This window comes from Lynx rufus, unplaced genomic scaffold, assembly GCF_022079265.1.
Source record: "Lynx rufus isolate CCGP_SWC_20201006 ecotype Redwood Valley unplaced genomic scaffold, mLynRuf1.p SCAF_4, whole genome shotgun sequence".
Taxonomy (NCBI): Eukaryota; Metazoa; Chordata; class Mammalia; order Carnivora; family Felidae; genus Lynx; species Lynx rufus.
In genome coordinates this window covers 144,721,067-144,793,155 of record NW_025814856.1, presented here as the reverse complement: position 1 = coordinate 144,793,155, position 72,089 = coordinate 144,721,067, and the positions used below count along the sequence as shown (strand labels likewise).

The 72,089-nt window shown below is 37.9% G+C and overlaps 1 protein-coding gene across 4 annotated transcripts; it reads left to right on the top strand.

Annotated features, from left to right (window-relative positions):
- The first annotated feature begins 12,099 nt into the window (after positions 1 to 12,099).
- On the top strand, positions 12,100 to 59,190 carry ZNF800 (zinc finger protein 800). Of its 4 annotated transcripts, XR_006964898.1 has the most exons (7): positions 12,101 to 12,244; positions 12,722 to 12,840; positions 17,893 to 17,988; positions 26,910 to 27,053; positions 29,240 to 30,932; positions 51,187 to 51,239; positions 59,173 to 59,190. XR_006964898.1 is itself a non-coding variant. In XM_047094776.1 (6 exons), the coding sequence occupies exons 2-6, from the start codon at positions 12,780 to 12,782 to the stop codon at positions 51,063 to 51,065; spliced, it is 2,025 nt and encodes a 674-aa protein (XP_046950732.1). In that variant the 5' UTR covers positions 12,100 to 12,244; positions 12,722 to 12,779; the 3' UTR covers positions 51,066 to 51,159. The 4 variants fall into 4 exon arrangements, 3 of the variants coding, with proteins under 3 accessions (XP_046950732.1, XP_046950734.1, XP_046950733.1); XM_047094776.1 differs by lacking the exons at positions 51,187 to 51,239; positions 59,173 to 59,190 and adding an exon at positions 51,035 to 51,159 and having other exon boundaries at positions 12,100 to 12,244; XM_047094778.1 differs by lacking the exon at positions 59,173 to 59,190 and having other exon boundaries at positions 51,187 to 51,570.
- Positions 59,191 to 72,089: the final 12,899 nt, after the last annotated feature.

Genomic DNA, 72,089 nt, shown 5'->3' with positions numbered 1-72,089 from the left:
GGGTGCCCCAGGAAGGCCAATTTCAATGCAATTGAATAAAGTGGAATGTATTATCTCAGGAGGTGGTAAATTCCCTGTTACTCAGAAATGTTCAAACTTTAGCTGGGCCTTTGATAGGAATATTGTAAGGGAGATGCAAGTTTTAGATGGAAGGTTAGAGCTTAAAAAGATGACTTTGAAGGTATTTCCAACCCTGACATTGTGCAAAGATGATTGGTAATTGAGCCAAATCTTTATTCCTCTAACCTCATATAGTACAAAATACAGTAAATTTGAACAAACTTTTCTCACATGAGCCATGTAATAGTAAATCAGACTTATATTCTCTTGCTTCTCCTAATTCAAAGTTAGAATATATATTTTACTCACTGGTTTCTTTCAAAAACGGAGACACAAACCAACAACCTACCTATTAAAGCCAATTACTTATCCTTTCTCCTCACCACCTCTTTACACTTTTTCTTGGATCCGCCCCCCCCCCAATTTTTAACACAAGGATGACGTAGGGATGAACAAATAGACTACAAAATATTTTCTGTAGACTCTTTTTTAGTACTCAGAGGACATGAGGTCTTTGTTTTCTTTAAGTGACATCCTAAGACACAGTTAGATGAGATACAAATATCTCAGATGTTTTCCAAATAAAATATAGCACTGAAGTTGAAGAGTCTTTGGACATTCACAAGTGGCTGGCTTGTGCATTATTTGCATCTTTACTCATCTGGCTAGGTGCCATGTTTAAAATGACCTTCCTAAGACCAGAAAGACCATAATTTAAAAAAAGAAGGATTTTGGGGTTCCTTGGTGGCTCAGTCGGTTAAGCATCCAACTTCAGCTCAGGTCATGATCTCACTGTTCACACGTCTGGTGCTGTGCTCACAGCTCAGAGCCTGGAGCCTGCTTCAGATTCTGTGTCTCCCTCTCTCTCTGTCCCTTCCCCACTTGTGCTCCCGCTCTCTCTCTCAAAAGTAAATAAACATTAAAAAATAAAAAATAAAAAAGGAGGGACTTCAATGAGATCTTCTCTCACATAACTGTATAACTGTTCTCAGTTTCACAAGTGATGAAGAAAAGAGAACTAACATTAATGGGGGATTTTTCAATTTTCTATAGCAATTGTTCCTTTTTTAAAAAAATTTCTGAGAAATGCAAAGCAAGTTTATTCCAATAAATGAAACTGTCATTCCTGACTGTGTTGGCACATTGTCTCTTCTAGCAATAAGATGTTTAGAAAGACAGTAATTTGACTCACTTTTTTTTCCCCTTCAAAGGCATTTCTTTGAGAAAAGAGAGTGACAGTAGATTTAGATACTCCCCCACAAAGTACTAAGAAGAAAGTGTCATTCTGTGGCATTGAAAACAGTGATATTAACTCCAGCATGTAGGTGTCATGAGCTGATTTAGTCCTGCCTGGCAACACAGGTCTTACCGAGAATCTTGCCACTCTGGATCCTGTGGTGCTTTCTCCTAAATAGAAGCTACTCTGCTTGAGTGGAGGGAGTAACTTCTCAAGGCTCTTTTCCAAAATTCTTACCAATCTAACTTTTTCTTACTCCATACATGACAATTACAATACTGAAATTGCTTTATGACCAGTCTGTTCTGATGACTCGAAAGTAGAAGAAACATTCAGCAAGCTTCCTGACTATATAAAATACCATCTACTTTCATATGCTCTAATTTTAGAGATTTCTCATATTCAAGGTATACAACTTTCATCTGAAAAAATTAGAAAGTTTGGGGCGCCTGGGTGGCTTAGTTGGTTAACTGTCCAACTGCGGCTCAGGTCGTGATCTCACGGTCCATGAGTTCGAGACCCACTCTGTGCTGACAGCTCAGAGCCTGGAGCCTGCTTCGGATTCTGTGTCTCCCTCTCTCTCTGCTCTTCCCCTGCTCATGCTCTGTCTCTCAAAAATAAATAAACTTGAAAAAAAATAGAAAGTTGGAATGGGAAAATTAATGTTAATTTAAGATATGAGTGATCGTTTTGTAGAAATTATTTTAGAAATTATTTAACATCTTGGATAAATATAAGTTCAGAAACCAACCATTTACTTAAAGTGTTTCACTGAAATAGTATTTTGTTGTAGGTTATGGTCTGATTCATAGTAGTCTATGTATTCAGATGGAATTAAGACCTGAGACATATGTATGGATTTTTAACTTTTGACTCAGTTTCTATAAGCCAAAAGCGTACATTTTTCCTGATACTCTGTCATTAGAGAAGATTTTGGATTTGGTAGTTCCAATCAATACGCTAATGAAGTGAGAGTTACGTAAAGAAGTTAACTTCATTCTGTTCTACAGTCTTGAACTACAGCCTTATTTACTCAGTCTTGCAAATAAACCCCTTTGGCCATAAAGAGGAGCAGTTGGGAGAATGAGTGAAAAACTCACAATGCCTTTTTAATGATGTAATATCAAGTGCAAAACTCTTCAATGACTATCTATTTAAATAGAATCATAAAGCATTTACAATTTAGAATTTAGAATGCATTACCTTGCAAATACATAGCAATAGATAATCTATTAGCCAGCTATCCTTAAGGAATAGGTTTTGGAAACATCACATTTACTTGGGAAAAAAACCAACACATTATTATTATTTTTTAAAGTTTATTTATTTTGAGAGAGAGAGAGAGAGAGTAAGAGAGTGTGAACGAGTGGGGAAGGGACAGAGAGAGAGGAAGAGAGAATCTGTGCTGTCACCACAGAGCCTGATGTGGGGCTCAAACTCAGGAACTGTGAGATGAGGACTGGAGCCGAAATAGAGTCCGACGCTTAACCACCTGAGCCACCCAGGCACCCCCAAACCAACACATTATTATTCATCCTCTATAATGCTCTCTTCTCTAATTCAAGTGAGTTGAAAAACTGTTGCTGCAAATGCTCCCTTGCCTTGTGCCCCTGTTGTGTATGACACCTTATAATTCCAGGGTTTCAATCATCTCTTCTGTGCTTGTCTTATGTGATTATTATGAAATAATATACTTTTTTACATGTTATCATTTAGATTGGGAACCTCAAGGCGCCTGGGTGGCTCAGTCGGCTCAGCGTCTGACTTCAGCTCAGGTCACGATCTCACAGTTCATGGGTTCGAGCCCCGCGTCGGGCTCTGTGATGACAGCTCAGAGCCTGGAGCCTGTTTCGGATTCTGTGTCTCCCTCTCTCTCTGACCCTCCCCCATTCATGCTCTATCTCTCTCTGTCTCAAAAATAAATAAACGTTGGGGCGCCTGGGTGGCGCAGTTGGTTAAGCGTCCGACTTCAGCCAGGTCACGATCTCGCGGTCCGGGAGTTCGAGCCCCGCGTCAGGCTCTGGGCTGACGGCTCAGAGCCTGGAGCCTGTTTCCAATTCTGTGTCTCCCTCTCTCTCTGCCCCTCGCCCATTCATGCTCTGTCTCTCTCTGTCCCAAAAATAAATAAACGTTGAAAAAAAAAATTAAAAAAAAAAAGAGAAAAAAAAATAAATAAACGTTAAAAAAATTAGATTGGGAACCTCAATAATTAGACTAGAAACTGCAAGAGGATAAAAACGTCCTAAATTATTCATGGATGCATTCGTAGGACCTAGTATATAGGCACTAAGTAAATTTTGACTACAGGGAAGAAAACTTGTCTTACTATATATTCTCAGTTTGGCAGGATGTTTGAAATATAACAGATACTCAGTAAATGTTGGTTGAATGGATTTTCCAATAATAAATTAGTACACAGGATAATTATAAACTTTTTTTTTCAACTTCATATAACGTAAGAGTAAACCAGAAAAACAGTTTCCAGTTACACAATTGATTATTAGTTTGTAATTATAAGATTAGAAATAAAGATTCAATTCAATTAACTTTTATTCTTTTACTTTTGTTTTGATAATTTCTAAAACCTACATAGAATTCTCAAGAATACTGGTTAAAAGGAGTCTCTATAATAAAACCATTGCTATATCTTCACAAATTACTTATTCATAACAAAAATAGAACTGTATAGTGGAGAAACTGAATGACCACTTAAACCAGTGATGAAGATTAATATCAAACAGATATCACATGCTTCTGGTTGTGATACGCGGGAGAGACACCACATCCCTTATGTTGTATTCCATTCAAAATATATAAAACCTTAATCTAATCATGAAGAAACATCAGACAATCCCCAACTGACTCTTTCTATAAAACAACTGGCCTATATTCATCAAAATGTGGTTGTCATGAAAGACAAAGACTGAAGAATGGTTCCAGGTTGAAGGGAAGTAAAGGGATAGAACTAAATGCAGTATGTGGTTTTGGATTGGGTTTTATATTGGAGCAAATAAAAAAGATTCACAAAAGGCATTATCAGGATAACTGACATAGTTATAATAATTTAACAATATAATATAAATATCATATATAGTAATAACTATAGATGTAATAAAAGTCTAGTTGTCCCTTGAGCAACTCAGGAGTTAGGGGTGCTGACCCCCACTTACCCCTCACAGTTAAAAATCCACATATAACTTTTGGCTCCCCCAAAACATTACTCGTTGCATGTTGACCAGAAGACTTATCAATAGCATAAACCATCAATTAACACGTGTTTTGAGTGTCATCTGTATTACATACTCTATTCATACAGTAAAATAAGCTAGCGAAAAGAAAATGTTAAGAAAATCATGAGGGAAAAATACATATATAGTATTATATTGTGTTATTGAAAAAAGTCATGTATAAGTGGACCCATGCAGTTCAAACCTGTATTGCTCAAGGGTCAGCTGTATTGTATCAAATCATGAGTGTGTGTGTGTGTGTGTGTGTGTGTGTGTGTGTGTGTTTTCAGTAGGCTGTATGCCCAACATAGAGTTCTGACTCATGACCCCGAGATCAAGAGTTGTATGCTCCACTGACTAAACCAGCCAGGCTCCCCAAATCATGTTTAATCAGATCAAATCAAATCAAATTTAAATAAAATCAAATTTATCATGTTAAATTTCCTAAATTTGATAACTGTACTGTGGTTATGTAAGATAATATCCTTCATTTTAGAAAATACACCCCGAAGTAATAAGGGATGTGAAGGGGCATGATGTAGGCAACCTACTCTTGGATGGTTCAAAAATCAAATATGTGTATAGAGAAAGAGAAAGAAAACAAATATGAGAAAATATTAAAAATTGATGAACTTTGTATTCTTGCAATTTGTGTCTAAATTTGAAATTATTTCAAAATTAAAACTAAAAAAAATCTAAACAGAACAGCCACCACCCCTCAAAAAAACAAAAACAAAGTCATGAATGGTTTTACATGATGAATGGTTAATAGTTTCAAGTATCCAGCTGTGTGCTACATATTCTACAGCATTAGTACACAGTATACAATAGGAGTTCCTTTAATTGTCCTTGTATGATTGTTCTCTACATTGGAAATGAGTGTCCTTTTAGGTCAAGGGCCTTACTAAACCAAACTCCTAAAATTGATTTTCCCCACTAATTTTTTCTTATTATATTTATTGCTAATCCAATCACTCAAGCGCATCCAGTAACTTTTAATGGTTGCTTATCATGTGGCAGTAGTGTGCTAGATGATGGCAAAACAAAGAGGAGTAAGTTATGGTCTGTGTTCTTGATGAATTCTAAATGATGTGAGAATCAGATATTTAATCAGAATGGTGTACCACAGGAGAAGTAATGTGGAGCAATTATTTATCTGTGGAAACTGGTTTCATGGAAGGAATGACATCCGAAGTGGGTCTTGAAGGAGGAGTAAGAGTTTTCTAGATGGAGAGAAAACATATTTCCAGGCATAAGGAGTAGCATGTGCAAAGGCACAAAACCAGTCCAGTAATCGTTTCTAATTTCTGATTTCTAAGTGTAGTTCACAGGCATTGAAACCTAGGTCAGCTACTTTAAAAAATATTTTTATTGTGAAATATTATACACATTCACAAAAATGCATGAAACTATCAGCTTACTGAATTATTATAAAGCAAATATATATGTAATGATCATTGAGGTAAAAATCTATAAAATGGCCAGTAACGCCCAAATTGGTACCCTTTGCCAACCTTCTCCTTCCCCCCCAAAGGTAACTACTATTATTTAAAAATTTTTTTAATGTATATATATTTTTGAGAGAGAGAAACAGAGTGTAAGTGGGTGAGGGGCAGAGAGAGAGGGAGACACAGAATCCGAAGCAGGTTCGAGGCTCTGAGCTGTCAGCGCAGAGCCCAGTGCGGGGCTCGAGCTCAAGAACTGCAAGATCATGACCTGAGCTGAAGTTGGACCCTTAACCAACTGAGCCACTCAGGTGCCCTATACTATTCTATTATTTTAATAGTTGCTTTAACAAATGGATAAGTGCACACAACTGACACCTCTATCATCTCTAAAATTCCCTTGTGTCCTACACTCCTTCCCCACCCAGTTTAACTGCTTTTTGCTTTGTTGATTTCTGAAAAGGGTGAGAAATACAGTGTGTTTAGAGCATAAAGTTATGAAGTTGTGGGTGGGCCAGGTATAATAACGAGTATTTATTATTATTATATCTGTACTGTATTCCCGATCCTGCTGGGTGCTTTATTCATTAACTGATTTCTCACTACACTGAAAATAGCATACACCTGAGGAAACTGAGGCTCAAAAGAGGTTCTCACTAGCCTACAGACACAAAACCCATGAGTGATGGGTAAGGCTAACTAAAATCCAGATTTTTTTGACCCCAAAGTGCATGCAGTTTTCATGCTTCTTGTTAAGATTTGACTCCTTGTAGAAAATTGGCAGTCAACAGGGATTTTAAATTGGAGAGTAGTACTAGATTTGTTTGGACCACAATTCTGTTGATAGTGTGGAATAATTGAGGGAGAGAGAGATGGCCAGTAGGGAGACCATGGCGGTAGTTATTGCAATGGTTCAGAGATGAGGTTTTAGACTAGAGAATTGGTGGTGCATATGGAGATAGGAAACTGTATTTGCTTGACCTTTCTGAGGTATAACCAATTGTTTATGGTGCTGGGTTAGACATTGGGAATAAGCAAGATAAGAAACCTGTATACAAGTAACTTTCATTACTTTGTATTTGTGCATGTGATCTTCTTTATGACTCCAAGGCTTCTGTCTTGAGAGCCTAAATGGACAGGATGTTGATTAAAATTTGGAAGAGGAAGAGCAGTTTGGTGAGAAGTTCGGTTTTGGTCTTGTTAATTTTGAGATGCTGGGGGAAATTTAGATGGTCTGTCTCCTGGGTAGTTAGAGTTTAGAGAGGCTCCAGGGACAGGTCTGACCTGGAGAGAAAATTTTAGTAATAATTAGCATATATGTAACTTGAAGCATAGGACCTGGACTCATACCTATATTTAAATCTTGGCTCAGACACTAATTATCTGTTTCTCTTTATGTAAAATGGGATAATATCTAACCCAGGATCTTTGTTAAGGATTCAGTGAAAAACTAGAAAGCACTTAGCACATTGTCTGAGTTCAAAAAGTGACAAAATTGTCATTAGCTATTATTATTAGATTACAACACAGACTTATAAACAAACTCCATTATAACAAAAAGCAGTTTTTAAAAATGGGATTCACTTAAATGTTATCTGAAATGCATTTGAATGGCAGACTTGTTTGTCAAGGATGGTTTGGTGCCCACGAGGCAGCATGGTGCATGCATTATGCCACCTGGCTAGCGAGACCTAAATGTGCATTAGTGCCAGGAATGAAAGATACAAGTCCATGTCAGAGACTTTCTGGTAGGCGACTTATCTCCAGGGCAGCAACCCAGGTATAAATAACCTACTCCTTCCTCTCCTTAAAATAAACATCTTACGAAAAGCATTATCTTCTTTTTTCATATTATGTTGCTGGCCCAACACTTAGGTGTTAAATTCTATATAGTTGATAATCAATTGTGTAATATTCCTGCCTCCAAATCAATTTTTCCATGACTCTTCTTAAACTTAGTCTCTATTTTGGCTCAAATGTTATTTTTGAGAGAGAGAGAGACAGAGGGGCAGAGAGAGAAGGAATCACAGAATCTGAAGCAGGCTCCAGGCTCTGAGCTGTCAGCACAGAGCCTGACGCGGGGCTCGAACTCACGGACCGTGAGATCATGACCTGAGCTGAAGTCGGACGCTTAACCGACTGAGCCACCCAGGTACCCCTTGTGTTGCTATTCTTTTTTTTTTTTTTTAATTTTTTTTTCAACGTTTATTTATTTTTGGGACAGAGAGAGACAGAGCATGAACGGGGGAGGGGCAGAGAGAGAGGGAGACACAGAATCGGAAGCAGGCTCCAGGCTCTGAGCCATCAGCCCAGAGCCCGACGCGGGGCTCGAACTCACGGACTGCGAGATCGTGACCTGGCTGAAGTCTGACGCTTAACCGACTGCGCCACCCAGGCTCCCCCATTTGTGTTGCTATTCTTAAAGGAATCATACAGCATTAAAAAAATTCAGCTTTAGCTAGTATCATTCTTGAAATGATCTGTGAGTGTATACAAAGATCTTCACAATAATTCTCCCATTCCTATATGCATGTCCTTTTGAAATGGGACTTTGCTGTTCTTCCCATCAAGAGGGGACTCTCTGCTGTCCTTTTGATCTACTTTGACTAATAGAATGTGGTAGAAGTGAGATCATGTAACTTCTGCAAGAGGTCTTATAGCTTCCTGTTTGTACCTGCCTGACATGCTGTCTACATATGAAGAAGCCCAGGCTAATCTCGAGGAAGAAAGGCTAGGGGGTAAGTACAGACAATAATCAATACCAACAACCAGTCAGGAGTGTGCCCAGTTAAGATGCCAGATGACTATATGCATGATCCCAGACCAGGCCAGTCGAAATCACTGATCTATAGAATTGAGAGTACATAAAATGGTTTTAAAGAACTATTTCTAGGGTGGTTTCTTATGCAGTAATAATGTGTACATGTGTGTGTGGATTTATGGTAGAATTTTCCTGCCTTGAAGATGAGACAATAATTTTAAACCATAAAATGGTCTTGGGTTAATCATTGGGATGTACTTCCAGACTTTAGAGATCAAAAAGTTCCGTAAAGCTGTAATAATGTGTCACGTAGGTTGTTGCAGTGAACAAGGAAAGGGGAAGACAGATAATTTTTCTGGGATGATTTGTGCAGAGTCGTTTTAGAGGTAGGATGATAATTCTAGATGTCCAAAGTCTAAGCTCTAGAGCCCTGTGAAATTTCAATTAAATTCTTGTGATTTAGCAACTCCATTTCCACTTCATAAACTTGTACATAGCATGTTAATACATTTCACAACTGACAGGATCTACTGGCTCATCTTTCACATACAGTGTGATCCAAAAATGGCTATGATGTGGAGGGGCGTCTGGGTGGCTCAGTCAGTTAAACGTCCAACTCTTGATTTCAGCTCAGGTCATGATCTCGTGGTTTATGAGTTTGAGCCCCACACCAGGCTCTGCACTGACCTCATGGAGCCTGCCTAGGATTCGCTGCTCCCTCTCTCTCTGCCACTCCCCGCTTGCTCTCTTGGGAATAAACATTAAAAAAAAAATGGCTATGATATAGTGTAGGCAACACAGAATAGGCAATACAGCATAAAGGCTAAGGTCATGAATTTCAGAGCCATACTGCTTGGGTTCAAATGCTGGCTCAGTTGTCTGTCAGCTGTATGTTTTTGCCTCAGTTTCCCTACCTGTAGAATGAAAAGGATAACAAATCTCAGTGAATTGTTGATAGGATTAAATGAGTTATTCTTGAGCTTAATACACTAATTAATAAATGTTGGATACTAGTATTGTTACAGAAGGCTCTGTTACTCTGTTACCTTCAGCAAATCAGTTAATCTCTGTTTTCTCACTTACAAAATAAGGTTTACAAGATAATTTCCATGGTTTCTTTTTATATTTAAAATTCTATAATTCAGTGTTCAATCTTTTACCCAGTGTTCAATATTTTACCCACACAAACATTCCAATCGTGTCCATAATTCTAATTTCTGAAAAATTGTTTAAAATTTATTCTATTAGCAAGCTGTTTTGGGGACCCTCTAGTACCACGGTTACCCTCTAGGTTACTCAGGAAGCTAACCATTCTTTACTCATATGTGGTCAGCAAACATTTAGAACTCACATATCTGAAGCAGTGACTTTTCAGGTTTATGGCAACTTAAAATTGTATATTCATTTTTTAACTTGTGCTAAGTGTGTTTATAAAAGTAGGAAAAGATCCTCTGAAAATGAAAATATTTCACCTTAAATTTTACCAAAGAACTCCAATGTTAAAAATTACTGTTCAGGTGTCACATTTTTTTCGATACGCTTAAGTATACTGGATACAATTAAATATTACACAAAATGATTTTTATTGGCTGCATAACAAACACCGTCACATGGACGTACCATAATTTCTTTTACATGTAAGTTGTGGCATTACATTTTAGTTTGACGTTGTGTGATGCTTCTTGACAATGGCACAGAAAAAAATGATCCAACATAACACTCATGTGACTGGTGTGTAAATGTACAGTACCTGGAATTCCTTTAAAAAGGTGGATCGCTTTCCTTCCTTTTCCTGTCACCCGTATAATCAAGCTGCTACAATCGTTCAAGACCTATGCAGATGCTCCGTTCAGTTTTTTTACAATAACAAGTTTATCGATTAATTACTGGACCGACCACAAACTTTCCTATGCATTTTGAAAACAGATTTCAGCCAGTTTGCTCTTCCAAAATACACACTGAGCCTACCTACTGCTAAACTGCTCTTTCAGGACCCAGCAAACCGACAATTTCGGCGCGAGGAGCTAACAATGCGAATGGGCTTTTTTCTCCCTTAAAATTTCCCGACCGTCGGTGGACACGTATTTGCTTAGAGAACCAGAATTCCGTTCTGGGCGGTGAGGAGGCAGCCTCTCCTGCCCCAAGAGACGGCCACACGGGTTTGCGGAATTTGACAGACGACCTCGATCTTCGGGGATTTTCCGAGCAGGACGCGGGCGCCGAAGAGGAGGGAAAGTGCATACTGCCCATGTGACGCACCTTCGCCTTCAGGTCCCAGAAGCGCAGTGCCGCTGCAGTCCATGCCGTTCCTCCACCACTAGTTTTCCTCCCAAAGACCTGATGAAAACCACCGAGTTCTGGGAGGCACGCTGCGAAAATTGTTGGTTTTTCTTTTTTTAAAAATCGGCTTTTACCATTTTATGAGTGTGCTGACAATCTTTTCGGAGTCACCACTACTTACGGCTCACCCATTTGCCAACCTTTCCCTACAGTTCATTCCCGTGCTTTTCCAACCCTCCCAGGTTTGGTTCCACTCAAAGGAGAAACGCGAGAGCAACAGTTTGGTCGCCCATCAGCCCGTCCGTCTCCCGGGCACAAACGACCCGGGGCTTCGGCTCTCCGTCGGCCCGCAGGAGGACGCGCGTACGAGGGGCCGGCCCGGGACACCGGTCGCGGCCCGAGGGCCACCGGCCAAGGTTCCCTCGCCTGGCCCGGCCGCGGCGCGTAGCCTCCCCACAGGCCCGGACGCCCGGCCGGGCGCATGCGCGCGGCGCTCCCGGGCGTGCCGGCCACACTCCCCCCACCCACTCGGAGAGCTTGTCACTTCCTGCCCTCGCCCCATCTCCGTCCGGGGTCAGTCAGTCGCTCCCTGTCGCTGCGGGAGTCTCTGCTTCCCCCTTCCTACCCGCTCCGCGGCGGTAGCTCAGGCTCTTCGGGGAGGGGGAGACGGAGAGAGAGAGAGAGAGACTGACTTAATAAAGTTTCCTGAAACAACAACTACTACCAAAAAAGGCCCAAGGTGGGGGGGGACCCCCATTCTTCCCCGCCCTCTCCAAAAGCCTGAGGGACCGTTGCAGGTGGAGCGGCGCTGGGGGGAGCCGGGCTCCGGCGGCAGCCGTTGCCCCGGCGAGGGGCGCCCAGGTCCTGCCCGCTGTGGTTCCGGCTCCTTCGGTGGCGGCTGCGGCTTCTGCGGGGCGGTTCCTCCTGTCAACTGCCTGCGCCCGCGCGCCACCCGCCCGCCCAGCTCCACAGCGCGGAGGGACGCCGTGAGCCGCCGCCTCCGTCGCCGTCGCCTCGGGCCGCGGAGGGACGTGGTGAGCTGTGGCGCTTCCGCGTCAGCGCCGGCGGGGACTCTTTGGGAGCGCGTCGGGCCCGAACCCCGGTTCCCTTCGCGTGGTCCGCCGAGGCTGCGCCAGGTGGGGCCCGAAGCCGCCTCCCACGCCAGGCTGTCCCCGCGGCTGCCCGGCCTGCCTTCCTTCCTTCCGCCTGCCCGCCGGCCCGCCCTAGGAGTTAAGTAAGTTGGGCGCACTTGGTTATGGGGACGGGGGCTCCGCCGGAGAGACCCCAACGCACGTGCGTGGCGGGAGAGCGCGGCGAGGGCCGGCCTCCGGCGGGAGTCGCACCTCGGTCGCCCCTGTCGCCGCGCCCGCCGCCCCGCGGGCCCCGGCGCCGGCCGTGCCCGCCGCGCTCCGCGCCTCCGTCTCCGCGCGCGCCCGCCCGGGCCGGCGAGGCCGCTGCCGCCCGCGCAGCCGGCCAGGCCCTCGCCTTGCGCTGCGCGCCCCGGGCTGCGTTTCCGGGTAGGGCGGTGAACCTGTGCGGGAGTTTGGGCTGGAGAAGCCTTCGTGCATGTTTCTTTTTCAGCTCTAGAGGAAGGTGCGGGTCCGTGGAGGGAAAACGGAGCGCGCGGGTGGAGGGAACGTATCTGGAAAATAGAACCAGAGCCCCCCCAGGAAGTTCAGGGTGAGTGACGGGTTTGTGCTTCTTTCAACAGCCAAGCCGCAATGAAGAGCTTCTTACAGTGAAAGGAAAGTAGGTCTCGCCCACTGAAAATGCCTTTAAGGGACAAATACTGTCAGACTGACCACCATCATCACGGATGCTGTGAACCAGGTATACTCCTTTCTTCTCCAGTTACTTTGCCCTCCGTCAGGGTCACTTTGCCTTGTGTTTCCTTCCTGCCCAAGAAGTCATTGCTAAGGAAGCAGGCTATAATTTTCCCCAGCATAAAACTAGTTATGAAACTAAAAGCTTGTACAAACAAGAGGTTTCCCCTGCTTGATCCCTTAAAAAAGTACTGCAAGTGTCACCTTAAATCTTTTCCACAAGATCAATCACTCAGTCCCTTTTCCTGCTTTCAAGGCAGCCTGCAGTTAGTAGTATACCCCCTTGCCCTTTGAATGTTTCAAACTGAAGAGAAAGGAGAAAATAGGTAATAGAATGCTAGCATTTGTCTTCGTGAAAGTGGATTCATTTAAACTTTTGAAAGTTAAAGTTTCTCATGCGTTTTTATCAGGGAATAGCGGTTAGAGCCAAAAAATGAGTTTAGTTTGGGCTAAAAAGTTTGTTAAACTCAACTTGTTGGAAGAATCCGCTTTTTGCTCACTGCAGCCTTTAAAAATTTTTTTGGACAGAACACAGTGTATGGCAGAATAAAAAAAGCTGATTTTTTAGGTAGAATACATAAGTGTTTTTACTTAAGGATCCGTAAGGATAGTGTACTCAGTGGAACTGTTTTTAGTTGGATTTATGGAATGAAAAAGTTCCTTTTTTGAGTCTCATGAAGAATATTAGAAAACTTTGATAAATGGAGCATATAAACTGTTAAGTTTTTCTAGTTATTAGAAGTTTGATGTGTTTTGTCACAAACATATAGAGGTACAACTTACAAGGGAATCATTGAATACATATGTGACCAGACCAGACAGAGGCTATTCTAGTTTAAAGGCAGGTGTTTATCATTATTTTTGACCTAAAAGGTATTAGAACTTTTTACACTTGTGCTTGTTTTTTGTTGGAGTATTTTAACTGCTCCAGTGTACTTGGTCCTATATCACAGTAGACTTCATTTCAAGTAGTGAACTTTTTTGACTAATGGGAAAAAAAATGGTAGTGGTAAAGAGGAAGAACTCCCATTTTCAGAAAACTTTGGTACACATGAGAATAAAATTTGCTGTGACCCATCCCCCGCACTGGCTTGCTGGAAATCAGTAATAACTTACTTCTGCTAATAAAATAGTCCCAGGATGGGACCCAGTTTCTGTTCAACTGTCCCTGACCTATGTAATTTTCGGCACCCCTCCATACTGCATATTTTGTGTGTCATTTATGTTTTACTAAGTATTGGAGTTTGCTAGTTTTGAAGTAGAAGGCTGTGAATGCCTTTTATAATTGTGTTCTACTGACCTTTTACTCTAGTTTTGGTGTTTTTTTTGTTTTTGTTTTTTGTGTTTTTTTTTTTGAAAACATTTCAAGTCATTTAAGTTGAATTAGTTAATGAAATCATTTTGTTAAAGCTTCTTATTTAGGAAAAAGTTTATGTGTTCATTTTGTTTCTTTATTTCTTTGACAAGTTATTATTGAGCACCTGTTAGGTGCTAGGTACTGTCCAAGACAATGGGGATGTAAGTGGCGAACAAAACAGATAAGGTCATTCCCTTATAGAACTTTTGAGTGGGAAGAGATGGATATAAAGTAAATAAGATAATTTGTGGCTGTACCTTATTTAGTGTATTCTGGTAATTAAAGTTTCCTAGAGACTTCAGTGTCTTTTGAAAGATGTTTTTCACAGTTGAACTTTTTAATAGGTGTTGGAACCTCTTTGCTTTTTCTCCCTCATTAACAAATCATCTAAGTTGCATTAATTTTAAAAGTTAAACTTTCTTCTGTGAGAAACTTTTTCAGTGACCAGGTCAAAAGTAGTTAGCGTCTCTTTGCTTTCTTAGCTAGAATTAAACACTTTCCAAAGACTACTTTGGTGGAAAGCTAAAAGTTTGTTAACCTGTAGAGTAGTTAATTGTCATTATTTCAGAGGAAGTTATGTGCTGAGTGGGAGGATATTTCCAGTACCGAGAGGAATATGTTATGATGTGATAGTTTTTGAAAGAAGATGCCTTCAGTTGGAGGGAAGAAGATAATATGGTGTTTGAGAAATTCTTCTAATGGCCAATTACCAGAGGTCTATTCTCTTGAATTATGAATGGGGGTGGGGGTGGGGGAGGGTTCCTGGATGAGAGCACTGTGTTCCTGAGGAGGCCTTGAGAGGATGGTCAATTCGTAGTGAAGGGTGGTGTTATAAGCCTGTCAGTGTACGTGAAGTACTTTTTTAGTTATGTTTTAAGAATGTTCCTGACAGAAATTTTCAAACATTCAGAAGTAGAATGGTATAAGGAACCTGATATAACCGACACACAACTCCCATCAGTTATTAATACATGGACAATATCTTTTCGTCATGTATTCTCCCCTTCTCTGCAGTTCCCTTCTCCACCCTCCAGCTACTTTCCTGTGCTCTATTGTTTGTAAGTAAATGCCAGACGAAAGATCTTTTAAAGCACTCGTTTTAAGCTAGGAGAGACTGTTGCAAAAGTAGGTATTTGATTCTGGGAAATGTGTTCTTGGAAGGATATAAAGACAGATGTTAACTTCTGAGTGTTTGGGTGTTTTGATTGGAGGGTGATGATGGTTTTTTTCCTAATGGTCATGTAAACTGATCTTGGGAGGGATGATGGGATATATGAAAGGAAACTTTTATAAAGTACTAATATATAAATTTTTTTAGGGTTGAGAGTGTATTTTCAAGTGAAGAAGTTTTTTGTTTGTTTTGTTTTTTTACAATGGGAACTACACAGATCTGTATATTAAGTGGATGTATCTGGATAAGTAAGCTAACCCTGGGGTTCTTACACACATGTTGATGTATCTCGTGGTAGCAGTGTTCTGAAGGTGATTAGGTAACAAAATTTTCTCTGGCTTTGAAATCAGATGTTGTCATGTGGAAGTGGAAGATGATGTATTATAGAAAGTTTTCTGGAGCATTTTTAAATGAGGAAAGGGGACTCTCAGGACGAGTTACCATTTTTTCCCCTTATCCCTTCCTTATTCATTACTGTTTTTTTATTGTCCCTTTCTAGATTTCTTGTCACTTATAGAGCCAAGCCTTGATGCTTTTGATTCTTTACAACTATAAAATTTTTACCCTCTTTTTGTAGTTAACTACTATTTTTTTGTAAACTTTTGTCACATGTTGTACAAATAGTGAAAAGAGATCCATCTAATCCCAATAAATGGTATCATCGATTTATTTACAAACTTCTGCTATTGTATCTTTAAGGGGTTGAATTCTCCTTCTCTTAGATTTTGGAGACAATTTTTCAGTTTTTTGTGTCAGAAAGCAGTTGATTTGTACATGATGATGTTGGTCGTGGTGGTGGTGATAGAACATTTGTTGAGCACTTACTGTAACATAGGCTTTGTTTTAACCAGTTAACTAGTTTACTTGCATTAACTCATTTAATCCTCATACAACCCTGTGATTTGGGTACTTTTATTATCCCCATTTTAGAGATGAAAAAGAGATCAGAGAGTTTAATTTGCCTTAGTTGTATCTAATAAATGTCAGAAAAAAAAAATTTGGTGCAGTAAGTCCAAGTCTAGAGTTGGACTACCAATTGGTAGAACACTACCAATATCAGTGTTCTCAGAGTGAATTGTGGGTGATTCATTTAAAATACTCCTAGAGCGTCTCTTAAAATTGGGAAAGTGTACTTAATAAAATCACTTAGTCCTGAGACATAGTCCCTCCCGTTTGGTGACCACTGAGCACCAGACTTGAAGACTTAAAGAGAATCTAAGGCTGTGTTTATATACTGAGCACAGCAAGCTTTAGCCCCCTTACCAGAAAGCCAAATGCTGTCCAAGACCACGTCCTGAAGCAGTAGCAGCACACATCATTGTTTTCCCTTTTAATTTTCCCACAGACTGGACGATCCTGGGTTTAAGATGGTAATAGTTGAGTAGAACATTATATCGTATTGAAAAAAGAGTTAATTAAAGTGGCTGGTTTTTTGTACCACAATCATGTCTTTATTTGGTATCTGATGGGAAAACTCAGTTTTCCTTCGCAGTTACTTTTTATCATAATCTAATTTATTACATAATTACACTGTGAACCTGAGAATTTTGGAAGAGACCTTTGTATATGAAAATGAAAAAATTTATTTCTAAAGTGGAAATATTATTTTTACTCATTATAGAAATGTGTTTTTTCTAGCATGCACTCTTCTAAAAGCCCAGGCAGGCTCTGAAGCACTAGTGAAGTATGAGGCAGAAAGTGAAAATCACCCCTGTAAAACCCGCCGATAGAACCCTTGTTTTGTTGGTATCCCACCAGACTTTTTGTGTTTATATTAACATCTGTACATACACACATGTACGTTAAACTTCTTTCTGTATTTATTGAAATACACATTAATATGAGTGAGATCATATTCCACAACCTGTTTTTGTTGCTTAATCTATTACTGACATTCTTTGTTGTTAGTATATGTAGATCTAGCTCATGCTTTCTAACAGCCATGAAGGATTCCATTGTAGGGATATTTCATAGTTTATTTAGTCTGGTTCCTGTTGAGAGACTTTTAAATTTGAATTTTTTTCTGAATTATTTACAGCGCTACAGAGTGCTGCAGTGAACATTTTTGAACATCTATCATTGTGCACTTCACTAGTTCTTTCCTTAGGCAGTGGTTTTTGAGTTTTGCTCTCATAATTGCCTGTACATTTGTACTAGATTGTCCAGAGGGTTTTGGAATGGTTTATGAGATGTGGCTAGGCCATGATTGCCCTAGAATTTTGGTTAAATACAGTAGTTCTTCTTCAAGGGGAATAAAAAGGCAGACATGACAAATAGGTACTAAGTAATACCAAAATAGTAAATCTTTGTGTTTGAAGCCTTACGTAGCTTTAATTTAGCCTTGAATTGAGGGTAATTTTATTTTTTCCCATTATTTTATTTTGCCTTACAAAGATGCTGGTGAAATATATACAAACAAGTGTGATTATCGTTAACATGATTGTAGCAAACCATTGTTTTACTTTAATAGTAAATGATTTAAATAACCCTTTTTTTGTGGGGATTGGGGTGGGTGTTTGTCTTCCATGTAGTTTATATCCTGGAACCTGGAGATGCTCCTTTGTTACAGCAACCACTACAGACATCCAAATCTGGTATTCAGCAAATAATTGAGTGCTTTCGATCAGGTATGAATGTTTTAGGATGTATTTTTCAACCTTCACATCGTAGTTAAAAACTACCTAGAAATCCTTAGAATTAATTTTTTTTTAATATTAAAATGTATACATTGGTTTTATAGAATACTTTTAATTGCCATATTTTAAAAAAGTGGATGAATATTGACTTGATCTAGATTCTTTTTCAGTACTATGTATTATATATTAATATGGAAATAAGCTTGTTTATTATAAAGAAATATATGTGGTATTTTTATTGGTAAAGTGCCTCTTAATGATTTATTTTTATTTTTTAACATATTCTTTATAAACTCTCAAAGGTGAATTCTACTGGGTCTTTAAAAGCATTGGCAGAGTAGACTGTTTATTCACAGCGTCTGAGATGTCACTTATCTTAGATTAATTACTTTATCATCACTCTTTATGTGACTCCCCTTCTTTGGCCTAACCCTGGAGTTTCAATATCTTAAATAGAGCACAAGATAGGAAAAATACTTACTCCAGCCCTGGGATCTTCGGATGCAAGTGTTTAGCTTTTCTTTCTATTAGATTATTACGGTAATTGCATGTATAATAAGGGTACTTGTGCAGGTGCAATCCAATGCTTTAAAATAGTTGTTGCTTGCTACATATACATAATTGAGAACTGTCAGAACTATGTTATCAGTAAGATCTTAGGTTGCTCTGATTCTTATAATCCACTTATCCACCTTTTGTAGATTTGGCTTCTTTGACGTCGTAGACTGTTGAGTTAGATATAAATAAGCAAACACACATGATTGATGGGACACCTAACTGATGGAAACTTAGAAGATTAGAATATCTTTTGTTATTATTCTAAAGCTTACTATTTTAATGAAAAATTTCTAAGATTCAAAGGAAAAGATAATTTATATGTAGTAACTTGTTTTGTGTTAATAAATTCTTTGAGGTGCTTGTTTTTAAGTCATTGTAAAGAGAAGTGGCATCTATTTGTTTTATTTTAGGATCTAAGAAATAGATTGTTCCTTAATCTAAAATAAAAAAGGTTTTCTGACTTTATAATATCTATTTCTTGGACTTTTCATCTATAGTCCTCATGGCATTGCTTTTATTTATATTTAATTTAGTTAAGTATTGAGTGTATACACATGCCTTGCTCATGTTGGATGGTGGTAAACCTATTTAGGTTTACCTAAATAGGTGGTAAACCTACTTAAAGATGTTTTTTGTTTTTTTTTACTTTTGATAGTTGCCCTTCATTAACAGAAGTAACTGATGAGTCAGATTTTCCTTTAGTAAAGACAACTACAATTTTACTTATTAGGAGCCGTATTTATAATATATTTCTGGCGTAACAGGAGAATGGTTAGTTTTTGTAGTATGAGTTTTTGTTAGCTACTTTTAATAGAGAAATAATTCTTTTGCACTTTCTCCTGGAAATGAAGATAATTGCTTTTCACATTTAGTTATATTCTTTGCTGTAGGTTTTTAAAATCCAGAATTTACAGAGAAAGACAAATCCCATATGATTTCACTAATATGTGGAATTAAAGAAACAAAACAGATGAACCGTGGGGGGCCGGGGAAGAGAAGAGAGGGAAACAAACCACAAGAGGTTCTTAATGGTAGAGAACAAACTGAGGGTCGATGAAAGGAGGTGAGTAGGAGGTTGGCTAGATGGGTGATGGGTACTAAGAAGGGCACTTGTTGTGATGAGTGCTGGGTATTGAATTCAAGTGATGAATCACTGAATTCTATTCCTGAAACCAATATTGCACTCTATGTTAGGTAAATAAAATTTGAATAAAATTTAAAAACCCAGAATTTGAAATTAATAAGGTTATTTTATACTACTTCAATTTATTATAGTCTTATTTGATTAAGTAATACTTGGTTCATTCATAAATGCTTTGTCTTGTAAAATATCCCTTTCCAAGAAGATCCTGTTTAGAATCTGTGTTTAACTGTGGAAGGTAAATATTTAAAAATGAAATTGTTTTCTTTTGCACTGTGGTCATATCTGTTTTCTGTGTTTGCTATTTCTTTACAATCAGAGCTAAAAAAAAGGGTCCGTGAAATGGGTAAAATGTTTTTTTTTTAATGTCCCCAGCAGATTTGCCTTCTGAGTTATGTTTTATTTAGGCAAATTTTGAAAGTACTATAAATTTAAGGTACCCGCTAATTTAAATTAGAAGTGATTTAGAAATATGCTTAGCGATACAAAGAAACTAACTCTGTATTTAAAAAAAGAGATTTTTTTTTACTTCGTTAACGCGTCTCAGTACTAAGCAATTTTAATTTCCTCAAGATCGTAATCTCTCACATATCTGTGTAATCTAAAATCTACTAAGATAGCTCTTTAGCACTGAAGTATCCAGGTCCTGGCTGACTGAAATTTGGGGTGGATAGAATGGAAGCTTGGCCCGCATGACTTAGGGACCAAGATCCATTCTCACCCTGTAAGTTCCTCCTGGTTCCATTCTACTCCCAACCACACCTTCAGTGACTCATTTCTTTCTAGGCTCTTTCCTTTACAGCTGGCTCACACACATTGCATTTAAAGAACCATCTGAAGTCCATGCTTTTGCTCTTGTTAACCTATAGAAACTAAATCAGGTTGGGTATTAGTAATGTCTTAGGATATCTAGCTTAATCTTTAAGCTCAGTTAGTTGTCTTCAGCTACTGTGTCATCTCTAAGTGACTCACCTTCTTCAGCCTACACTGGACTGTCTATGATCTGATATGAATTCCTACCCAAGCTGGAAGTTCATAAAAGGCTGAGGAAGGAGTTCTCTCATTTTTCAAGTCCACAGCCCCCTGTGTGCTATACTGACTGCTTGATCAGGTTTGACTTGTTCTCTTTGCCTCACACTTCAGTTTTTGCTTTGGACTGTTTTGCTGGCTTTAAGTTATCCTTCTTGACCTCTAATATCTCTTTATTTCTGGCTGCTTCACTTGTAAATTAATTTGAGTAGATTTTTTTTTTTTGGAATTAAGTAATATTCCTATATTGGAATAAATAATGTTACTGGATTAAGTCATAAATGCCTGTGGTTTAAAAAAATAATGAAGTACAAAAGGATATAAAAAATATAAAAATGAGTCTCTTTGCTCAGGCAACCATTGCTACATGGTTTGTGTGTTTTCTTCCAAGGCTGTCTATACATATAGCCCTCATTTTCCCCCCCGGTATGAGTAATAGCTGACTCTGCGCCCTGTTATGTATTTTTGCTTTAACAGTACATTTCACTGTTGTTTGACATCTGTTCGTAGAGAGATGCCTTATTATTTTAGGCTGCCTATTTTGCTCCAGACTATAGATTTTCTACTCTGAAATCCCTAATGGTTGGGTGACTTTGAGACATACTGTTTGCTCTGAATCCTTGGCTTCTGGTACTGCCTTGACTGGGCCCTGCCGTTTGCCTGAGTGCTGCCTTAGCTGTGTTGGTTCTTCTAGGATCAATCTGTGTGACTTGGCATCCTCAAATTTCCTCCTTTCTATTAACACTTTTAGCTTCCTTCCTTCCTGATCTCTCTCCCCAAACTGAAGCAGAATTTTAAGTAACAGCAACAACAACAAAAAGATGTACTTGCATGAGACGTTTATTAAAATTGATTTGATTGAGCTTAATAGTCTTTTTTAGTCTCTCAGCCTTCTGCTAGAGGCAAAGGAGCTATTGAATATCCTAAGGGTAGAAACAGAAAAATGGAGAGAAAAGAGAATGATAATTATTTAGTTTGGTATTCAAAACTGGTCTTTAATATGAAGTTGATACCCTTTTTTGAATCCTTGTAATATATAATATCGTAGAAAAAAGATTCTGCCTATAGAATACAGTACTGTGCAAGGAAGGGCATCTTTTCTGAATCTTAAGGAGGAGTAAATTGTAGTGAAAAATGAGAATTAGCTTTTGTGATATTTGCTATTGCCATTATCATCTTAAGTTTAGGTTTGGTCATTTAACTTCTTAGAAGAATTTGTTTTGTTTTGTTTTTGTACTATTTAAAGCAACATTACTTGTATTTAGTGTAAGCTGTGACTTGATGGTGATGCCTCCCTCAGTCCTGACTCTGCAAACAAAAACTTAGCTTGGAAGTATGATTTATCATAGATACATAAGAGAGTGCCATAGATTTTGTTTTTGTTTTTTGGTTGTTACATAACAACTGTAGGAAATTTAAAATCAGACTAGATATTTTTTTGGATGAATAAGAAAGGTGTAGATTTATTTGTTTGATTTGTTGTTCTTACATTCTTCTTCAAAGCATATCATCTGGGGCTGTGTTCCTAGGAGAGCAGTCATTTATATTAGTTTGGAAATTTCTTAAGGGCACAGATCAGATCCTTCACTTCTGTGTTTCCAGTGAATAGCATTGTGACCTAATATTTAATAGGTGTTCAGTAAATGTTTGTTATACTAAACTAAAAGATTCACCAAGTAGGCACTAGAATAATTTTATTCTACTTATGAATTTACTGTAGTGTGTGGCAGTGTTCCATAATTAACCTAGTAATTTTTTTTTAACCAGCTGGTTTTAAGATAATAATTAAAATTTTCTTAAGTTTTCCCTGTTTTTTACCTTCGAGAACTTTTGTTAAGAGAAGATCAGCTAGAAATTTCCTTTGTATACCGGCCTTGAAAATCAGTTTTGACACAAATTATGGATTTGCTTGCAGTGTTGAGATGATACTGTGTTTAAACAGTCATGCTAAAAAAGATTGAGCTCATGTGTGAATCATCAATAAAGCAAACAGTATACCACTTAAAAATAATTATTGCTACAATTTAGGGACGCCTGGTGGCTCAGTTGGTTGAGTGTCCAGCTCTTGATTTTGGCTCAGCTCATGATCTCACAGATTGTGCCCTGCATCAGGCTCTGCCCTGACAGTGCCCAGCCTGCTTGGGATTCTCTCTGTCCCCCTCTCTCTCTCTCTGCTCCTCCTCCACGTGCGTGCATATGCACACATGCTCTTACAAAATAAATACGTAAACATTTAAAAATCCATTATTGAAACAATTTAAAATGGTCATTGACCAACATATTCATATATTAAGAAAAAAATGAAAGCTTATCTTTCTAGCACAGAAGAGTTATAATTAATATCACATCATGTAAGGTGAGTGCAATCTACCCTACTGTAAAACTGAATACTGATTTCTTTTGAAAAAATCTTGTAAACATTTTTCTCAGTACATACAGAATATTTGACATTAAGGAATAGCACATGACTAAATCCTTGATGAGGTTTAAGTAATTTTTATGAGCACCTATTATGAGAATCTGAAATATTCACTAATTAGCTAATTTCTAGGCATCAAAAACTTACCCTTTGGAGGGCTGGTTTTTTGGAAGGATACTGATTAATGATCTATGTAAGCAGTAAATAGTGCATCCTAAGATAGTTTTTAAAACCTGAGGCAAGAAAAAGTTATTAATATCGGAAAAGGAATAATTAGGAGTAAGATACCCTGGCTCTTTCTGAATCAAGAGCTGTGGAAGAACTTTATGTTGCTGTTTAGATGACCATGTCTGTTGTTGTCTCAGGTGGTAGAAAGTTTTAGCTATTGACAGAGGCAGAGTTGATTGGCTGTGCCTAATTGTTAGTGAGCAAAGCAATAAGAAAATAGTAGCTGATTAGACCATTATGACCGCATGGGAAAAACAATAAAACCTTAAATGGCAACTGCTAACTTAGGGAAAAACTTCTGTTGTCTGTATTTATGGAATGGATGACCTCTTATTTTTCTCATTTGTAAAATGTAGAAGTTGAATTAGAAACTCTTTGAGGTCTAGGGGCGCCTGGGTGGCTCAGTCAGTTGAGCGTCTGACTTTGGCTCAGGTCATGACCTCACGTTCATGGTGAAGTTCAAGCCCTACGGGTTCTGTGCCTACAGCTCAGAGCCTGGAGCCTGCTTTGGATTCCTTGTCTCCCTCTCTCTTTGCCCCTCCCCTGCTCATGCTCTGTCTCTCAAAAAATAAAATGAAACATTAAAAAAAAAAAAATCTTTGAAGTCTCTTGACTTCCCAGTCAACTTTACAATAGGCTAAAAGAAAGTTTAATTTATAGAGAAGGTTTTCTTTAACATAGAGTTCTCCAATATGTCATTTGACAAACATCAGTCAGGCATGGTTCTGAGGGCTGGGAATACAGTGGGAAGAATAAAGATACCTTCTCTTTCCTCTTTGAGCTTCCACTTCAATGGGAGTACAGAAAAATAATTACAAGATAGTGGAATAATATAGTATAGATGTACAGTGTGCTATGGGAGTAGGGGTGAAGAATTCTTAAAAAAACAGGAGCGATCAGAAGGCTTCCTGGAGGAAACAACTAACTTGGAATTTGAAGGATTGCTGGAAGTGAGCCAGACCAGGGAAATGGAAGATTGTTATAGGCAGAGAGAAAAACCTAGGTGAAGGCCTGAAAAGTGAGAGAGCGAGAAATTGGTGAACCTGTGGCTCTGAAAGAAATTTGATGTACCTGGATCAACACGACATGTTTGTGTCTGTGCATGTGCATGTTGATGTGTGTGTGCATGTATGTGTGTAGGTAGGGTGGGGTGGGGTGGGGGGAGCATTTGTGAATGAGTATTAAGATTGATTGGTTCAGGTTAGAGCTAGAGACTTGTTTTAGGGGGATGTTTATTGGGAGCAGATATACACTCTACTGAATATAACTAGCTCTATAACTAGGACTAAATAAGAATCTATACATAGATATAGACTTTTTTATGGTTGAGAGAATCTTACAAAGTGAGAGCTCTGATTTAAGGATGCAGTCTTATATTTTTAGCAGTAACTTTTTTATGTATAACCTCATACTTTCTATTTAAATCTTCAACTGAATTCTTAACGTTAAACCTAGTTCAGGTTATTTTTGCATTGCTCTTCAATCTTTTTTGACTATCTTTAAAGGCAGAATTGAATCTTTAGTATGAGTCTAGCAGGTAATTTAATTTAGAATTGAAGTGTGCAAAAACTTTCTATGTTTTCTTTTTACTTTACTACACTTAACCGTACTTGGGAATTATAGGTAGATCAAGTAGAGAGGTTTATCTAAAATATTTTTATCATTAGTCTACCTCTCATAGTTTGTCACTTAGGAGATTATGAACTAAATATGTTAGCAGTCTATTGTCAATATATTTTGTAATGTGAAGTGGAATAAAGTGTGTGTGTGTGTGTGTGTGTGTGTGTGTGTGAGTTTACTTTTATATAAAGAATATACTCAAGCTGTCCTCTGAATCTTTTTAAATTTGTGTTTTCTGATTTTGTGGTAATATGGTTTAGTGCAGTAAACACTGATTTGAATTTGAGAAATGGTGGAAATAATTTCATTATATATATATATTTTTTCCAGTAGAAACCCAGATGTGTAATTTAATTTTTCTGGGATTTAGGTTCATGTTTTCTTTCATGATTCTGTAAAATACGTTTGGTTTGGTTTGTTCATTTTACAAGGTGGATAGTAAAGTGTGTTTGCTCTTTAGTAGTCCCAGAGCTTAACAGAGTGTCAAGTGCTTGCTGAGTGATAGAACACTTTGCACCTAGATAGTCTTAAAGTTGTTTTTCTTTTTTTTTTTAATTTTTATTTTTTTTTATAACGTTTATTTATTTTTGAGACAGAGAGAGACAGAGCATGAACGGGGGAGGGGCAGAGAGAGGGAGACACAGAATTGGAAACAGGCTCCAGGCTCTGAGCCATCAGCCCAGAGCCCGACGCAGGGCTCGAACTCACGGACCGCGAGATCGTGACCTGAGCCGAAGTCGGACGCTTAACCGACTGAGCCACCCAGGCGCCCCTTAAAGTTGTTTTTCAAGACACTTTTGTTTTTCCCTCTTTAGTTTAAGTCAATATCATTATCATCTTTTTTATTTGAGGAAATTAAAGGCTAATTAATTAGTAAAGCACTGCAGATCAATTTTGTCAATTTACCTGTGGCAAAACCTTGTAGGAAATAATGACAAAAGATCTTCTGTTTGTGTTTTATTCCTGGCGGATATTTTTACTTTAAAGATTAGATGCTTGTTGCCATTTATTTTTTTTTCTTGCCTTTTGACCTTCTGTCATAATGGTTGGATTCCCTAGATCTGTGGCATTTCTTCAACTTATCTTTATTGAGCATTGTGAGAGCTGAACACTTTAGTTGTAAATAAGACAGGTTTGGTTTTGGCTGCTTTGGTGTTTATAATCTAGTGGGGAAGACAGGCTTTAAGTTAGTTTAAAGTGTAGAACTATCAGTATTTAATTAATTGTACTTGAAGTGAGTTTTTGAGGGAGAAAGAATTTGAATAAATGTATAGTGGTCTCAAGAGGCCTAAGCAAAATTCATGTTATGGATAAGGATTCTGTACTCTCACACTCAATGGCCAGAATTCCATATTGGCCTAGAACCTGAAGTAATTTGGGTTTTAAAAAAGTCACAGGCAGTCTTGGGACACAGTTCTGACTTTCTTTAAGGAATCAGGGGAAAATGTATTACAGAACTCCATCTTCATTTCACTGCAGAAGAGAGCTGTAGGCACCAGCCAGATACTTTGGGAGGGAGTAAAGGGGGTAGGGGAGGAAGGGGCATGTTTAATTATTCTTTCCCATTCCAGATCTATTGAATCAGAATCTCTGGAGGTGGGTCATGTACATCTTTATTCCCAGGTCATTGTGATGATCAACCAGATGTTGGAGTGACTGTTGGGATATCCTAAGAATTGATTGGCTGCTGAATTAGAAAAAGAATATCAGTTTTAGCTGTCATAATATTCAAATGATGATGCGATTTTGCTTAAAATTTAGTTTATAACTTAGTTCCGAATACACTATGGTAGAAGTTGGCAATGTCTGTATTTTATTTTCAAAGAGTAATTGCACTTTGGATTGTCAACAGTGGTTGCCCAGTTAAAAGTGCATGTTAAAGTTATCTTTTGTGTTTTCTTTTTTTTTTTCCTTCAGGAACTAAACAACTTAAGCATATTTTATTAAAAGACGTGGACACTATTTTTGAATGCAAATTATGCCGCAGTCTCTTCAGAGGATTACCAAATTTAATTACCCATAAAAAATTCTACTGCCCACCAAGTCTCCAGATGGATGACAGTAAGTTTTATTCATATATTCAGTTATGCATTTTATAGTTAGTTAAGTATTCATATCCTGTAGCTGTATGTTTGTGTTAAAATGGTATTGATAATTTAATGATGGAGAATAAAATTAAACACTCGACTTAATGTTTTATTCATTTTCTTAGATAGGTACTTTCATATGAGCGCTTTTTGCTTCGGTTTTTCTAAAGATATAGGAGGCTCGATTTATGAGTATATTTATTTGTATTAAAATACTGGGTATTGTTTTTGAATGTTTATGTAGACCAGATAGTATATATTCAGGATTTTTCTAAGTTAAAATATGAGTGCTTGAAGGGACTATTGATATTTTTCATTTTCACTTCTTTAACAACTTTTTACATATGACTGTTAATTTACTAAGATTACTGTTAAGTAAATGAGGCTAGAAATAGGGCAAAGAATGAGTAAATGAGTTGATTTCTTGGGGATGGTGAAGAGCATTAAAAAATATTAATCTTTCCATTTTTTTCTGGGTCTTGGTTTGAAGATTAGTTTTGTTCTCAGTTAAATTTATTTATAGATCAGTCATTTTATCAGAAATTAGATTGTCTTATAGGCTAGCTTGAGATCTGAAATAGCTTTATGTGACAGAGGCAGGTTGAGGCTAATAATGTCTTTGTGGAGCCACATGTTTGTTGGATTAAGTATACCGACCATGTACGATTAAGTACGCAGTATACATAATGGTATTATTTTCTTGCTATAAAGAACCGGTACAAGTTCCTTAAAATATTTTATTAAGTAATAGGTTACATTCATTATGTCTTGTTCAGGGGTTTAACTCTTTGCGGACTTACAAATTTACAGAATTTGTTTTCTCGGTTTGATACTATAGTTGCATTATAGATTTTGTGTACTTTTCAATTTAACTTTTTTGGGATGGGAATGAAATGAAAACTCCAAATATCTAAAGTACCACTTTAATTACTAGCATGAAGCTGATGTAAAGTATATTATAGCACATAATTGAAACAAAAATTCCTCTATTTGGAAATTTTTCTTACCACTGTTATATCTTGCTATACTTGATTTTAATCATTGAGATATAAATGAAAAGGCAGTCTAGGGGGATAAGTTTTAAACCTGACCTTTTAATAATAATAATTGAAGTACTAGTAGAAAATTAGTTATTTCTGATAGTTATTCTTTGCAATTTTTTAGTGTAGAGTTGACTTTTAGACATATAGATAAATGGATTTGTTGGATTATTGTGTACTTCTCTTGGCAATACTCACTCTAGAAATACTTCTGTGAAAGTGTTATCCTTCCTGTAGACACTCCTTTATCCATTTTAATTAGGAAGATCACTAGAAGAGCAATAGTGAATCATTTCTTGATTTCTAAATGGATAGCCAGATTTGATGCTGTATTTGTGGCCAGATTTTAGAGTTGTGTGTGGAAACATAACTAGTGTTAGATAGTTCTGGGATATATAATAGGAATATTTGGTTTCCCATAAGGGATGTAATTATTGTACAAGTAAAACTAGCTCTGTTTTTTGAGTAAAAATCTATAGTTTTTAATCACTTGCTTTAATGGTATTGTGTCATGTTAAGAAAACATTGAATAGGACTGAGTTTAGCACTTCTATATATGTCATTCATATTTATATCGTACAGATTTTTCTTTTCCAATTCTATCAGATGTCTATACAAGTAGACTAGATTATTTATTATGGATTAAGTTAATAGGACTGCTGTTATGTTTCCTAAAAAAAGAATCACTTTTATATAGAATAGTACATTCTTCATGATGTTTTATCCATCTTGGGTTGTAAGAACTTTGATGTGCCTTTGCGAGCCTAAAAATTTTAGACTAAAAATTTGAAATACTGTTTTTATCGTTTAGGACACTCGTCTATTTGTATTAAGGGCACTTAGAAGTGGAAGTAGCTCTTCAGATTGCATTTATTCCTTAACATTTGTGTGCCATGATGAGATTTTAAATTAATTTTAGTTTAATTAATACTAATTTTTGTAAAACTACATTAAATGTATAAATTATAAAATACAGAAAAGTAGATAATGCTCTTATAAAAAAATACAAACCAGTAATGTAATAAGTTTTAAGGTAGAAGTTCATAATACAACTTTAAATATTAGAGAGCTAGAGTAGGCTAATTATTTCAGATTAAAATGTTGTTTTTTTTCTTAACAGACCTTCCTGATGTAAATGATAAACAAAGTCAAGCCATAAACGATCTCCTAGAAGCCATATATCCAAGTGTGGACAAGCGAGAATATATTATTAAGCTAGAACCCATAGAAACTAATCAAAATGCAGTGTTTCAGTATATTTCAAGGACTGATAATCCTACTGAAGTCACAGAGTCAAGCAGTACTCCTGAACAAACTGAAGTTCAAATACAGGAAACTAGCACTGAACAGTCTAAAACAGTACCAGTTATAGATACAGAGGTGGAAACTGTAGAGCCCCCTCCTGTTGAGATTGTTGCAGATGAAGTTGCACCTACATCTGATGAGCAACCTCAGGAATCACAGGCTGACTTGGAAACTTCTGACAATTCTGATTTTGGTCACCAGTTGATATGTTGTCTTTGTAGAAAAGAATTCAATTCCAGACGAGGCGTTCGTCGTCACATTCGAAAAGTACACAAGAAAAAGATGGAAGAACTAAAAAAGTACATTGAAACACGAAAGAATCCAAACCAGTCCTCTAAAGGACGCAGTAAGAATGTTCTAGTTCCATTAAGTAGGAGTTGTCCAGTATGTTGTAAATCATTTGCTACAAAAGCGAATGTAAGGAGGCATTTTGATGAAGTTCATAGAGGACTAAGGAGGGATTCAATTACTCCTGATATAGCAACAAAGCCTGGGCAACCTTTGTTCCTGGATTCTGTTTCTCCTAAAAAATCTTTTAAGACTCGAAAACAAAAGTCGTCTTCAAAGGCTGAATACAATTTAACTGCATGCAAATGCCTCCTTTGCAAGAGGAAATATAGTTCACAAATAATGCTTAAAAGACATATGCAAATTGTCCACAAGATAACTCTTTCTGGAACAAACTCTAAAAGAGAGAAAGGCCCTAATAATACTGCCAGCAGTTCAGAAATAAAAGTTAAAGTTGAACCAGCAGATTCTGTAGAATCTTCACCCCCTTCCATTACCCATTCTCCACAGAATGAATTAAAGGGAACAAATCATTCAAATGAAAAAAAGAACACACCGGCAGCACAGAAAAATAAAGTTAAACAAGACTCTGAAAGCCCTAAATCAACTAGTCCGTCTGCTGCAGGTGGCCAGCAGAAAACCAGGAAACCAAAACTTTCAGCTGGCTTTGACTTTAAGCAACTTTACTGTAAACTTTGTAAACGTCAGTTTACTTCCAAACAGAACTTGACTAAACACATTGAGTTGCACACAGATGGGAATAACATTTATGTTAAATTCTACAAGTGTCCTCTTTGCACTTATGAAACTCGTCGGAAGCGCGATGTGATACGACATATAACTGTGGTTCATAAAAAGTCATCCCGCTATCTTGGGAAAATAACAGCCAGTTTAGAGATCAGAGCTATAAAGAAGCCCATTGATTTTGTTCTAAATAAAGTGGCAAAAAGAGGCCCTTCGAGGGATGAGGCAAAACATAGTGATTCAAAACATGATGGCACTTCTAACTCTCCTAGTAAAAAGTATGAAGTAGCTGACGTTGGTATTGAAGTAAAAGTCACAAAAAACTTTTCTCTTCACAGATGCAATAAATGTGGAAAGGCATTTGCCAAAAAGACTTATCTTGAACATCATAAGAAAACTCATAAGGCAAATGCTTCCAATTCACCTGAAGGAAACAAAACCAAAGGCCGAAGTACAAGATCTAAGGCTCTTGTCTGGTGAGGAACAGTTACAGAGTTTTGCTTTTTTCCCCCCATCGAACTAAAAAAAATCATTTGACCATAATTTATAGCTGGTTCCATTTTAATACATGTTTGCTTCCATATATCTTATGGCATTGGGAACTGCAAGAGTAATGTGCGTATTGCATTTACCTCTTCAGTGACCTTTATTCCAGTGGCTTGGGAACAAAAATTAACTTCAGAACTTATCTTCCACAGGACAATGCATTATAGCTCTAGGTAGATGGCACAGGGTCAGTGCTTTCCTCTCAATGTTGTAAAATATATACGTTTATATTGGCTTATGTTTACAATAGAAGTCTTCTGTTTTACTAACTTTGCACAGGTTTAATTTGATTTAGTGACTTAGTCTACTAATGAATACATTGTAGGAAAAGTTAAATATATTAGAATGAATTTGTGAAGGCGATAATTATAGGAAAAAAGTCTTTTGAGGCACTGTAATTATTGTAAAAATTAATCTGTGACGGCTAAATAAAGTGCTGCACTAAGAAAAAGAAAATCCCCAAATTGAATTTAGAACAATTAGCATTTATTATTTATGTTTAACATAGTGCTTCCAGTCAAAGGGGGGAACTTGATAAACAAAAGTTTGGATTTTTTTTTTTCCTTCTCCTTAGGAGTGTGTGTTAGTTACTGTTTTTAGTTTTGATCTGCGGAAAAAGTGATTATTTAGGTTCAAAATCTTACTTTTCCCTTTTTGTTTAAACAGACTTTTTGTGATCATTTCAACATAGTTAATATTATTAAGTAGGTTTTTTTTTTGTTTTTGTTTTTTTTTTTAATCTTTTTTTGTGGTTGTGCGTTGCAAGAAAAGGAAAATCCCTATTGGGAAAAAAGAAAAAAAATTACTTTTTTAGCAGGTTTTGGAATAAATGTAGATTTTTAAAATGCAATATGAAATAAGGAGTAGACTCCCTCTACTTGTTTTTGCAAGTCTATCTATATTTTTAAAAGTTTACCTTCAGTACCTGTGTCCCCTGTATTAAGGCATTTAATATATTTCATTAGTATTAAATTAGTTTGGGATTCAGGTTCTAGGCAGTATACTTAGTTTGAGTACTGAGTAGGTTAAATGTTGTGATTTGAGTATCACACATGTTTTTATTTGTGTGGAAACTTGAGGTGAAACCATCCTTTAGAAGTGATTTACTGTTGTATAATTTTTAAAACAAGGTTTTATTGGTAAACTCAAAAGTGTTCATTTATTCCCATTTCTCCTCAGATAACTTCAAGTGATGTACGAAAAGGTTTGGAGTTCATTTTTGTGGAAAGACTTTAAATTGGTGTTAGAACCACTAAACGTCTTCAAATGGTACTATGAGAAAAAAAGGAAAAACATTTTCATAAATATTCGACTGTAACTGCTGTTTTCTGACTAAAATAATAACCATCTAACCACTTGTTTCTAAGGCACTGCCTCTTCCAGCACTTTCAAGTAGCTGTGACATTACATATTGTCATCACAGTCCATCAGCTAACCACCCTTGACCTTGTGCATTTGGTCTGCAGTTCCTACAAAAATGTTGCAAATTTTGTTTTCCAAACAATTTGTTGATTAAAGCGATCAACAACCTGAAGAATATATCACCACTGGTGATTTTTAATTGACAGAGACTTTATATCTTAGTGACTTTAGTTTTGTTTCACTTTATTTGGCAAAATTTTCATCTGAATTGTACAGATCTATTTCCTAGTGAGTGTATGTTAGGACCAAAAGAGAAATTAGTATCAACATATTATAAATATTTAGCCTACTAAGTATTTGTAATTATTTTTACATTCATTTATTTCTAACTTGTTCTCCAGCACTTAAATGTTTGAAAGTTTCATTCTAAAATATATTCAGCAGAAAGTTCCAGTTCATTTTCGTCCATGGATCATTATTTTTATTTGTCAACATCTGAGGTTTTTATGAAAATTAAACATTCCCCTTTTTTTCTTTAAATTTTATACAAAGCACTTTAATAATAGATGCAACTTAATTTTTCAGTTTCTGTATATTTTTTTTTAAAGACCACACATTTACTAATGTTAGTATGAAGGTAGTAAATAGCTTACTGATATTTTATGGATGCAGACAATCCATGCACAACCACTTCTTATGATATTAGTTTAATTCTTTAAATATTGCTAAAAAAGGAAGATGGGAGTATAAACCCTGAAGTTTTTTCTCCCAAGTAAAATCTTAAATGACTACTTTAGATGATATTTGATTCCTACTGTAAAATTTGGAAAATAATGAATTCTTGTCCATTTTTGTAATCAAGATTTTAGGAAAAACAGAAGTACATCTATCTTTATGAAATATTGGGCAGGTTTTTGTGTATCAATATTTTGTACTTTTTAGGGAATATTTTATTTTTTAGTAATTTTTGTCAAATTATAATTTTAAAAGGTACAGCAGAGAACATACCATGTTTTTATATAGGTTCATACCTGTACTTAGGAGGGACCCTGTCCATCTATATACTTCTTGTAAAAATTTTAAAGTGTTGAAGATCCACAAGGTCATAATAAAATGCTTCTATAGCTAGAAAAACATTTACCCTTCCCAGTGCTTTGCACTAAAATATACTGTGAAAGGAAACTAGAAAGACTGTAACTGTTGCTGGAAATGTTCTATATTGAATGTACATGCTCTTGTTGGAAAAATGTACTATATGTGATGGAAATAAACCAGACTCAAAATTATTTCAGCTAAATGTGCTTCAACAAAGGTGCATTGGTTGAAACTTAAATGTTTTATCAAATTTAAATTTATTCAGTGACTATGAGCAGCTACACTTGAATTATACCCTAATAGTTTTATTTTTAAGGATTAGAGTGATAATTTCTCTTTAATTTAAAAACAGATTTACTTTTCCACATATGGAAAACTTGTACTTATATATCTAACTTTAATGATTAATATCATAATATATTTAGGGAACTAAATGTGTAGGTGGTATTTCATTTATAAACCATCTTCATTAGTTGCACATTATTAAATCTGTATGTTTGACTTTTGCAAGGTGTTATCTTTTATACATTCTCACACACAAGACATCTTCCAAAGATACATTCCAGACTTAAGTACCTGCAACCAGTGGAAAGATAGGAGTATTCCTAAAAAGTTTGGGGGTAGTTCTTTGCTACAGACTCTCATCTATATGTCAGCCTATTGTTCTCTACTTGTTAAATACCGTAGGGAATAAAGAAAAATAGCCTGATGTTGATGGAGGGGAGCCCAATTACTGGAATTCCTTTATTTCAACTCCCCTATTTCCACAATACTATTCATAGTTTGTCTCCACCCGTAACTCTAGGCCCACAGAGCAGGAATTTAGAAGGAGGAATTGAGGGTTCCAAGGACTGTCAAAAGGTTTCATCTGGGTCATAGAGGAAGAAATAGAACTATGTCAGGATGCGTCTGTCTAAATTAGAATTGCCTAGAGAGATTGGGAATATTTTATCATAGTAGCCAAATCAATGGATCATGGCAGAGAGGAGTTAGAGGCTAAACAAGTTTAGAGAGGTGGAATGAACAAGTAAGAAGTTATTAGATGTTCTTTGTTCTTCCTATTTCTTTCTGGTCTTCATCTTTATTTTTTGGTTTTATTTTGATTCAGGATCTGTCTTCTCAGAGGCTGAGGCTTGAGACTCTTAAGGAGAAGAGTCCTAGGAAATTTGTGGCAGAAGCTTTTCTGCATGCAAATATAAGCAAATATTTGTAGCACTTTTTGTTGTGGGGAGGAGTAGTTAAGTAGGTAAAGAACCATCAGAAACTGCTTATTTTATATTAAAACCTATCTTTGGCTACCAATTACATCTACCTTTGCTATTATTTGATCAATCAAGAGTTTTCCTGTAGAATTCAACTCCTGTTTCCTGAGATACCTTCCATACGTCGTAAGTGTGGTGGAAGAGGAAAAACAATAAAAAGTATGGCTTGCATTTCAACTTCATAAGTTTGGGTAGTGCAAGTGAGAGCTGGATGAGGTATGGCTGACACTGGGCAAGTGTTTATTAGAACATGGAGATATATACCTTGAATGTATGATAACTTTTTTTTTTCATGTCTCTGTTTCCCCCTCTTTCCTCCCAACTTCAGGAAGAAAGCCTCTTCTTGAAGAATATATATATTCTTTATTCTTGTAGAATATATAAATTCTTGGCCTACTTTTGTACATATGAGCTGAGTTTTTGGCTTGTATTATTGAAAAGTACTTCACTTTTTTTAGGGATATGTATTTGTTATATTGCTTTATGATCAATAGGCTGTTCTACTCATTTTGCTTGAAAGAGCCCATGGATGCAGTAGCAGGGAATTTTGTGGTCTTTCTAGGGCTTGAGTTTACCAATAGGTGTTATGGCAAGAAAGTATTGAGATAGACACAAGTGGCTATCATTTCCTATTGTGAAGTTGGAAAAGATGTTTTCAAATAGCATGACCTCTGAAAAAGAAATGCTTCTTAAACTGTAGAAATTAGGTTTCCAGGTTTCCTACAGTGGCCAATGGAAGTATTCTCGATCTTTAGTTAGGAGTTTTAGAAGTTACTTTTTTTAATGGAATCCATAGATTACCAGGATTATGATTTAGCTGTGACTCTAAGAGTTGATCTGAAGCCCGAGCTCTAAGATAACGTGTAGCAAAATGTTGGCTGTTGTATTATACAAAATCCTTCTGTACTCTGTGCTATTCTTTCCCTCTTCTTCAACTTTAGAAACCTAAGGATTAGAAAGAAGTAAGGATCAGCAGTCTTAAGAATGGCTGTTGTTTGGTTTCTAAGGAATTAGGCACATGATATAACGTAGAATAAAACATGTTTCACTTAAGCTCACCTGCAATTATTTTGACTTTTCTAACTTTTAAATTCACTCCTGTCTCCTAGAATTTGTTTCTGTACTATTTTACTCTGAGTTCTCTTCTGAATCTCTGGCTTTTCTTTTCTTTTTTTTTTTTTTTTTTTTTTTTTGCTTCTCTACCAAGTACCAAGATAGCAAAAATGTTTTTTGAGAAGGTAAGAGGGTGGAAAGTCAGCTCATTTCTTCCTGAATATTTGTCATTCTAAATTTGATTTGTCAGGCTTATTATTTCTTTTCAAACTGCTTCTTCTGCATATATTCACCACCATGCACCCCCAAGCAGAGGTGAACTTAATGAAGACCGTAGTTGTGTCTGGTTGGGAAAATGACTGAAGTTGGAGGTTTTACTGTTTGTGCCCACTCAGTAGAGTTAATTTGCTTGATTGTTTATATTTGAAGTCAGGGACTATGTCTTGATAATTTTGTTTAGTGCCTAGCACATTTTCATGTATACGCAGGCACTGTGAATAAAAACTTGATATTCAAGTGAGTGGTAGCTTTTTCCATCTCAGAATCGTGCTGTCATATACTTTGAGACTTCGGGTTTTAATTTCATGAACTTTTAATGTTTATTTATTTTTGAGGGAGGGACGGAGAGAGAGAGAGAGACAGGCAGACAGGCAAAGAGGGAGACAGAGAATCTGAAGCAGGCTCCAGGCTCTGAGCTGTCAGCACAGAGCCTGACGTGGGGCTTGAACTCACGGACTGTGCGATCATGACCTGAGCTGAAGTCGGACGCTTAACCGACTGAGCCACCCAGGTGCCCCATCATTTCATAAACTTTTATTATTTCAATATTGATTTTACTTATTTTAGAAAATGCTGCCAGTACTAAGATGATAGTTTGTAATAATAAACAGAACTCTTCATATTAGATAATAATAATGAGTATTCATGGAGTGCTGACTGTATGCCAAGTACTCTGCTATCCTTTACATGCATAATGCCCCTCATCGACCAAGAAGACCCACCAATAAGATCCACCAGTAAGAACTGTTACTTCATTATCTCCATTTTATAGAATTCTGAGTTTCAACGTAGAATTTCAGTGATTTACTTAAGTTCACATAGCTAGGGAATAACAGAATTGAGACTTGACACTAGGTCTTGACTACGAAGCATGTGCTCTTAATACGTGCACGTTACATTTGCACATTGTACTGTTTACAAAGCACATCTACCACATTACCTTTTTGGCAGCTTAGTGTAATGATCTGGAGCTAGATTAGTTGGTGAAATTTTTGTATCCACACATTATTTCCTGTGTGGCTTTGTACTAGTTACTTAATCATTCTGTGTCCTAGTTACCTCATCTGTGAAACGGGGATAATATCTACCTTATGGGGTTCTGAGGATAAAATGAAAACTACGTGAAACATTTAAAGTAGTGCTTGGCATGTTACAATAAATGTTGGATATGGTTACCATAAGTGATTTTCATAGCATTGGAAATGTGTAATGTTTTTATTACCACTTAAAGTTTAGATTGAAATGGGTGCATTAGAAGAGAACTTTATTGCTACACATCAGATTTTAACTCTTGCTTTGTATTTAATTGGGACAATGAAGACAACCGACTGTATTATTACTTGCTGTCAATTTTCTTCTGATCAGATATTACTAGTTTACCATTCTCATAAATTTTTCACTCATCTTGAAAAAAGTTATTAGGTAGTTTTAAGCACATTCATTTTAAGTTTGGCTTTGTTTTTATGGTTACTCCCCAGAATAATCCATCTGTCTTAAAATTCTTATTAGTATCTGTCCCATCACACAAAAATTTTATTGTTGGTCATGTGTAGAATATTGACATGGAGCTAATATTAATTGATTAACATAGCTGAAACATTTCTGTAAAAGTATATATGCAGTACTATTTGAAAGAAAGCTTCAGTTATGGAATGAGTAGATTCTTCAGGAGAGTATGATTTGGGCTAAGTCAGGAATTTCTTGGGTAAATGTGTCATGAAGAGGTAAGAAGCGGTACTTTCAAAAGTCTTACTCCTGGTAGTCATTAGTGGCAGTACTCCAAATTTCACTGAGGCCCAAGTACTGTTAGATTATCTGCCGAAAGGGTTTACGCACATACCCAATTGTTCCTGCTTTTACTTTTTTAACAATAAGATAATGATTTTAGAAACTTTTGTATTTAGGGACTTGTATAATTTGCAACACCAGAGAACGTTTGTCCCTAGGTTTGGATGAACCTTCGTATTCTGAACTTCAGATCAAGTTTTGGGGTTCCAGTGCCTGTGTTGTATGGCTTCTTAGTGATGCTGATACTCAAATACTTGTGTCAGGTATCTGGAGCATATTCCTGGCACACAAAACACTGTGATGTGTAAGGCGTAGAATGATAATGCTTGAAAAAATAGCCAAACCAAAATAAACCAAAAAACAAAAACAGAAAAACCCCCCTCACTTTGAATGCTTGAGCAATAATAACATGAAGCTATCCAGGTGTCCTGCTTTATATAATCTCATTAGCACTTTCAGTACAAGAGTGTGTAATGATGTTATGTCGAGAGGAAAAGTTATTACACCAAAATGAACCCTAAGTGCATGGAGCTGTTATTACAACTCAGGTTTTGAATATTCGTTTTTAATCTCTGCTATCTGTGGGATTATACTGAAAATAAATTAGGTCTGAGAAATGGAACTGTGGCTTTTAGTCAGACTTTCTAAGCTGTGCAAAAATATTTTTTTAAAGAAGTTTGAGACTCTTCTTGCATAGATTGGGCCTTTGGTAAACCTGAACCCCAAAATACCTGTTAGGTGTGACTAGTAGCTTTTATTTTGGATGGAAGGAAAAAGCAAGGGATACTTTTCTTCTAAGAAAAAAATAGTGAAGCACTAGGAAGATATTGTATGCACAAGTGATTGAATTATGTGAAAAAATACTTTTAGGGAAAGGATTTTTATGTCATTTCCTTGAATTTTTGACATAAGTTGTTAGGGGCTTTTTATAAAAGCTTCTGTAGGAGAGTGGCTATGTCATTTTCAAGCCTTTTGATCATTGGAGATTTGTTGAATTCCTTGAAGTTTAATGTGCTGGGCATTTGCAGATGGTTGAGACTTTCTGAGCTTCTTTGTCCTTTCCTTTGAATGGGCAGGCTTCAAGGTGATAAGATAGTCTAATGAGAGTGTCATAAAGATGGTCAAAAACATACTTAGTGAAATTTATGTATAATTTTCAGTATATCATCAAGTTAAACTTTTTCTGAAACATTTTCACATTTTTCCAATTTGCCCTTTCTTTGCTTGTCCATCGTGACTAGTCAACTGTTGTTGCATATGATTATGAGAGAACAAAATCACTTATTTGCCATAAAATGTGGACATAAACAGATTATTGTACACACAGGAGGAAGAGATGATTTTGTTTCCTGTAGCTCCCTTGGATCTCTTTTTAATCTTTAAGTGCACAATTGTAATGATATAAATTGTTAAATTTAAAGGTTTAAGATACATCTCTGAAGCCCCACCCCCCCTTTTTAAAAACGGTTAACTAGAGCAAAGTAACAGTGTAACACTGTGTCTTCAAATCACAGATGCTACAAGATGGAACTAAGACCCACAATGCTTAGATTACCACCCACCCAGTTTGCCTTGTCATCTAATTGCAGCTCTGTTGAGTGTATGTGCACTCATATATAAAAATACTGTGCCATGCTTTATTTTATTTTATTTTATTTTATTTTATTTTATTTTATTTTATTTCATTTCATTTCATTTCATTTCATTTCATTTTATTATTTATTTTTGGTTGCAAGCAGAGTTTTACTTGGTCTGTAGCTAGTAATGAAAGGCTTATTAGAAAGCTTCACGTGGGAAAATAAGGGAGATTGAAACTGGCTTCACCATATAGATTTCAACTAGGTGTTAACAGAACCTGGAAAAAATCAATGCAGCTGTAGTGACTGGGTATGGTCCTCTTCGCAGCAGCAGTATTCTCTGCTGTTATCGCCCTTCTCAGACTCTGTTTTACTTTTTATTTTTAAACTAATAACCTTATTCTGTATCTTTTCAATGTGGTTATAACTGCCTCATTACTTCTGCTGCCTGCCTTCTCTGCTTTTCAGCTACTTTCCATATAGCTCATAAGAAAAAAATCTGATTAAGTTAGGTTTATTCCCTGTCGGGCAAGTCTCCCATGCCAGGTCTTTTCATCGGTTGCTGGCCATAAGTTGCTCTTCATAGATTGGCTGCTTTTGGGATATGTGCTCCCCCATTGCTCCTGTCATTGGTGATCATGGTGGCAGAGTCAGTGGCATAAAACCTATTCCTGAACCCAATAAAAGGAATCTTGGTGGGAATCTTTTAAAAGAGGGATCTGGATAGTTCTGGAATGTAATCTTTCCAGTACACATGATTAGATAGAATTAGATAAAGGGGATTAAGAGTACTCTTCCTGGGGCGCCTGGGTGGCGCAGTCGGTTAAGCGTCCGACTTCAGCCAGGTCGCGATCTCACGGTCCGTGAGTTCGAGCCCCGCGTCGGGCTCTGGGCTGATGGCTCAGAGCCTGGAGCCTGTTTCCGATTCTGTGTCTCCCTCTCTCTCTGCCCCTCCCCCGTTCATGCTCTGTCTCTCTCTGTCCCAAAAATAAATAAACATTGAAAAAAAAAAAAAAAGAGTACTCTTCCTGAGGGGCGCCTTGGTGGCTCAGGCGCCTGGGTGACTCAGTCGGTTGAGCGTCCGACTTTGGCTCAGGTCATATCTCGCCGTTCATGAGTGCAAGCCCCACGTCGGGCTCTGTGCTGACAGCTCGGAGCCTGGAACCTGCTTCGGATTCTGTGTCTCCCTCTCTCTGCCCCTTCCCCACTCATGCTGTGTCTCTCTCTGTCTCTCAAAGATGAATAAACGTTTAAAAAAAAAAAGTACTCTTCCCGGGATGAGCACTGAGTAATGAATAGAATTGTTGAATCACACTGTACACCTGAAACTAATATAACACTGTATGTTAATTATACTTCAGTTAAGAAAGTCAGAGTTGGTAGGTACCAGATTTGTGGTGTTAATCTGTCTTGCTCTAAAAAAAATAAACTAAAACTAAAAAGGTGATAGAATTAAAAGTAACCTGGGACTTTGAGTGTTCTGTCAGTGCAGCATCAGTCCTTTCCATCCTGAGAAAATGTGGAAAAGAGTTTTCTAATCAGCGTCTGCAGTTCCTTTTCTGAACTGCCTGGTGCTGTTTCCATCTTCAGCTTTGCAGATTCATAGAAGTTTTCACTCTGAAAGAACCATTACATCTCCTGTACCAGCGTCTTAGACCATTCTGTCAATTGCTGCTGCTTTCCACACACCTCCAATTATGCTGTATGGTTTGAGTTGGTGATTTAGTGAGCCCTTTAAGTATTGTTTCTGTTTTTCTACTTGTATTTTCCATGTTTGGGTTCACTCTGCAATAGCTGTTTTATATCTTCTCATTCATTCCTTCAATGACACATACCGTTGGTTGAGTGGCCATCATGTGCCTGGTACTATTCCAGTCTTTTGGGGAAACAGAATCGTAACAGTGGTTAAAGCATGGATTTTTAAGAATGATGCAGACCTGAGTTCAAGTCCTGGCTCCTTTACTTGCTAGTTACTTAATCTTTCTAAGCTTGAGTTTTTGTCTGTAAAATGATAATATTAGAAACTACCTTATAGGTAGGTTTGTTGTGGGAATTTATACAAATTTAGTGATATGTTGTATTTTATATACTCAGCACAATGCGTGGCTCAAGTAAGAGCTCAATAAATATGCATTATTACTGTTGTAGTAATCACTAAAATTATTATCAATTTGCTCTGAAATACTTTCTAGCACTCAGTGTCTGGTTATCTTGCTTTGCCATTTGTGGTTCGTTGCCTTTTTGTTGGCATTAATCCAACCGTTTAATGAAAAGTCAGATGTAACATCCGTGATAAAGCCAAGATACCCAGCAGTTTATTAAGGTAAAACATACTATTTTATGGTCTTTAATCTGCCGCCACTTTTAATAGCACCTTCTGCTGATTGTTAAAGAATTTGTTGAAGCTTTCATATAATTTTGCTTCTCTGTGGCTGTTTTATAGAAGCATGTATAGTTTGAGTATAGAAACTCAAAGCAGCTTTTGGTTTTATTCTTTTGTTGTAAACATTAGGCTATGGGTACATGAACATACTCTGAATTTACAAGCAAGAATTATGTCTTCTATTTGCATCACCAGTGCCTCACAGTGTAGTTGTCATATAACAGGTGCTTAGAGAATGTTGAAGGAAGGAAAACGGAAGGCAGGAACAGGACATCAGGGATCTTCAGGCTTATCATTAGTCCACAAATATACCTTTGCTTTTAAGCTTCCTTCCCATTACATCATCTTCTGATCTGTATAGTTTCTCTACCTGTGAGCTCCTCTCTGTTTGTTACTGCTGGCTTCTGTTGCCTGCCTTCTTTGTGTGAACCTCTTAGCTTCTGCCATTGCTACTCAGTGATGGTGACAGATTCAAACTCATGGCAGTGCTGTATTGACTGTATATGCTGTAAGTAATCCATAATCAATTGCACACTGTATGGATGCACATTTAGTGATTTTTTTGGCTGGTTCTTTTAAAGGTTTACTTTTGTTTAATTCATGTTTATTGAATTCTTTGAAATTCAGCTCACATTTCACTTCCTATTCCATTCCCAGATCTCAACAAAAAGCAGGCAACTAATTGTTGATATTAGTTGTTGATATTGCTGCTTCTGTCATTTGTGTAATCTTAGAAATTGGGATTGATTAGTTATCTTGTTTATGTAATTCTCACATTGCCTACTTTAGAACTTTTGCACTGTCCTTAAAGCCTCCAGCTGTATTTTTGTTCCCTTGGTAAGAAGCAGCTTAGCCTGTATCATGGCAAAAGGTAGAGACATTTCTTTATGCTCCCCTTCTGCATCACACTTACTTTCTTGTCTTCTATTCCTTCTTTGATTCTTTGCAGAAAGAAGTGTTCTTCTTTTCCAAGTCCAACACTTCTGCCCTTTTTCCCCCAAGACCTTCCTTCAACAACCCTCCTCTCTTTTCCCCTCCCCATCTTCTGTCTTCCTTTCCACAAGCTTCTCCCCCTCAGCCCACAAATATGCTCAAATTCCTTTCAGCCAGAAAGTAAACTTTACCTACATACTACCTTCAATCTAGTTACTGCCATCTGTTCCTGCTTCCTTTCACTGTCAGGCTTCCACGTGCTTTCATACTGCTCTGTTTTAGCACCACTTTCACTATAACTTTGTATGTCCTTGTCTTCCTTCTCCTTTAGACTATAAAGCTCTTAGATATGTGTGTTGATCACCATTGATTCCTCAGGGCCTAGGACAGTTCCTGGTCCATAGTAGGCATTCAATAAATATTTGTTGAATGAATGAACAATATAGTGCCATGCCTATACCACTCACTTGTGAACCATCTGCAATTTTTTTCTACATCTACATTTTTATTAAAAGTTCACTTGAAGGACATCAATGCCCACATAAATGCTACATCTGGTGGCTTCTCGCTTTTCATCATTCTTGACCTCTTCATGACCATTAATACTTACAAATTTACTTTTCCCAGATTTTTACGGTCACTTATAACTGGGTCACCTTGGGATAATCTCAGCATGGTATTGCATCAAAAACAAACAAACATCTTTGTTTCCAAAAATCTTTGGAAAATAATGAACCTATTTACTATTTTACAGAAATTTCATAAGGAGATAGAAAGGTACAATTACATAAAGCTTAAATCCTCATACAAGTTGGCAGCTTCCTCCAATCTCTCTTCTGTAACATTTCTCCCAAAACATTCTGTGAACTTCCTATCCAAAACCCCTTGACCACTTTTCCCATCTTTATTTTCGTCTAAGAATAACTTTCCAGTTTAAATCACTTTAGCCTCTCAGGTTTTTCCAGTTCTTTTCATACCCATTATCCTGCTCAGGATTCTAAAAGTCTAGGAACATTCTCTTGATTTCATCTGGTTTGCCGTTACTAACTTTGCATGATTTTGCTTAATCTTGAAGCTTTACATCAGACACTATGTCCTCCAGTGAGTATTTCCTGACTTCCAAAGTTTGGCTAGGTTTCCCCTGAGTATGTTTCTATAGAACCTCATCAATAACTGTATTGAAATGATCTATTTGTGCCTCTTTCTTAGACTATAAGCATCTTAAGGGTAGGGCTCCTATCTTTTCTTCATACCCCTGGCATCTTATAATGCATCTGGAACATGGTGGATGTTAATAAATATTTATTGAACTGATGCTTCTGTGAACTCTGAGCCTTTCTTGCCTTTGGCATTTGTTAGTAGGCCTTTAAATGTGGATCAAACTTTCCTGAGTCCTTTTTCTTTTTTTTATACCGTCTCAGTGATTTCTTTACTTCCAGAGATCAGTTATCATTTCTGTGAAGATGACCCCAAACCTGTTCTCTAGCCTGGCTGTTCTCCTGATTATAAGACCATTTGATTTCAAAGTTGCATGTCAGACATCTCTATAAAATGTTTCTCCAGTATCTTAAATGCAACAAAAACTCAGTAAACCAAACTTGTTATCTTCCCTTTAAACTTGTTCCTTCTTTATGTGTTCCCTGTATCAATTCTTCACACTCCTACCCTCCCAGTTGCCTAGACTAATTAGAATCCTAGGAAATACCTGGACTTTTTTTTTTTTTCTTTCTCTCACACTCTTCACGTAATCAGTGATCAACGCCTGTTCATCTTTCCTGTGACTGTTTTTTACATTTGGCTCTTCCTTGCCATCTCCATCTTTAGTAGTTTAGTTTGGACTCTTATCTCTTACCTACACTATTGTATTAGTCTTGTAACTGACCTCCTCTCTAATCTGTCTTCCATGCTGCTGTCAGAATTATCTTCCTAAAACACAGATGTGCTGTTACTGTATGTTCCTTACTTGACTGATTTATTCATTCTCAGGTGTCAGCTTGTCACTTCTAAAGAAAGACAACCTAAAGTATGTCTCCCTTGTAGTTCTGTTTCATATTCCTTTCCTACTTGTCATCTAATACAGTTTGTAATTATGCTTGTATTTGTGCATTGACTTGTTTAATGTCTGTCTTCCCAGTGGAGAAATTTATGTAAGAGACTGGGTGAGGATAGTTATGTAGACCCTGCGCCTAGCACAATACTCGGGACATGGTAATGCTTTAAAAATATTTGTTGGATGAGTGGATGAATGATAGCTTATCAGTATAGGCAAATAGGAGATAGCAAAGGCAGAGAAGTTACAGGGTCCTAGAATCTTCTACATCCTCATAGACCTTCGTCTGTAGTTCTAGTTTTTCTGTAATAGTAATGGGCTTCTCCCTTCTGTCTATTGCATTTATTTCCATGAGGATGGGAGTCAACAATTACCCCACACTCACACTAATGCTGATGTGACTGCAGTTGATTTGGGGGCCACTGGGTGGTGGCAGCTAGATTTGTTTACCCGGTATTGATGCATAGGTGGTGCCCTAGGCATGCAGGCAAACAGGTATTTGCTAGGTTGAATTAACCCAGATTCCCTTTTAGCTCCTTGAGTGATGCAAGCCTTTATACCACATGCTAATTAAAGTATTTATTACTTGTAGGACTAGTTGTATTTGAAATGAGGTGTTTATTTGCCTTTTAAAGATTGAAGATTTCAATTGAACGAACTTTCATTGAATAGAAGCTGAATAAATCATTTGAAAATATTATCTAGGGGTAGGTCAGTAATAATAAGCAAATTAAACTTTTTGTCCACCCTGTGAGGCCTGCCCAGGTATCAAAAATCAAGGAATTTTATAAGTATTCTTCAGATTTTACTATTTCATAGATTGACTAGCTTCATCCATTCAGTAGGCATAAAGAGCTCCTGCCTTGTGTAAGGCACTGATTTAGGTGCTAGGGTTACAGAGGTAAGAAACCGTTCTTCCTCTTTTTTTTTTTTTAATATATATGAAATTTATTGTCAAAATGGTTTCCATACAACACCCAGTGCTCATCCCAAAAGGTGCCCTCCCGAATACCCATCACCCACCCTCCCCTCCCTCCCACCCCCCATCAACCCTCAGTTTGTTCTCAGTTTTTAAGAGTCTCTCATGCTTTGGCTCTCTCCCACTCTAACCTCTTTTTTTTTTTTTTCCTTCCCCTCCCCTGTGGGTTTCTGTCAAGTTTCTCAGGATCCACATAAGAGTGAAAACATATGGTATCTGTCTTTCTCTGTATGGCTTATTTCACTTAGCATCACACTCTCCAGTTCCATCCATGTGGCTACAAAGGGCCATATTTCGTTCTTTCTCATGGCCATGTAGTACTCCATTGTGTACATAAACCACAATTTCTTTATCCATTCATCAGTTGATGGACATTTAGGCTCTTTCCATAATTTGGCTGTTGTTGAGAGTGCTGCTATAAACATTGGGGTACAAGTGCCCCTGTGCATCAGTACTCCTGTATCCCTTGGGTAAATTCCTAGCAGTGCTATTGCTGGATCATAGGGTAGGTCTATTTTTAATTTTCTGAGGAACCTCCACACTGTTTTCCAGAGTGGCTGCACCAATTTGCATTCCTACCAACAGTGCAAGAGGGTTCCCGTTTCTCCACATTGTCTCCAGCATCTATAGTCTCCTGATTTGTTCATTTTGGCCACTCTGACTGGTGTGAGGTGATATCTGAGTGTGGTTTTGATTTGTATTTCCCTGATGAGGAGCGATGTTGAGCATCTTTTCATGTGCCTGTTGGCCATCCGGACGTCTTTAGAGAAGTGTCTATTCATGTTTTCTGCCCATTTCTTCACTGGGTTATTTGTTTTTTGGGTGTGGAGTTTGGTGAGCTCTTTATAGATTTTGGATACTAGCCCTTTGTCCGATATGTCATTTGCAAATATCTTTTCCCATTCCGTTGGTTGCCTTTTAGTTTTGTTGGTTGTTTCCTTTGCTGTGCAGAAGCTTTTTATCTTCATGAGGTCCCAATTCATTTTTGCTTTTCATTCCCTTGCCTTTGGGGATGTGTCGAGTAAGAGATTGCTACGGCTGAGGTCAGAGAGGTCTTTTCCTGCTTTCTCCTCTAGGGTTTTGATGGTTTCCTGTCTCACATTCAGGTCCTTTATCCATTTTGAGTTTATTTTTGTGAATGGTGTGAGAAAGTGGTCTAGTTTCAACCTTCTGCGTGTTGCTGTCCAGTTCTGCCAGCACCATTTGTTAAGGAGACTGTCTTTTTTCCATTGGATGTTCTTTCCTGCTTTGTCAAAGATTAGTTGGCCATACGTTTGTGGGTCTAGTTCTGGGGTTTCTATTCTATTCCATTGGTCTATGTGTCTGTTTTTGTGCCACAGTTCTTCCTCTTAAGTATCATAGAAAAGAACAAATTATAAGGACACACAGAAGTGCAATATTAAGGCACACTGAGGAGTTGGGGAAGGCTTTTCATAATTCCTAAATTCATTCTTGAATTGCGTTTTGAAAGAGGCAGAAAAACTTCCAGGTGGGTACAGACACATGAGACCACACGTAGACCAAGGGAAGATGAGACAGAGTGATGGCCAAGTCAAGAAAGATCTTATGTACCAAGTAAGTAGTTTGAATCAAATTTTCAAGATTAAGGGTAGTTATTGAAGGATTTTAAGCAGGGGTATTTGATAGCATTGAGGAGATTGAATTGGGATAGAGAGTAAGATTTGTGGTGGGGAAATCAAATAGAAGCCACTTTTAGAAATCTAAATAGGAAGTGATAAGGGCCTAAATTTAGGTAAGGCAATGAAACTGAGGAGACGGATATGGACACTATAATTATTTCAGAAGTGTAGTTTTCCAGGCAGTGGAGATGAATAAGGAATGTGACTGCCAGGTTTGGGAATATTGGTTGGGCAGGTGGGTCAGTCCATTCTTCAAGGTAGGAAACATAGGAGGAGGAACATTTTCTGGGGAGAAATGTTGAACTAAAGTTTAGATGTGTTGAGTTTGAGATGCTTATGGGACATCTCACTGGAGATGCTTAGTAGGACTAGGAGATACAGACTGGAGGTCAAGAGAGAGATTTGTCCAGAGACGAGATTTATGAGTCATTAGTGCACATATATTTTAAGCCATAGGTTATGAAGAGGTTGCAAAGAAGGATAAATACACTCTGCATATCATACTATTTCTCACATTCTTCTGGTTTAGTGTGTAAGTTAGGTTGCTGCCTTTCTATTTCAGTTTTTCATTTGGGAAATGATGTTTGACTAGCACTGATTCTCTGCTCCAACCACTACCACTCTCCACTGCCATTTATACAGTCTATAATGTAACTTATATTTGATATTACTTACTCTAAGAAATGCTGGATAATTAAATTGTAACACTATTAGGCAATGTGCACTAATTTAGAGGACTTTAAAAAAATCTCTAAGACCTATTTTAAAAGATTATTTTTAGAAAGGAAATAACCTTCTTAAAATAATAAAACAACCTGTTAGTGTTCTGAGACTGAACAAGATGTGTTTGTTGAGTTCCATACCTTTCATATGTTCAGGATTTGTTTGTGATTTAGTCCCTGTGCTTCTGATCAAGGCAGAAACTATTTCTGAAAACTAGGAGGAAGCCATGTCACTAAACTAATAGAATCTGACATAATCCATATGATAAACTTAATTTAGTATCCACAGCCAGATTCTAAGGGGGAAAATATGCTATTAAATATTGAACAGATGATTGAAATATATTGATTTTATTTTGCCAAGCTACATTTTTTTGGATGGGTCAATATTTAAGATAACAGTTAAAAGCTAGGTCCTGCACTGTCATATATGTTCCTGTGGCCCTCACTGGTTTCTCCCAGTTTCTTTTCACTTCTTTCTGAAGGGAGAACCTAACAACGGAACTTTAGATCTTGCCATTTAGATAGCCGCTAGAATTCTCCACAAGTTGAGGTTTTTGTCCCTTCAGAACTGACATGGAACAATCTGTTCACCTGGCACGGACCAATGGATGTTGAGGAGAGTGTGTAGAATGAGTTTTAAGAAGTCAGCCCTGCTTGGGGCTGAAAGTAATGACGTTGTACTGTAAACCATTTGAGCTATCCAACTTTTGATTAACTTTTAAAATCTGCCTTTGAAGGGAAGGATTCCTGGGAGACTTTCTGTGTCAGGTTTTAATAGAGTAAATTTATGGATGAGTTAGGACCCTTAAAAACTAAAGTCAATAATAGAAATGCTGACAGACTTGAACTAGAAGAGGACAGCTATAATAAAACAACATTTTATTATAACCTTATAATCTATAGTAAAATGGGGGGGGAACATTTAAAGTTTTCTGTTCTAATGTTTTGAAAATGGTTTCATTTTCTTGTTATTTGAACTTTAATAATGGGCATTAGCATAAACTGAATATCCATGTCAAAACAAGGTACATTGCCATAGCATAGAATTATTTTAAAGTGGTTTTTTTTGTAATGTTTATTTATTTTTGAGAGAGAGAGACAGGGTGAGTAGGGGAGGGGCAGAGAGAGAGGGAGACATAGAATCTGAAGCAGGCTCCAGGCTCTGAGCTGTCAGCACAGCCTGACGCGGGGCTCGAACCCATGAACCATGAGATCATGACCTGAGCCGAAGTCCGATGCTTAACCGACTGAGCCACCCAGGCGCCCTGTGTAGAATTATTTTAAATCATAAACTTTTAAGACTTGTTTCAAATCTTTTTTTCTAAATAAATTTGTTTCTAAACATTGCTTTTTTTTCAATATACCCATTTTCACCTCAGCAAGTCACTAAAAGATTATTGAATAAAGGTATTTCGGCACTTGAAAGTTTGTAACAAAAATGCAGAGTGGAATAGAATTTTAGAATACATATTGTCTGCACTGAGGACTTCATTTGTTTAATAACCTTTATATTTGTTGATATTCTTTCTTGCCCTGTGCCAACATTTTAGACATTTTGTGTAGAAATTTCTTACAAGATTTATCATGTTACCAAAAACACACCCAGATTCTTTATCCAGAAGATAATGAATACCTTGAAGTTATGTATTATGCCAAAATTAATATATTAAGTGGTTAAACATTATTCTTTTAGCTTTACTAGATCACTGGGAGATAGAAGGTAGTGTTTTGCTTTGTTTTGTATTGTTTTGGCATTCCTTCTGATGCAGTAAAATCCGCAGCACTTTATTTCATCTGCTAGCCCCAATTCACAGACTTAATCGATAGAAAAGTAAAACTGGCACCTCTTGATTTCCCGGTTTTGTGTATCTTGGGTGGAGCTGACTCCTAAGTGTGTGAAGGTTGTGATAGGAAATGACGCTAGGTACTTGCAAGAAAATACTGGAAGAGGGTTGCCAAACATTTTCTCATACCTCAGCGCCCTGCCCTATTAAAAGTTGCATCTAGATGCATAGTGATCTTGTATTTAGCCTGTTCAGTCACTTTTGATACAGTGCTAGTGTGTCGTCACTCCTACGTAGTAGTAGTCTGCAGAGAAAATTTGGCAACCCCGATTCTCACGTGTTTTGCAAAGTTACCATTTAAAATCAAAGTATGATTAAAACTAAATTCATCATCCTACTACGAGCGCCGACTTGGTCCATGCTGCCATCATCTTGTTGCTTATCACACAGGGTTCAAAATCCTCTTTCTTTTGTGACTCTGTTCTTGACAGCTCCGACCCATGGTGACCTCTTCCTTTGATGAACTCACAACATTTACCTTATCAGTTATTTTTCACTCTCACCCTGTGTGTTACTATTGCATCATTATTTAACTGGAGTGTCCCCCAAGATTAGACTCTAAGCCCTTTGAGGCCCAACAGTTTTTGTCCGCAGCATGTGGGATAATGAATGAACGGATCCCCAGGCCTCTTCCTGTTTTCTGTTCTCCAGCTGTCAGTTTGGGTGTCTTTTCTGTCACCTCTTTGTGTCCTACTTTGGTCTAAACCTTCTATTGCTGTCCTCTTGGCTACTCTGATTCTGTTAGTATCTTGTTTATGAAGATTATCAATGATTTTGGGAGATTCTTGGGCTAACTTTATGGGAATAGGAGGTGATTTTTCAGCTTTTTTTCTTAGGATCCATTTTTAAACTCTACTGCAAAAATTCTACCTTTTTACAATTATTTTTAATATTCATGTATCAAGTATATTCTAGGAGTCTATATCTTCGAAGCCATAGTTTAGATCTATAAAAAAGGAGGATTAACCTGAAGGAAAGAAGAGAAACATTGTTGCCAAACAGAAAGTTTATTCTCAGACTCTTTTGCTTGCTATGTTGCCTTTTTTTTTTTTTTTTTTATAGCCTCATGGGAACAGAGCAGGCCGAAGTGTAAGTAATTACAATATTGTGTTATATAAGTCACTGCAAAGTAAGGCTTATAGTTATTTTTTTTTTTTAGCCACCTGGCATTTTGTATATGCTGTTTTTTGAGCCATAATTCTGTTGAATTGCAGATGGGGACTCTAGAGATTTAGCATACCCTCATTCTAAAGTGGAAAAAGTTGAGGTAAGTGGTTGCACAAGGTCACATGTGTAGTTAATGAAGAATTCAGGAATAGAGGCCAGCTATCTCTTAAAGATTAGTAGGTAATAACACATACATGTAAAAAAAAAAATAACAAAAAAACGGTACTATGAGGTGTTCTGTGAAAGGTAAGTTTTCCTCCTATCCCATCTCTCATTCTCTACCCCAGAGTCAAATTACCAGTTTCTTGGGCTTTCAAGAGCTGTCCTATGTATATATAACCATATAAATGTATACCTTCCCCTTTATGCAAATGGTAGCATGTTTGTATACACTTTTCTGTACCTTGCTTTTTCCCCCCACTTTTTCACATGGCAGCATGTCTGAATTTTGTGGACACTGGATATTTTTATTCTTTGGTCCATGAACTTTCATGTTACTATATTGTCTATCATTTAAACAAATAGTTTTTGTTCATATGAATGGACAAATTATTAAATCATTTTTTGTTTCTAGTATATATTGAGTTTCTTGTGTGACCACAATGTAGTATTTCACATTGCTTTCAGAAAGAGATCATGGTTATTGATTTATTTTATGGTATATGTTGAAGTTAAAAGATAAGTGAAATATATATAATAATTATTACCACTAGTTACCAATAACAGCTGATTAGGAAATTTTCTTTTTCATTTGAAAAAGAAGTGACAGAGTTTTCAGGGAAATGATTTACCTTTAGACTTGTATAAAAATCTTTCTGGTATGTACAAAAATCTTTCTCAGTGCCAGTGAAAGGCAACAATGTTATAAATACCAAACCACAAATGTTTATTTTCTAAATTTTTAAATACCTTTTTTTCCATTTTTTAGAAAGATTTTATTTGTAAGTAGTTTCTATACCCAACATGGGACTTGAGCTCACAACCACAAAATCAAGAGTTGCATGCTTCACCGACTGAGCCAGCCAGGCGCCCCTATTTTCTGAATTTTTAAATCTCCAACCTCATATGCAAATAACAGAAATAATTTTTCATTTGTTTCTCAAAATGGATTGTAACTATATGTGTTAATCTTGATATGACTCATGATCATCTGTATAAAAATGTATTCTTAATTTTGATCATTCTGGTCTGTTGGCTCATTCTGATCTCTTGGCTAACTTTTGTATCAGTGCAATTATTGCTTTATTTATTAGAGATTAATGGGGCCTAAAGAACTCCTTGATTTTAGATCTTTTCAACCAAACCATATCACAAAAGGCAAACCCACTAAAAAAAAATGTGTCCCATGCCAGATGTCCATGATAGGATTTATAGAGGTTAAGTATTTATATTTGGATTTTACTTTAGATAGACAGTAATCCTGCATTCTCCCTAAAGGTGGCAGTACTTCTCAATGCATTATTTACTGAGTAATTCTGTTTGAAAACAGTATTAATTATAATTCCATTACTGATTGGAAAAAAGTTAATCATACTAAAAGTATATTTTCGTAATACTTTCACATTAGTTAAGATTCAGTAGTAGAACAAATAAGATTGTATTTTTGAGGTTTATAGCATTAGTGCAGCTTTTATGTGTATTATCTTCAAACCTGGACAGTTCTAATTGCATTCTGACTTTGGAATTCTTGGTGTAAGATTGAGAGCTAAAGTCTTGTCAAAAATTGTGATTAAGTCATGGTAGAACCTTGCTATATTTCTAGGTCTCTCTTCTATGGAGATATTATCAGGAAACAAAAACTGACAAAACACCCCAAACAAAAACCAGAACGCTTAAATAATTGTGTATTGTGTGAGACATGGGAATTTTTTTTTTTAGTGTTTTTTTTTTTTTTATTTTAAGAAAGAGCACACACAAGTTGGGGAGGGGCAGAAGGAGAGAGAGAGAGAGAGAGAGAGAGAGAGAGAGAATTTCGAGCAGGCTTCACGCTCAGCCTGCTGCAGGCTTGATCCCACAACCTTGGGATAATGACCTGAACCAAAATCAAGAGGGGGATGCTCAACTCACTGAGCCATCCAGGCACCTGGGAAATGTTTTGATATTTATTGTTTGGTATAAATTTATATGTCTAAATTTTACTTGAATTTTTTTTCCTTAGGTGGCTAACTTATTTTAACAAGTGAAATAAATATTTATTGGTGCTACTAAAAAAAAAACAATCTTGGGGCACCTGGGTGGCTCAGTTGGTTGAGCTTCCGACTCCTGATTTTGGCTCAAGTCATGATCCCAGGGTCATGGGATCAAGTCCCACGTCAGGCTCCACACTAAGTGTGGAGCCTGCTTAAGATTCTCTCCTTCTCTCTCTCTCTTTCTGCCCCTCTCCCTTGCTTGCACTCTCTCTCTCTCTCTCTCTGTCTCTAAATCAGTCAATCCTCAATCTTGAGCCTTTTCTGCTATAAAAACAAAGCTCTGAATTCACAAGGTGGTGCCCTGGAGTCTGGAGAAACACTATGTTTTGTCCTCCTTTTTCCATCATTTTCATTCCTAAATGGTTCGTGTGTGCGCACATGCGCATGCGCTGTATGCATGTGCACGTGTATGTTTAGTATGTGTTTGAAATCACATAGCATTGTAGTTTGAAGATGGTGAACAAGATAGAGCAGGCCAGCCTCCCCTCCAGGCCTCACAGGTCACTTTGACATGGCTATTACTTTCTAAGGCTGGCCTTGATTATTGGTTGATCTAGCAAGGTGACTGGGTGCTAGAGAACTGTGTCATCTAACGAGCCTCCTAGATACTGGTGTATAAATATTACAGTGCTAGTTTTTTAATTTGCAGGGAGAGGTATCAGACGCACTGGCTTCTAATGTTTATGGCTCAGTGTATTTTCTCCAAACAGGCAAATCTACAGTCTACTAAATTGTAATCAGAAGGTTGCTTCATGGGCATTGAGTCAGCTCACAGTGACCCAAATCAGCAAGTTCTGGTAGTGTGATGCATTCATCTTTCCCAAGGAATATATTTGCCACTCAGACCAGATGTTCAATTTTCAGAGCATCCTTTTTACTAGACCAGGCTGCAGACAGATGGCCAGCTTTTGATTTCTTGATTTCTTTTCTTACATAGTTACCATGGACTATCTCCTTTAGCAAATTTTTTTCCATTGGAGTTTAATAAATTTGCCTTAATACCTATAAAACACTTAGCCCAGTGCCTGGCATACAGTAATTAAATAATAACTAATATTAATAAGTATAACTGGTGTTGAGTTCAGGTCACATTGATACTTGTAATATCAAAGTCAGTCTTTTGGGCCATTTCTTTAGATGACTGATCTGTCTCATCTTTTACAATTTGAGCTATTTTCATTCTTTATTCTTTAAGTCTTTTAACTCCTTAATTTCATTTACCCTTAATATGGAATCCATAAGCTAATTAGGACAATCCTTTTTAGCTCTGAAAGACTTTGCTACCATTTTGTTTTTGAGACTTTCTTTTTCAAGTTTCAGTTTTTTGCTCCCAAATACCTCATTCTCCACAGTTCCCCATCTGCAATGTGAGTCTATTAAAAGAGATGATCTTCAAGTTACTGCTTAGCTCTAGAATATGTATAATTTTATATCTTATTTGAACAGATGATGTTTCAGTTATAGCCCTTTCCCTCTAATCATGCTTACCTTCATTTCAAGCTCTGCTTAAATTCTTTCTCATAGAATGTAAAGTTATTTTGAAAATGGTAGCAGCATCTGGATTCTTAGAATAGCAGGATTGCCATGGAATTGGGAGGTAATGGTTGAAAAACCCAGAGGTAGAGGTATGATGGTGGTGAATTCAGCAGTTGACAGTGACATTACAGGTAGGACACACAGCTGGCGAATCAAAATGTTTTGTTTGGAAATGGGTACAGAAAGGAACAGATGAGTTGGTCACTGCAGCAACTAATGAGCATTGTCAGCCTTCCCCTCTCCATCCATCTGGGGATCAGTTATTCTTTTAAGAGTGGCGGAATGGATTTAGGAAAACAGTGGAGACATTGCCATAGCTTTTTCTGGTATTCGTAAAAATACAGATTATGGTGCATTTTTGAAGCTGGTGGTCTCAGAACCACACTTGGAGCCAACAGTCCTGGGTAGTTACTGTTGTGGGAGTTCAGAAAGTGGAGAGATCATTTCAGACTGTAATGATCAGGGAAAGCTCGTCGGGAGTGGCTTTGGTCTGGGTCTTGAGGGGTGGGAAGTGTTTGAATAGACGTAAGGAGGGAGAAAACATTTTTTTGATGGGTGAAATGCCAAGAACAAAAGCATAGAGGTGAGAAATAATCATACATGATAGGGGAGTGGAGTGGTATAGAGTTTCTTAAATATGGTCCATGAAACAGAATTGAAGCAGTGCTTCTGTCAAATACCACTAACTCCAGAATTAGAAGAAAACGGATGCTGTGCCACTTTTGTTCAGCATGCAACTGGATAAACTATTGATGCCTCTCAGTGCATCAAGCTTCACGTTTTCATGTGCTCCCTGATGCCCTCAAGAAAGAATTCCATTTTAGGACCCTTTTTGGAAATTGGAAGACTGTCAACAGTTTCAAAATAATCCTGTCTTTTTCTCTCTCTAATATTCAAATGGAAGAAAAAAAAATACTAGCACTCTGAGGGCAAATGTGCACCCATCATATCAGGCATACGTCATGGTTTTCCTGCTTTGATGAGGGAAGGCTAGCCACACGTGACTGTGTCTCATTACTTTCCGTATCAGCTGCTGTCACTACCTTTCCAACAGGTACTACCAAGAAATAGGAAAAGAATATGATGTTTTTCTCTACTAGGCAGAGGTTTGCTGCCTTTCAAGAGGTCTTAATTTAATTTGAAAGCAGGGGAAATAACATTACTTGACTCTAGGTTGAAAGCCTTGGAGGAGGGGTTCGTGGGTGGCTCAGTCAGTTAAGTGTCTGACTGTTGGTTTTGGCTCAGGTCATGATATCACGGTTGGTGAGTTTGAGCCCCGCATGGGGCTCTGCACTGGCAGTGAATAGCCTGCTTGGGATTCTTTCTCCTTTTCTCTCTGCCCCTCCCACTATCTCTCTAATAAATAAACTTAAAAAAAATTTTTTTTGAAGTGTTGGAGGAATTTAGTGTTGCAGTACAGAGGTAACCTTAACCTGACAAAGCGTTCTTTGGAATTCTGCTTGGGTTCTGTGTACCTTTGGGAGTCAAAGATTTCACTGCTTGTTGCCATGGAGAAAAAAGTTCTAACTGATTATCAAAGAAGACGTATGTGTTGCTGTATCAAAGACCATATCATAATTTTACTTCAATAAGCCAAATATAATTGAAATTTACTACTGAGCAGTTAGAAGCTTTTAAATTAATTTTCTTCAGGAAGCCATTTTTCTTTTACAAAAAATAACAATATGAGGGAGGTATAATCCTTTGTAAATACCGTTTTTTATACATGGCTTATGTTCAGGAAATCAGTTTCCAGTGCAGTGAAATAAAGTATATGGTGTATGCATTTCTGTGCATAATTCTGGAGGACAAAGCCCATATCTTTAATCAGAATCTCAGACTGGTCTCTGACTTTCCTGAAAGGCTAAGAACTAATAATTTAGCTAGTGTGAAGACAGTGGGATGCTGTGGATGAATCTGAGCAAAGGAATGATGGGAAATTAGAAAGCTCATGCGAAGAATGTGAGAAATAAAGCTTTGGCAGGACTGAAGGGTGATTTAGGGATTCAGATTAGCTCCAGGGTCTGAGTTATCCTAATAATCTGAAGGCAATTTTCTAGATAGAGCTTCTCAAAGGTAGGAACCCTCAGTAATCTTTTGGTCTTAGTGTCTAAGCACAGTACTGAGACAAACAGTACTCAAAAATGTCAAATTAAATAGACTCACTGTATGGAGAATGAAAGTTAGACGATAGCACCAAAAATAAATGCTCTTCCGTATCTGTATTCAGTCCTGTTTATGTTAACTGATTTGGTGAAAAATAAGGTTTTTGGAGAGGAAATGCTTTATAAAAAAGCTCATAAACCATCTTTTTGTTCAGGAACAGTTAGTTAATACAAACTTTTTGGCCTCTCAGGATTTGTTCTCTGTAAATTTTATTTCTGAAAATCTTTTACTAAAAGTATGCCTCTAGACATGATAATTTTATCCAGTACCTTTAGAGAGAAGGAAACTTGCAGTATGGTGTGGTTGAGTAGGTCATCACTGATTTAAGCACTATTGTAATAAACATCTAAACTTGGATTTGTTCATCATTAAGTAAAATCAACCTGACAACTCTGAGGTCACTTCGGCTTAAAATATCATTGGAACTTCTCTCTCTTAAAAATAAATAAACATTAAAAATTTTTTTTTAAAAAAGGGGCGCCTGGGTGGCTCAGTCGGTTAAACGTCCTACTTCTGTTCAGGTCATGATCTCACGGTTTGTGGGTTCAAGCCCCGCGTCGGGCTCTGTGCTGACAGCTCAGGGCCTGGAGCCTGCTTCAGATTTTGTGTCTCTCTTTCTCTCTCTCTCTCTCTCTCTGCCCCTTCCCCGCTCACACTCTGTCTCTATCTTTTAAAAATAAAAAAACATTAAAAAAAATTAAAAATATCATTGGAACTTATAATGTATCTTGTATCAAATTAACAACACAGCCCTGGAATCCCACCCCTATATTATATTAATATAATTTTATGGTCATCTTTATGCATTTTCCTGGGACAAGGTTTAGCAAAAACCAGACTTCCTAGGTATTAATGACTGCTAAAAATTTAAATGTATTATAATGGAAGACCAAGATGTTTAGACTAGTTCATTGTAACATTTTAATTTGGCTCCCACTAAGTTCTTTGAAGTCAAAGAGACAATTATTGAATATGTTGTTAAAACGTTGGTATTCTATAAAACATCTGTTCCAAAAATATAATAGTTTTTTTTCTGTTTTTAGTAAACTTTGTGTTCTCAAGTCTAACAAACCAAATTAGGTTTGTTAGAAACCCAGAAAGCTTTTTTCCCTCCCTTTTTTCTGAAGTAGAAATGATTACTAGAGTAAAATAAGGTATAACTTCACAAAAGACACTGCTTATGGTTAACTGCGTAATATTTAAGGGACAAGCTGCTTTGTAATACTCTGATGTACTCAGTACCTTTCAGGAAGATAAACTACTGGGGACCATCCATTCATTCTTAAAACCTGATGTCCACTAGTTTTCTAAACAATACGATTATTTTCAGAAATTTGACTTGGGAGAAAGAATGGGAACATAAGAAGGGAATAAAGTTTTATTAAGTGTATTGTTTATTATAAAAATGAAATATGCTTATTGTATACAATTTGGGAAGCATATCAAGATTACCTGCGGCCTCATCACCTGGAGATGACCATTTGGGGTTTTTGTCTCCATTATTTTATACACGTGTGGTGTGCTGTGTATGTACACACATAAGTATACACCTCTCCACACACATTACAAATGGGGATGAGAACTGATTTTTTCATTCCGTCTAGTATAAATACTTTCCCATATGATCAGGTATTATTTCCCAGCATTATTTTGATAGGCTAATATCTACTCTAAGAAAGAGTATAATCTGACTGACATCTTACTGTTGGATATAGGATAGTTCCCGTTTTTCTTTACATTTTTTCTTTAATTTTCTTCGCCTTTGGTTTTTTTTTTTTCATGTTATAGATACTGTATTGAACACCCTGTATGAAAATTTTGTATGTATTCATAATTATTCCTTAGGGGAAAATTCTAAAACGAGAATTGGGTCAAAGTACGAAACGATTTAAGGGTTTTGATACGTTTTCTCTAATTGCTAAAACACATACGCGACTTCAGCCGGAGGCCGTTTTCCTCCGATCGACACAGGTTTCTGTGCGTCTGCGGGACGGACAACCTGTTGGGCGGAAATGGCATCGCGCGGAGTTCGGGTTTGCGGCGCCCGGATTAGCTGGGAGGAGCCGGCGCGTGTGTCCCGTTTCTAACCGGCGTGTCTTTGTCTTTCTCCATGGGGACCGCTGCCGCCCGTGCGGGCCGAAGCCTCGGGAAGCCGTCGCCCCGCAGCGCCGCCGCCCTGCGCCCGGCCGCCCCGGGGAGCCGCTGCCCGCCCGCGGGCGCCGTCACCACGCGCCAGGCCGCCGCCAGCTGCCGCGCCAAGCTCCGCGGCGGCGCCGCCCGGGAGCGCCAGCACGCCGCCCGCGGCCTCGGGAAGCCCGCACCGCCGTGAGCGCCGCCGCCCGGCCACCGGCGGGACCACGCCAGCGCTCCGCACCGCCCGAGTACCTCAGGCGCCCCCGCCGCGTCCCGCCTTCTTCCCCGCGCGCCCTGCAGACCGTCCCGGGCTCGGGCAAGTCCGCTCCGACGGCAGCGAACTCCGCGGTGTGCTCAGCTGTTCGCAGACCTCCCTTCACCTGCTCGCTGTGACCGAACCTGGCTCGCCTCACAACTCTTGCCCACGAAGCCCCTCAGGAGGACCGTGTGCCTTAGGGCCGGCGGGTCGGGAGGATGGCCTCCTTGCTAGTCTTTGCTGCTCTCCGAGCGTAACTTCCTCATCCTGCCAAAACCCCGGCTTTTTTTTTTTTTTTTTTTTTTTTTTTTAAGAATCTTCCCACTGGACGGTAGCAACCTCTTTCCCTCCTTGTAATTTATCCACTTCCTAGGCAGTTTCTTTCGTTATTAGTTCTTCAAAGGCCAGCTCCCGCTTTAGTCTTCTTCACCTCAAATCCTATCATCAACAAGCTCCTCCCCACCCCTGCCCCACTGTCTGCCAGAGATTGGTTTAGTAAGTGTGCAAATCCCCGATGACTGCGGGGTCACCGACACAGTCTGGAGTGTGTAATGCGTAACTGTGGTTGAACTCGAACTCCAACATCCTTGTAACTTCCCTCCTCGTAACTTCATCCCCAGTGACCATTTCTTCCCCTAGGAATCAGTCCTTGCCCCCATGGCTCTAGACTGCATCCCGGGAGATCCACTACCGGGTTTGCACTGAAGCCATGCTCCTCCTGGCTACTCCCAGTCCCTAACCGAGTCTCGTGTGGGTATTAGTGATGGTCCATTCATGTGACATGCAGGACTCCTCTAAGGAGCAACTTTGTCTCGGGGACTCCTCAGCAGCCTGGTTGAACTTTCTTAGAACCGCGCTGCATGCAGTCTAAGGCTCTTCTTGCTGGATCCCCTTCTCCTTTCATAGGTGTCAGACTTGCATTATGGTATGAAGTCCTTCCCCTCCCTGCTCCTGTTTCCTTACCTTTCTCCTTCACAGATGTCCCCTCAATAAAACTCTTGCAAATTGAAGCCTGCCTTGGTGTCTGCTTCTAGAAGGACCTGAGCTAACAGGTTATCAGACATTCCACTCTGATCATCTTCCTATCCTTCTGGATCCCTTGTTTACTGACAGCTAATTCATTAACTTCATTTTCCCCACTATCAGCCCCTGTTCTAGATTCACTTCCTTCCTTGTCTAGCCTGGATGCCACGGTCCATCATTATAATCCTTGAAATATAGTGCTCTCAGCAATCTTTAACCTCAATTTCTTCCAATTTACTTTCTCTGTAAACTCCCAGCTCTGGACAAACTTTACCATCTGCCTTCCATGGGCTTTATTGGGACAACTGAACATTGTCTTTAAGAAAATCACACAATGCAGTTAGTTTCACTTTCAACTCATGATTTCCAACCTCAAATTGGTGCTGTTGTTCCCACTGTAGTTTCAGTTTCCCACTTCTAATGCATATACCTTTTCATCTCTCCTCAAATTTTCTGATCCCTTCCTACCTGTTTACTTCAAACAGGTTTTTATTGCATAAAAACCTCCTCATCTTCCCACCACAAAACCCTCCTACCCCCCAACCTCCCAACCCAGCTACCTTGGTAACCTCCTCCTTCCTTTTTTGTGACTATGGAGGAAATTTCAAATTCCAGCTCCTCTTCTTGTGCTCTGGATCCCATTCCCTGTCGCCTTTCCAAGGACTTTTCTCCTTAGGTTTTCCCCTTTCTCTCTTCTACATCATCAGTCCCTGTCTTGAATGGATCATTCTCATCTCCCTGCAGACATGTTCCAGCGTCCAAAATCTAAACCACGTCTTTCCCACCAATAGCCATTTCTCAGCTCTCCTTCATAACCAAACTCTGTGGAGTTATCTTTATATATTGTCTTCATCTAATCTTCCAATTGCTTTCAATCCACAATGTGACTCCCCCTGTCCCACCACTGAAAGTGTCCTTGTTAAGATTACCAGTCACTTCCGTGTTATCCTAACAAAGGAGGATACCTTTCTGTCCTCACCTTGGCCACTCTCTGCTTTTTAAATGTTCTGTCTTCTTATCCAAGGCACTATTGTCTCCTGGTTTTCCTCCTCCTTCACTGATCAGTGTTATACTTCTTCTGCCTGGCTTTGAGAATTTGAGGTCTCTCACCTCCATTCAGCTCCCTCTTTTCTTTCCATGTACTTTCTCAGGACAGTCTTAACAATTTCCATCCATTTAAGCACTGTCTTTGTGCTAAAGGTTTCAACTTTGTTTCCCCCCTTGACTTGTAAGTTCTAGACTCATATCTAGTTGTTTGCTTAATATCTTCCTTTGGATGACTCAGATCTTTCAAACTTAACATGTCCAAAACCTAATTCCTCATTCTCATCCCAAACCTGTTTCCCCTCACCTTCTCTATTGCAGTAAATAGCACTGCCATCCAACAACCAAGCTCGAAACCTAGGAGTCATCCTTGATTCTTTGATGACTTCTTTTTCACATCAAATAGGCCAGCATAATCTATCAACTTCATCTCCAAAATACACCTTTAATCTGTCTGCTTCTTTCCATTTTCAATGCTAGTATTTAATCCTGATGAGTATTTTTTCTCGATTACTGTGATAGCCAGTCATACCTATTCTCTCTGCTTCTACTCTTGACCCCCCACCCACTTCGGCACATTCTTGGTAGAGTGGAAACAATGATCATAACTTGAGTTAAGTTGTTGCTCACAGGATAAAAGCTAAACCCCCTGCCATGGCTTACAGAGTGCTGTGTGAACTGACCCTTACTGTTCTCTCCACCCCCAACCATGCTCCCCTCTTTATTGCCCACTGTGATGCAGCTGCACTGGTTCCTCCAACATGCCAAGATCTATTTTGCACCTCAGGGGCTTAGGAAATGCTGGTATCTCTGCTTAAGCTGCTCTCCTTGGCTATCCTTTATGTGACACTTAAATACATCCTGAGAAAGCCTTGCCCACAGCATTGCTTGAAAGTAGTCCTCACCACTCTTCTCCCAGTTTTTTTGTTTCCTTCTTTACTCAATCCCTTTTCTCAATTTGTAACTTTATTTATTTGTTTATTTACTTTTTGTATGTGTGTCTGTTTCTCATTCTGGAATGAATGAGGGAAGAGACTGTGTCTGGATGTCTAGATTCTTCAACACTGTATGTCCAGCCCCTAGCACAACTTGGCACATATCAGATGCACAATAAATACCTGTTGAAGGAACAAATAAACACCTTTGCTAATTTTTTGGTTGGGAGTTCACTTTTTATTGATTTCTAAGAGCTCTTTATATATTAAAATAATCAACTATTTGTTCAATATGCTGCAGACATTTTGCCCCTTGTCATATATGTACCAATTTAATTCATGATGTCTTTGATATATAGAAATACTACATTTTCCATTTAGATAAATCTATCTTTTCTTTCATGATTTCTGCTCTTGGTGATATGTTTTAAAAAAGTCTTCTCCATCTCGATGTTATATAAATATTTGTTTATGTTTTCTTTTTTCTTAATTTTTAAAGATTGAAATCTTTACTCCAAATGGAATTTATTTTTGATATAGATGTGATTAAGGCTCTAACTATTTATTTAGTTGTTGCATCATCGTTTATTGAAAACTCCCTCTTCCATTGTTTTAAACCACATTTACCAAATATTAAATTCTTAAATACACTTGGAGTGTTTTCTGGATTTATTGTTTGTTTGTTGGTTGCCTGGTAGTCTTCTCTATTCCTGAGCCATGCTGTTTTAATTACTGTCATTTCATAATTTGCCTTATTATGTGATTAACTTTTTAATGGGGCAAACGTTACTCTGGGGCAAACATTACTCTTCTTTTTCAGCTCTATTTGTGCATTTATTCTTTCAGATAAACTTTAGTTCTCTTTCAGTCAAGTTCCAAGAGAAATTCTATTAGCATTTTGTTTAGAATTGCTTTAATGTTATAAATTAATTGGAGGAAAATTGCCATCTTTGTAATATTAATTTCTCCATTCAGGAACTTGTCACATGTCAAGGTTGTTGAAGGCTTCCAAGGTATATACCAAGGTATACCAATATACCAATATACAATATACCAAGGTATATTCCTTGGTAATTTTGTAGGTCCTCCATATTTCTTGTTAATCATTAGATATGCCATATCTTTGTTGGGGTCATTTTCTCTTTATGTTTTATAACTGGTTGCTCCTTGGAGGCTCAAGCTATTGATTTTTGGTAATTCTTTTGAACTCTTCCATTAATCCTCCTAGTTGATTCTCTTCTAAGTAGACAATCATTTGAAGTGTAATTAATGATAATTTTCTCTCTTCCTTTACAATATTTATACCTCATATATTAAATAAATGATGGTATTAATTTTGCTTTTATTCCTGACTTTTGAGGAATGTCATTAGTATTTCACCACTTTTAATGTTAGCTGTTGGATTGAAATAGAGGTCTCCACTAGGTTAAGGAAATGGTTTCCTGGCTCACGTATGCTAAGCATTTTATTGAAAGTTGTTGAATTATATTAAACATATCCTGGGAAACTAGAGATGATCATATGGTTTTACTTCCTTGACCTATTATTACAATAAATCATATTAATAGATTTCTTAATGTTGGATTATTTCTGCATGAGATGCTTCCTATTTCATTATGGTGGGCTTTTTCCTCTTTCAGTATAATATAATAATGTTGAATTCAGCTTCTTACATTCTATGTAGGATAATTGCATTTATATTCATGGATAAGATTGGATGGTAGTTTTACATTTTTTAATTCTATTTTTATCAGCTTCAAAAAATCATCTTCTCTGCTCTAGATTAGTATAGACTATAGGAATAGCTTATTCTTTGAGGATTTGGAAGAACTCACCCATAGTACTGTTTAGACTCCAAATTTTTTTTCAGGGTAGGTGAGTGGAAGATTACTCTGAAAACATTGAAGTTTTTCTTCCATAACTTTGGCCTAGGGAGGTTAACTACTATTTCTTGAGTATCAATTTAAAAAATAATATTTTTAGAGAAAATAATGCATTTTCATAGAATTTTAAAATCAGCAGACTTTTATATATAATTATTGCAATTAAAAATATTTTTCTCTATATTTATAGTTATAGCTCCTTTCTCATTTCTAATTTTTTAGCTGCATTTTTCTTTTTTTTATTAGACTTGCCAGTCTTTTAAGTGAACCAACATGTAGCTATGTCATAAATTCTATTTTGACTATTTTTTACATCAGTAATGTAACTTTTACTCTTAATTAATTCCTTCTGTATTATTTTCTTAAGTTTGTTTTGTTTCCTTAATGTTTCTTTGTAATTGATGACTTAGTTCATTTATTTTTATTTCTTTCTTATTTAATAATAGGATATATAAGGCTATAAATTTACCTGTGAGAACAGCTTTGACTGCATCTCAAAAGTTTTGGTATGTAGTCTCTTAATTGTTGCTGTTTTAAAATAATGGATTATAATTGCTGTTTTTATTTCATTTTTGACTGGTGTTATTTAGGATAGTGTTGTCAGGTTTTGTTTTTGTGAATCCTGATTTCTTTTTAATAAAGAATAAATTTATTAATATTTATGTTGCTATTTTAATAAAGAGCTAACTTTGTTTGGAAAAAGTGAAGCTATCTGTGAAGTGGTCTTATCTGAAGTTATATGCAAGCATTACCTAGAGTTCCTTCTTACAAGATCCTCCCCAAAGCTCCCAACTAGTGGTGTCTATACTAATTATTGACAAGAGGGATTTTGCATACTAATACCAATAATTTACTGGAATTGTGATTTCTCTATAATGTCCTAGTTACTCACATAAAAGGCAAGAAAGAGCTTTCAAAATATTTATTGAACCCCAAATCCTCATAATATGGAACTTAAATGATCATTTAATAATTAGAAAAACTCATTATCAAAGTATATGAACTCAAGAAGGATTTGAAAACTGTGAGTATGGAATTTGTCACAAAATTTTGGCATTAAGAACAATTTTCCTTTGGACTTGGAAAAAGTAATTTAAAAAACATTTATTTTATAATTACAAATGAGATATATGTACATAAATAAAAATTATCTGTAACTCTATCACTCAGAAAAAAACACTGTTAACATTTTTTATATTTTTTTCTAGGACTGTTTCTGTACATTGCTCTTTCTTTCTTTTTGATAGAACTGGGATCATATTCTTTTGCATCTTGGTTTTGTGTCTTCACTTGTTTTTTGTGAGAACTTTCCTATGCTATTGGAAGTGTAGATGATTGGGAATTAATTTATTTCACTATTAGCAGTATAAGGATTGGGGTCTTCCTGCTGTGGTTTCCACTGCCCAGACTGCTTGCTTTTCCAACCTGGTCTTTGAAGACTCTCCTGGTAGTCTTCTATGTAATTTCTTTGTTTTTTAAACTGGAATGAGTAGTTTCTGTCACTTGCACTCAAGAACTCTGACTGATAATAAGGTTTTGTTTTGATTGATAGCATTTTCAACATTCTTGTGCTGAAAGAAATCTCATGCACGTGTGTGCAGGCATGTGCATGTGCGTGTATGCATACACCCACACCCACACACCCATACTAATTTGGGGAATATTGCCTACTTTATTGGTGTATCTGGAGGTTCACGGCCATATTCTTATACTGAAGGCTCTGAGAAGTTCTGCATTAAAGTAAAAGGTTTGCTTTAAAAGTATGTATTTCAAACATTTCATTATAGAATACTTTTTTTTAAATAGAACTGTTAATATTTTTTATAAAACTTCAGGAAATACTGATTTTGTTTATTAGCTAACAACATTTTGATGGCACTTTCTCTTGGCTTCCACACAGCAGTAATAATTGAATTAGTATGGATAGTATAATTTTCAATTGAGTTAGAAAATAGGACAAGTTTATTTTCTGGTGCCTTTATTGTTGTGTATGAAGGAGGTAGTCCCAGCTAGGCCTGCAGATCTGATCTCAGGATTGCCCTCAGATCCAGGTAAGAGAGGCCTCTGTTTTGGGACTCATGCTTTACAGGGCCCTTGTTCGGTTACTCTTACTTTGCCAGGACAAATGAGTCTGGGGAGCCAAGGGAATATGCCCACCTGGACTCGGAGTCCTCTTCTGTAGAGTATATTCTGGGTGCCCGGAACTCCAAAGTCTCAATCCACACAGCTATCTGGAGCTTCTTCAGGTCCATCCTGTTGTGCCATCAGTTAAACACTCATAGGGCCCAAAAGTGGCCAAAGGATGGCATTTGCAGGGGTGTGGACACAGCTTGGTTCTGCAGGCTGGAGAGTCCATACAGGTGCATGTGAGGCCCCGCACAGTGTGGGATGCAGCTGGGACTGTGGGATAGGGACCGGTTATGACTAGGCCACCGTGCTCCAGTATGGGACTCTGAGGAATCCAAGAATTCTTGATTTAAATGTGGTCTTCTAGGAAATTATGAAGATATATGTGGGAGCATAGAACAACAGAACTCATTTCATAGTTTTTTCTTGGTGTGTAACTTTAAAACATTTGGATGTCTGAGACATAAGTCTCCATTTTACTCTTGCCCCTGCAAATATTAGGGGTCAGACTGGTGCTTGGGGGGCTAGAAGCAAAAGTTGCAATCCTGGGAGCAGTGGCACACTGGGAAGTCTTAGGGCCTCAGAGGAAAGTGGCCTCTGGTGCCACTTGGGTGATAGAACCTGGGTGCCATGACATTCAGCCTGATGCAGCCCTAAAGCTCGGCATGAAGCACTGGAGCCTTTTGTCTTGGAATGAACCACAACCTGGCCAGTATCTCAGTAGTGACCATAGACCTCAGTGGGTTAGCCTAGAGGCCCTTGCTCCACTTAAGGGTCTTAAGCACTCCAGAAGCATCCAGAATTCTGGGTTCCAAAAGCCTTCCCAAAACATGATTCCCCTCCCCGCACCCCCGTCGAGTGAGAAGTTCAGAATCAGATTCAATTTTACTTGGAAATTAAAGAAATAGCCCATCTTTTATGCCTGACTGTGGTGGCATGAGAGCCACACTTTGTAACAAGTGAAAAATGGTGCGAAAAGAAACACAGAGTGTCTTGGAAGAGTGAATCAGAGGGGCCTCCCTTGGTCTGGAAGTTCGGGTGAAGTTCTTGGAAGAAGTGCCATTTAGCTGAGAGGTGGACAATGAGCAGAGTTTCCAGGGACAGCATTCAAGGCAGGATAAGAGGAAGGACATTGCAAAGAGGAGAGAAGACCGTATGGGGAGGTTGGATGTGGGAGAGAGCTGTCAGCACAGAGCCCGACGTGGGGCTCAAACTCACAAACTGTGAAATTATGACCTGAGCGAGTCAGACACTTAACCGACTAAGCCACCCACGTGCCCTATCCAGTAAGAAAATTATTAAATACCGAGAGGAAACTGCTACGCTAAAGATACACACACTGTTATCTGGGATCATGGAAAAAGGAGCACTTAAATATTGCTGAGGGACTCAGAGAAAAGTTTATTTTCAAGGACATAAGTGCTTGAATAGAACCAGAAGGACTGAGTGGGAGTTTCCCAGTGAACAAAGGGTTGGTGAAAGAAAGAGAAAGGAAATAGCCAAGGGCACAAAGACTTGGGGTACTGAAATTATTCCCTATGGATGGAATTAGGGTGTGTGCCTTATTACATTGCTTGGATGTTTTTCTCTGGGTGATGGCAGGTATTTACAGACCTCCAAGTAAGGACATGGCATGATTAGAAAGATCATTCCGAGGACAATGTGAAGGGTGGGTTTGCGGGACATGTAAGTGGTGCTGGAGGATATAGTAAAAACTTACTGCCGTAATACAGGTGTGAGGTGAGATTCCTGAAAGAGAGAGTTGGTAGTACAGGTGGGAAGAAGATGGGGAGAAGAGATGATTTGGAAATGGAAGGAACCAACAGGTTTTCTCAGATCTTTGTGTCTTACTCATCTCATCTCGACTTTAGACAACAGGCCATGAAAAACAGGCCATTCCGGGGTTGCCTTGGTGGCTCAGTTGGTTGAGTGTCTGACTTGATTTTGGTTCCGGTCATGATCTCGCAGTTAGTGGGTTCAAACCCCGCATGAACTGCTTGGGATTCTCTCTCTCCCTCCCTTTCTACCCCTCCCCCACTCATTCTCTCTCAGTCTCCGTCTCAAAATAAATAAATATTTAAAATAAAAATAGATCATTCTGTGATGACCCCATTCACAGTAATGTTTCAGTGACGGATGACAGCTGTCCTTTCTCAGAGGACTTTGGATGTAAAAGAGTATGCCTGGAATGGGCAAGGAATGTGTCGAATGATGCGATTTCAGGTGCTTTGAATCTTGGCAGAAAGGTAATTATTGGATGGGGAAAGGAAGAAGAACCTATTGCTTCCTTTAGTTCAGTGGCTCTTAACTGGGGACACCTTTGCCCGGCCAGCAGACATTTGGCAGTACCTGGAGACATTTTTGGTTGTCACAACTTAGGTTAGGAGTGCTGGTGTTTAGAGGTGGGGGATGCTGCTAAACATCCCATGATGCATAGGACTTCCCCTACCCCCCACCAGAATTTATCCGGCCCCGTAGGCAATATTGCTGAGGTTGAGAAACCTGCCTTAAATCATTACAATAATGGCTCTATATTAAGACTTGTCCTATATCTAAGAATTACATAATTATTAGGTCGAACAATTATGACTTGAGGGATGAAACCATAAAGTGACTTCTGTTCTTGTCAGCTCTCCCTTTACAGTGGTTCTGTGGGGCTTATTCTTGTCCTGGCCTTGGATAAAAACTTGGGCAGCTGTCATGAATTTTCTGTTCACTGTTACACAACGAAAACAGTCCTATATTCATTTTTAACCACAAAGTACGTTCTCAAGTCAGTAATCAAAATGTCTAGTCTCCTGTAATAATCAATAGTCCAAGCTTGATTCAAAGTTGAGCCTTCCCCTAGTCTCTTCCCCAAAGGCTGTGGTGGAGGAAGAGGATGAGGAGGCTTCTCCCCACTTTCCAGGCTTACTGCTCCTACCTTCTCCTAGCTTGCCCAGCCTCTGGGGTCAGAGCACAGGGAGCGAGGAAGCAAAGGGGGCCAGGAAAGTTCTTAATGCATTGAGAGCGTCTTGAGTTGGTGTGGAATTTACTGGGCCTGGCAGGTGTTTACAGTTGATTCTAGCTCCTTGGATATTTCTAGGGGCCTCTCACCTAGAATTCCCTTCTGTGAGTCATGCACTCTCCCCTAGCACAGGGCTTCTTAAAAAGCCATCTGTGGTGAAGAACCAGGATTTTTGGGTCTGTGAAAGAAAGAGAAAGGGAACAATAGTTTCCAATTATTTCCGATCTGCTGTGGACAGATTGTTTTGAAAATATACAATAAAAATGAATTGCGGGTAAAATAAAATGAACAGAAAAAAGACATACAAAATGAAACAAAGACAGAGAAAATATAAACACGCCTTTTAAATGACCACATTCTACAGACATTAAATTACTGGGTCAAAGTGCTATACAATTTTCTGAAAGCTTACTTTCGATTTCCGTACTTTTTCAACATCATAGACCAATACCAAGCAGTCTGTGGACCAGCACCAGTTCTCAGACTGAAGAGCACTGATGTAGCTCGTTGTTGACTGTTTCCCTAGTTGCCTGAGAGATGGCGACATTTGACTTCTCTCCTCTGCAGCATGTCTGCTGCCTACACTGTCTGACTATCCTTCCTCCATTACTCCCATTGTCCCTGTCATTTGGTCAACAGAAAACATTAAGGCATCCTTTGCTATGACGTGGCCCCAGGGCACAGATTACCCAACGGGGCTGCCTCCTTTGGCTCACGCTCCCAGCTGCTGGCCAACAAATACTCTTTGGGTGCGGTCAGCAGAATAATGCGCCTCCTCACCCACCAAGGTGTCCACGCCTGGTCCCCAGAATTCATACATGTTACTTTATGTGGCGAAAAGGGTTGGGCAAAACAGACGTGATTAAGTTAATGGTTTTAAAATGAGGAGCGTAGCTTGGATTCTCCAGGTGTGCCCAGTGTAATCCTAGCTGTCCTTATAAGTGGGGGGGGGGGGGGGCGTGCAGGAAAACGGGAGAAGATGTGATGGCAGAAGCGGAGGCTGGAGTAATACACCAAAATAGGTGAGCAGCCTCCAGAAGCTGGAAAAGGAAGGACATTGATTCTCCTGTAGAGCCTCCAGAAGGAATACAGCTGCACTGACACTTTGATTTTAGCCTGCTGAGACTTCTTATCTGCAGAAAGGTAAGATAATCCATTTGTGTCATTTGAATCCACTAAATTTGTGATAATTTGTTACAGTAGCAGCAAAAACAAACAAGAGTCAGACCCCAGCTCACTATAGCGTGGAACTTGGGTGCTGTGCTCAAAGTACCTCTACTTTGACCTGCCTGAAATCAGACTGCAGTTTCATTTGTAAACAGCCCAGTGCTCAGATGCTTGGCGGAACTCCCCTGTGAACAGCTTCATTGCTTGTTTGTGAAAGAAATAAAAAAACAAAGCAAAACAAAAAAAATTTGAAGTCTGAACTGTGGTGGCAGTGCTTAATGACCAGTTTATCGGTTTTGAGATGAATGAAAACTATTCCCCAAATTATAAACCTTAAATCTGCAATTTTACTTCTATGCCAACTCTTTAACGGCATTGTTTCTGTCTAAAAGGGATATGCAATTAGCAATTTAATTTATTTGATTGCTTGATAATTTTCTCTTATACTATTCTTTCATTAAAATACTGTCAAGTGTGGGGCGCCTGGGTGGCTCAGTTGGTTAAGCATCCGACTTCAGCTCAGGTCATGATCTCATGGTCCATGGGTTCGAGCCCCGCGTCGGGCTCTGTGCTGACAGCTCAGAGCCTGGAGCCTGCTAAGGATTCTGTGTCTCCCTCTCTCCCTGACCCTCCCCCGTTCATGCTCTGTCTCTCTCTGTCTCAAAAATAAATAAACATTAAAAAAAAACAAAAAAAAATACTGTCAAGTGCTTTGTAGAAATCAGATTTAATGCAAATAATATAATTAATTCTCCTCTGTTGGCTTTTGCTTGTAGTGTTAGCAGAAATCTGAAAATGATATATGCAAACCCAAGTTTCTCAGGATAAAGCAACACTTAAAAGTAGTTTGCTATCGTTTTACTTACCCGACTTCTCACTATTCTATGCTATAATGATTATTAATCATTGTGCACAAGAAATCAATCGCAATGGCCTAATGCTAATCTTTCAAAAGCACTTTGGCTACTACATGGTTCCATTTTTTAAGTCAGTAGAAGGTCTGTGTTTAATAACGGTAGACTGAGGCTCAGAAAGAACAGTGAGGCTAAGACTTCAAGTTCACAGCCCTCAGAAATATTCCTATTCATGCTTCATAATTTAGATATTTGCTGACTACTTAGAATGTAAGTCAGTGCATTAAATTCAATAGAATGTCAGAAATTATTTTTCTTGATTAATTGCCCAGGAGATATCTCTAGGTAATTGGGTGATCATCCTCTCACATGTGACTATTTCCAGGAGATGCCCACCTGAGCACTATATCATATATATAAAATCAAGAAACCAAAGGGAGAAGTAGAGATATGTAACTTGAGAAAATCCATCATGAAAGAACTGATCTCCTGGCTGATGCAAATGCTTTAGAATAATCAAACTGTTAAAAAATGTCATGCTTTCTGTAAAAAAGATTTTTTTTTTTTTGATACTCTGGGTTCCCGTGTAAGTTGAAAAGATGATAAAGGAACTAAAAGAGAAATGGTTTG

Coding starts and splice junctions, on each gene's coding strand:
- ZNF800 (XM_047094776.1), top strand. CDS start 12,780: ATGCCTTTAAGGGACAAATACTGTCAGACTGACCACCATCATCACGGA. Junction 12,841..17,892: donor TCACGGATGCTGTGAACCAG/GTATACTCCTTT, acceptor TCTTCCATGTAG/TTTATATCCTGGAACCTGGA. Junction 30,933..51,034: donor AGATCTAAGGCTCTTGTCTG/GTGAGGAACAGT, acceptor TTTTTTTTATAG/CCTCATGGGAACAGAGCAGG.